The sequence below is a fragment of the Garra rufa genome, chromosome 5 (assembly GCF_049309525.1).
Source record: "Garra rufa chromosome 5, GarRuf1.0, whole genome shotgun sequence".
Classification (NCBI taxonomy): Eukaryota; Metazoa; Chordata; class Actinopteri; order Cypriniformes; family Cyprinidae; genus Garra; species Garra rufa.
In genome coordinates, this window is record NC_133365.1 from 6,981,357 (window position 1) to 7,053,024 (window position 71,668).

Genomic DNA, 71,668 nt, shown 5'->3' on the forward strand with positions numbered 1-71,668 from the left:
CGAGACACTGCAGGTGATATAGTTATTGCCTTACTTACCCAGTTGATTACATTGATAACTGCAGACATTTTTTGTATTACAAGTTTTCTAAAATGTTAGGTTTTAATATGCAAATGAAGCATTTTTATTGAAATATGCACTAATTTGCATACATTTCTAGTACAAAAATCTTAAAACTGGATGAAGTCAGTTTCAAAATTCTTGATTAATTAAAAAAAAAAATGTTTTTACAGAGGGAATTTTGGGTATGTCGTTTTGTCACTCCATAATTCAGAAAATACTTAGAAAACGATATATTTTTTACAATTTTGGGGAAATAAAATGTATAAAATCAAGCAAATTATATGTGACCCTGGACCACAAAACCAGTCTTAAGTCGCTGGGGTATATTTGTAGCAATAGCCAAAAATACATTGCATGGGTCAAAATGATTGATTTTTCTTTTATGTCAAAAATCATTAGGAAATTAAGTAAAGATCATGTTCCATGAAGATTTTTTGTAAAATTCCTACTGTAAACCTATCAAAATGTAATTTTTGATTAGTAATATGCATTGCTAAGAACTTAATTTGGACAACTTTAAAGGTGATTTTCTCAGTATTTTGATTTTTTGCACCCTTAGATTTCAGATTTTCAAATAGATGTATCTCGGCCAAATATTGTCCTATCCTAACAAACTATACATCAATAGAAAGCTTATTTATTGAGCTTGCATATGATGTATATATCTCAGTTTTGTAAAATTTAACCTTATGACTGGTTTTGTGGTCCAGAGTCACATATAAGAACAAATCCCTCTGTAAAAACCTTCAGGATATAGACAGGAATAAAAAGGTAAAGTTGTTATGGAATTGTGTGGTAAATACAACTGAACCACTGATTTCTAGTTGTGTCCTCTTTTGGAAGGCCAAAAAAGTAGTTTTGCTACTCCATGACATGGCGACAGTGGCAACAATACTACTGCACTGCAAAAAATGCTTTTCTACCTTAGATTTTTTGTCTTGTTTCCAGCCAAAATATCAAAAAATTCTTAAATCAAGAAGGATTTTCTAGACGAGTAAACATTTTTTTCTTGTTTTCAGAAAAACAACTCAAAATTAAGTGAGCTTTTGCTTAGAACAAGCCAAAAAATCTGCCGATGGGGTAAGAAAAAAAAATCTTATTTCAAACAGAAAACAAGATTATTTTTCTTACCCCATTGGCAGATTATTTTGCTTGTTTCAAGCAAAAATGTACTTAATTTTGACTTTTTTTTCTGAAAACTAGACAATAATTTCTACTCATCTAGAAAATCCTTCTTGATTTAAGAATTTTTAGATATTTTGGCTGGAATCAAGACAAAAAATCTAAGCTAGAAAAGCATTTTTTGCAGTGTGTATAGCGAGTATAAAAGTCACACCTTCTTTCTTTGTGTATACATTTGGGCAGTTTTATGTAAATCTTCCCACACAGTGATGTGTTTTTTGTTTGGTCGTGTTTGAATAAGGCGTTTTAGGAAAGGGTGGCTAAAACTGAACTTTCATAAACAATATCTCTTTGGTTTAAGTCTTTAATCTTTAGCTACTTTACCGATTTTATATATGCATGAACAGCTTGTAAACTCCAAAGACAAAGAAAACATGAAATCACATCATATGATCCCTTTAAAACTTGGGGTTTAAAAGACAATTCATATTCAGTAATATCATCAATTTGAAGGCACTGATACTATCAGATAAGAACAAACCACAAATATTGACACTAATGTCTCCTGCAAAGCTGCTTTACAGGCTAAATTGAATTTATTTGATAAATAATGTTTGTTAATGAACATGAACACTGTTAATTTTGCTGCTTTGAAACAATCTGTATTGTATACACTGCAAAAAATGCTTTCCTAGCTTAGATTTTTTGTCTTGTTTCCAGCCAAAATATCTAAAAATTCTTAAATCAAGAAGGATTTTCTAGATGAGTAAAAATAATTTTCTTGTTTTCAGTAAAAACAAGTCAAAATTAAGTGAGTTTTTGCTTAGAACAAGCTAAATAATCTTATTTCAAACAGAAAACAAGATATTTTTTCTTACCCCATTGGCAGATTATTTTGCTTGTTTCAAGCAAAAATGCATTTAATTTTGACTAGACTAGAAAACTAGACAATAATTTTTACTCATCTAGAAAATCCTTCTTGATTTAAGAATTTTTAGATATTTTGGCTGGAAACAAGACGAAAAATCTAAGCTAGAAAAGCATTTTTTTGCAGTGTATAAATGTAAGTTGACTTCTAAACAACAAATGCTACACATTAACCATAAATTTGGCTGATTTTAATAATTGTGACCCAGGACCACAAAACCAGTCATAAGGGTCTTTTTTTTTTAATTGAGATTTTACATCATCTGAAGGTTGAGTAAATGAGCTTTTCATTGATGTATGTTTGTTAGGATAGGACAATATTTCACTGCAAAAAAATGCTTTTCTAGCTTAGATTTTTCATCTTGTTTCCAGCCAAAATATCTAAAAATTCTTAAATTGAGAAGAATTTTCTAGATGAGTAAAAATTATTGTCTAGTTTTCAGAAAAAAAGGTCAAAATCAAATGCATTTTTGCTTGAAACAAGCAAAATAATCTGCCAATGGGGTAAGAAAAATTATCTTGTTTTCTGTTTGAAATACGATTTTTTTTCTTACCCCATTGGCAGATTATTTAGCTTGTTCTAAGCAAAAACTCACTTAATTTTGACTAGTTTTTTCTGAAAACAAGAAAATTATTTTTACTTGTCTAGAAAATCCTTCTTGATTTAAGAATTTTTAGATATTATGGCTGGAAACAAGATGAAAAAAAACTAAGCTAGAAAAGCATTTTTTGCAGTGTTGGCCGAGATACAACTATTTGAAAATTTGAGGGTGCAAAAAAATCTAAATGTTGGGAAAATCGCCTTTAAAGTTGTCCAAATGAAGTTCTTCGCAATGTATTTTACTAATTAAATAAATACTAACTTTTGATATACTTACAGTAGAAGTTTTACAAAATATCTTCAGGGAACATGATCTTTACTTAATATCCCAATGATTTTTAGCATAAAAGTAAAATTGATAGTTTTGACCCATACAATGTATTTTTGGCTATTGCTACAAGTCTACCCATGCGACTGAAGGGTCACAAATTTTAATTGAGCTCATGTGTTTGTATACCTGTTTAGGTGACACAAGTATAGAGTCTGGTCAGCATTACTGGGAAGTGAAGCCTCAGAAAGACTGTAAGTCCTACAGCGTTGGTTTGGCCTACAGAAACCTTGGGAAATTTGACCAGCTGGGGAAGACCAACACCACCTGGTGTATCCACGTCAACAACTGGCTGCAGAACTCATTTGCGGCCAAACACAACAACAAGGCCAAGAATCTGGACGTCCCGGTACCGGACTGCATAGGAGTGTACTGTGACTTTGATCGGGGTAATGTGCAAAATATTTAATATTTCTAAGACCCTTTTCTGCTTTGAAATCTAAGTAATTGAGTAACTTTAATATAGTTAGTAGTATTTCAAGATGAACACATACTGAAAGCATATCAGGCTTTTTAGGAGCATTTATTTGATTATATATACATCATTTTTAGAAAAATTGTGTTAAAAGGTAAGCATCAAATAGCAGGCTTTTGAGGAGCATTTATTTGTTCATGTCTCAATTATCTTTGTATCGCATTGCATTACATGTTTTGAAACTGCAGAGCTTTGAAAATTAATATTAGCATTTGAATATTTTCTTACTATTACATTATTGGCAGATATAGAATGACAACTGATATTTCTATTATAGAATCTGCAAAATGTTAATTATATTACCAAAATAAGAGAGATCATACAAAATGCATATTATATGTTTACAAAAGTCCACAAGAGAAAATAATAATTGAAATTATAAAAATGTCCCCATTCAAAAATGTACATACACTTAATTCCTAATACTGTGTTGTTACCTGAATGATCCACAGCTGTTTTTTATTTAGTGATAGTTGTTCATGAGTCAGATTTGAACAGTTAAACTGTCTGCTGTTCTTCAGAAAAATCCTTCAGTTCCAACAAATTCTTTGGTTTTTCAGCATTTTTGTGTATTTGAACCCTTTCCAACCCTTTCCTGTATGATCTTTTCACACTGAGGACAACTGAGGGACTCATATGCAACTATTACAGAAGGTTCAAACACTCACTGATGCTCCAGAAGGAAAAACTATGCATTAAGAGCCGGTGGGTGAAAACTTTTTGAATTTGACAATCAGGGTAAATGTAACTTACTTTGTCTCCTGGGAAACATCTAAGTATCTTCTGTAGATTTTGAAGGGCAGTACTTAATGAAAAAAAAAAAGATATTTAGGCAAAATAAGAAAAATGTAAAAATAAGAAAAATCTTCATTCTGTTCAAAAGTTTTCACCCCCCGGCTCTTAATGCATAATTCTTCCTTCTGGAGCATCAGTGAGTGTTTGAACCCTCTGTAATAGTCACATATGAGTCCCTCAGTGTGAAAAGATGGATCTCAAAATCATACAGTCATTGTTGGAAAGGGTTCAAATACACAAAAAAACTGAAAAACCAAAGATTTTGTGGGACCTGAAAGATTTTTCTGAAGAACAGCAGGCAGTTTAACTATTCACGACAAACAAGGGACTCATGAACAACTATCACTAAACAAAAAAAAACAAAAAAAAAAAAACAGCTGTGGATCATTCAGGTAACTCAGTATTAAGAATCAAGTGTATGTAAACTTTTGAACAGGGTCATTTTTATAAATTCAACTATTATTTCCTCTTGTGGACTATATGTAAACATCTTTTATGTGAAACATCTTATTCAGGTCAGTACTAAATAAAAATTACATGCAATATTATGCATGCATGCACTGTATGCATTCACTCTTTTCTCAGAAAACATGAAAAAGGAAAACTTTATTATGAAAAGAAAGTCAAAATTATATTGATTCAGTAGCTCACACCTGATTACTTGTCTCTGTGATCCATGTCCTCTGAGTTATTACGGGTAGTTTAAGAGTTGTATGTTGAGGTCATGCTCCATTTTATCTGACTGCCACAGTCTATAGGGAACATTATAGCCCACCCTCGGGTTTCTCACATGTGCAATCAGATACCCTCAGATTGAGTTTCTGCCATTTCCATTCATGCTTTGCTTGTGAGCCGGTTCCTATCCTGCATCGCCTGAATAACTTCTGCATGTAAATGTGACTGCTGCTGTTTATTAATGGCTTTGTGTTTTTTTTTCCAGGCCAACTTTCTTTCTATAATGCTGAGAACAAACAATTGCTCCATACTTTTAAAGTGAAGTTCACCCAACCTGTTGTGCCAGCTTTCATGGTGAGTTTGGAGTACAAACATTATATAACCATGCAAATAGTGGTTATTCTAATGCAAACCTTGCCCAAGCATTTCCACACTGCAAAAAATGCTATTCCTACTTAGATTTTTTTATTTTCTAGACAAGTAAAAATGATTTCAGTCTTGTTTTCAGAACCAAAAACCAAGGCAAAATTAAGTGGGGTTTTGCTTAGAACAAACTAAATAATCTGCCAATGGGTTAGGCAAAATAATTTTATTTCAAACAGAAAACAAGATTTATTTTGCTTACCCCATTGGCAGATTATATTGCTTGTTTCAAGCAAAAACTGAAAACAAGACAATAATTCTTATTTGCCTATAGAAAATCCTTCTTGATTTAAGAATTTTTAGATATTTTGACTGGAAACAAGCCAACAATCATTTTTTGTAGTGCATTTTTACATTAAATTCTTGCCTATCCTTTTTATAAATTATATTAAAGGAAAGTTCATCAAAAACGAAAATCTGCTCACCCTAAGGCCATCCAAGATGCAGATGAGTTTGTTTCTTCATCAGATTTGGAGAAATGTAGCATTGCATCACTTGCTCACCAATGGATCCTCTGTAGTGAATGGGTGCCGTCAGAATGAGAGTCCAAACAGCTGATAAAAACATCACGATAATCCACAAGTAATCCACACCACCCCAGTCTATCAGTTAACATCTTGAGAAGTGAAAAAAAGCCAAAAGCTGCATGTTTGAGAGAAACAAGTCCTTCGTTAAGACATTTTTAACTTCAAACCATTGCTTCTGGCTAAAATACAAGTCCTCTGTCCATAAAATTGTTTCCTCTAGTGGCAGGGTGTCTGTGGGTCCTAAAAATGTCTTAAATAACGTTTTCCTAATAAAAGGCCTTAAAAAGTCTTAAAATGTCTTAAATATAGATTTGATGGGTCTTAAATATTATTTTACAATAATTTTCTTTTTTCCCCCTGCCCCGCGGTAGTTACATTTTACTTGCCCGACCGGACAAACAGCCTGATTAAAACTTGAGTGACAAAAAAATTAGCAGCGAAGCATCGAAACGCAGGAACGATTCTTCTTATTTTAATATATTCAACGTAAACAGCAATTAATAATGGATAGTATATTTCCGGTATCAAGGTTGTGCTGCTTGTCAATAAATTTTTTATTTTTACATTTTTTTTTTTATTTGTAAAAAAAAAAAAAAAAAAAAAAAAAAAAAAAAAAAAGTATTTACTTAAAAAAAAAAAAAAAAAAAAAAAAAAAAAAAATATATATATATATATATATATATATATATATATATATATTTTTTTTTTTTTTTTTAAATATATATATTTTTTAATTTAAAAAAATTGTTTTTTTAATTTTAAAAGTATGCACTTACAAAAATTAATCTCATAACATTATTTATTGAAGTTTTAATTTAGCAGTATAAACTTAATCTGATTGGTAATAGCTCTATAGAATTTATTGATAAATTGTAATAATTTGACATCAAGGTGATGCATACATTCCAGAAGTTTCAAAAATAGGCCTCTATAAAGCTAAATAAAAATGCATATTTAAGTATGTAAAATCATAGAACACTGATAAATATATTGCTTCAGAATAAATTGTTTACACCACTAAAATCTCAGTGATGTGGTACTTCTGTGGGGATAAATTGTGTGGAATATTGTCTTCTGATATAAAAAGTTCACTGTAATCGTGGTAACAAATATCATTTATGACAACGTTGAAATGTAGTATTCTTTTTACATTAAACACATAAAATATTACATATATGTATGTATTAAAATGTGCATGTCCATTACAGGTTTATGTTTTAAATTTTATATAAGTTGGTATTAAAAAGGTCTTAAATTTCACTTGTTCATATCTGCACAAACCCTAAAGTTGTCTCATCTGAATCAAGAGAGAAGTATGCAGAACTCATGCACTGTTTAAAAAGCAAAAACAAATCAGTTCTAAACAAATATATAGATTTTTAGATTAGATTTTGATGTGAGAGGACAACAGGAAATGAACTTTTTCACTGAAGGAAGCGTTGTTATTGGACTGTGAAGACATATTTTGGCCAGAAGTGATGGTTTGAAGTTAAAAACATCTTAATGATGGTTTCTTACAAACAAAATGCAGCTTTTGGTTTCACAGGATGTTAGTTGATGGACTGGAGTGGTGTAGATTATTTGTGGATTATTGTGATGTTTTTATCAGCTGTTTGGACTCTCATTCTGACGGCACCCATTCACTGCAGAGGATCTGCAGCAAGTGATGCAATGCTACATTTCTTCAAATGCAATGAAGAAACAAACAGATTGAATACATTTGTATGGGGTTATTTTTGTGTCTTTATTCAAACAAACATACTGTGTTTGAGAGTTAAACTAATTATTTTGTAATTAAAAAATAAAAGCTTGCAAAAAAAGTCTTAAATCTCAAAAATAAAGAAATTGATAAAATCATTTGCAGTGCGTGTACGTTTTTTTTACAATCTTTATTTTTCTTCGTGCACTTCAAACAGTTTTCATTGCGAAACCACAAATGTTGCTCTTTTCTGTGGGTCTAAAATTTTTGTTTCGCAATGAAAAATGTTTGAAGTGCACAAAGAAAAATAAAGATTGTAAAAAAACGTACACGCACTGCAAATAATTTGATCAATTTCTTTATTTTTGAGATTTAAGAAGACTTTTTTTCGCAAACTTTTTAAATTACAAAATAATTAGTTTTACTCTCAAACACAGTATGTTTGTTTGAATGATAAAGACCATACATTTGTAGAATATTTTTAAATTAAGCAAATTTTCAAGGAACTATTCCTTGAAAAAGGCCTGCTAAGGTAAGACTGAATGTGACTGAGTGTATTGAATCCGTGTGTTTGTGTTTCAGGTGTGGTGTGGCGGTCTGACTCTGTCTACAGGCCTGCAGATACCCAGTGCAGTAAAAAGCTTCCAGAAGACAGAAAATGGGCTGGGAGGATCCAACAGCAGTATATCTCAGCAGGATCCCTCAGTAGCCTGTGATATCTGCTTGTACGATAAACTGCCTTCAGTAGAAACTTCCCTGATGCCGTGACCCGATCTCTCAGAGACATTGAAAACCTAACCAGGAAACCGTTTTGAAAACTGGACACACTTCCTATGGCGAGGCATGTTGACTTCCAGGACAAAGAGATCATCGCCGCAGCTTTGGCTGGGAGAATTTGGACCTCGTTCTCTTTGACAGACGCTTGGTTTCGTCAGGAGAGGTTTGCTTCAAGAAAGCTAGTCGCTTTATCAGGGAATAGTTGAGTGCACTTTCTTTACTGATTTTAGTTTGAATGATGACATGCTTTTTTGAGTTGTTTGTCCTTCGCTAGTTTCTTATATTATTTTAGTTTTGTTCTGTGTAGTGTGAGTGTGTTAACTCCTTTCTGTGGTATTTTCTTTTTTCTTTTTTTTTTACATTAACTGTACTGATATCCTCAACTCTATAGATCATCCTTCGGTTGTTGAGTTTGAAACGGAAAGCTTTGCACAAGTGTAAAAATGATAAAAGCTGCTTTTAATGTCTCCTCATGGTCATACACTGTTATTATATCTGGATACTTTTGGATGTGGACTGTACATTTTTGTTGTATACCTGTGTCATCCTGACTTATGTTGATTTTTAAGTCATTTAGGTCTAATTTTTTTTAATAAATGATCAAACCTCCATCTGTTTCTCTGTAACACTCCTTTATGAGCTTCAATCCAAACATTAAAGCTCACCAAAGACTTCTGCTTGACTCAATGTTTACTTTTTTGTCTCTAGCGCCATCTAACGGTGTAATCCCGAAACAACAATAAAGTGCATCTCGGGCAAATAATTAACAAAAATAAGAAGTTTTAAATTAGCTATAAATGTACAAGCTGTAGTTTGTAATTAACGCTTTCAGGCAAATAAAAATATAAAGGACTCATGGATCTAGAGTCAAATTGTGGTATAAAGGATATTTATATTCTATTGACATACATGAAAACAACGCCCTCTTGACTCCTCCCAGTGTATTATGATTATTATTTTCCAAACCTTGGAAGGTCCTCTCAGTATGGAAGCCTGTTTCCACCACTAAATTAAAAAAAAGTTATTGCAACATGTTAGGTCAGAATTGTGAGATATAAACTGGTTATTGCGAGTTATAAAGTCAGAATTGCAGGATATAATCTAGCCATTGTTAGGAAAATGTCAGAATTGTGCGGAAAAAAAGTAAGAATTGTGATTATATCTCGCAATCCTGAGAAATAAAGTCAGAATTGTGCAATATAAACGTGCAATTGCAAGTTAAGTCAGAATTGTGATAAATTAACTTGCAATCCTGTGAACATATCAGTTTTTTTGTGCTTTTTTTAACTTTATTAATTCAATGCGAGTTGTGAGTTTATATGTCACAATTCTGAGAAAAAAGTGAGAACTGCGAGTTTTAAACTCGCAATTGTGAGAAAAAAAGTCAGAATTACTAGATGTAAATTCACAATTGCAGGTAAAAAAAAATAAGAATTGCGAAATGTAAACCTACATTTCGAGAAAAAAGGTTAGAATTGCGAGTTTATGTCTAATTTACCTTGCAATTGTGAGTTTATGTCACAATTCTTAGAAAAAAAGTCAGAATTGCCAGTTTATATCTTGCAATTCTGATTTCATATCTCACAATTGTGAGAAAAAGTCAGAATTGCAAGATTTGAATTTACAATTGTTAGAAAAAAAGTCATAACTGCAAGATGTAAACTCACAATTGCGAGAAAAAAAGTAAGAATTGCGAAATACAAAACCTGCATTCGAGAAAAAAAAGTCTGAATTGCGAGTTTATATCTGATATTTATATTTATATCTCATTTTATAACTTGCAATTGTGAGAAAAAAGTCAGAATTACTATATGTAAATTCACAATTGCAGGTAAAAAAATAAGAATTGCGAGATGTAAACCTACATTTCGAGAAAAAAACGTCAATTATGTCTAATTTAACTTGCAATTGTGAGTTTATGTCACAATTCTTAGAAAAAAAGTCCGAATTGCCAGTTTATATGACGCAATTGTGAGAGAAAAAGTCAGAATTGCGAGTTTATATCTTGCAATTCTGATTTTATAAGTCACAAACAATTGAAAAAGTCAGAATTGCAAGATTTTAATTTACAATTGTTAGAAAAAAAGTCATAACTGCAAGATGTAAACTCACAATTGCGAGAAAAAAGTCAGAATTGTGAAAAACAAACCTACATTTCGAGAAAAAGTCAGAATTGCAAAATATTAACTTACAACTGTGAGAAAAAAGTTATAGCCTATCTACAAGATGTAAACTCGCAATTGCGAGAAAAAAGTAAGAACTACAAACCTGCATTCGAGAAAAAAAGTCAGAATTTCGAGTTTATATCTGATCTCATTTTATAACCTGCAAATGTGAGTTTATGTCACAATTCTGAGAAAAAAAGTCAGAATTGGAGACGTAAACTCACAATTGCAAGAAAAAAGTTTATATCTCGCAATTCGGATTTTATAACTCGCAATTGTGAGTTTATATGTCACAATTCTGAGAAAAAAAAAGTCAGAATTGTAAGAAAAAAAGTCGCAATAACCTTTTTTTTTTTTTTTTTGTCAGTGGCGGAAACGGACTTCCAGTGTCCAGGATTTTCGCAACGCGTTTTTACAGAATGTATGTCCCTCCTAGCGCACGGTCGCAGTGTGCGGTGATTCTGAGGTGAAAACACTGGCAGAATAAAGTGCTTCATAAATGATTGTGATAAAGCGAATATTCAGCGTTTTTCTGCTCCTGGTAAGTTGTAAGAAACGATTAATTATTTTACTTTAAATTATATGAACGTAGAACGCAGTTATTTTGTATAATATATATTGTGATATCTCAAGCAGAGATGTCGTCCAGTGTGTGCTAATGTTTTTGTTTTTGTCCTCTGTCTGCTGTCAGATGTGTCTGTATGAACACAGATATGATCCTCCTGTGTGTGTCAGATGTCAGCAGCAGGACTAATGGCTAGAATAAACAGGACATTTGTGTTGACGCTCCTCATCGCTGCCAGCTCCATATTCCTCCTCTTCCAGCTCTTCAACTACAGACAGTATTCATCAAAGGTGACTAGACAAAACGCTAGAAAACGTGAAACATTGTACTTTACTGCCCTAAATAACATTGATCTTTTATATCCATCTAAATGTATATATTCTCCATTGAAAATACCAAAAAAATTGAGAATTACTAATCAAAATAATTATTCAGAATTACACATTTTAACGAAAAAAAATGCTTAATTTTTGCGAAAATGCAAATAAATCTGCTCTTACAAACAGAATACATAATATATGGGCCATTCTACAGAACTGGTCCAAAGTCAGAGTTGGAAACATCTTGAAAAAAATGTCTTTTTCCAGAAAAATGTGTGTATGCAAATTGTATAATATCCAAGGTACACATTTCTAGTAATTGTGCAGTTAATTCTCATACTGTATTTTTAGAAAGTTTTGGAATATTTATCCTCTCACTAAATTTGTCACTACTGAAACAGTAATATATAATTTAATCTTAAGGGTTATATTGACCTGTTAAGATTTTGCTTACATCTACATTGTAAATATATATATTTTTGCTATTTTATAAAAAAAAAATCAGAGGTAAATCAATAAAAAATTACATTTTTAACAGTATTTCATGTGTAATTTATGAGATTTGTTGTATTTTGAATCTGTGTAAAAGACAAAAAGTTGATCATACTGATTTCAAAGTTAAGGACAAACACAGTCATAGTGTGTGCTTAACTTTAATAAAAGTCATCATAAATTAAAGGCTGATGCACCTAATATTGTTGTTTAATGTCTCTAATTTTGCATATAGTGACATTATTTCTTTTACTGCAGAATGTACTTAATGCATTGAATAGTAAAGGATATCTCTCCGGGAAAGAGGCACATTGGGTGAGTCTAATTTAATACTATAGTAATGATAAAAAGTTTAGTTTAAAGTGTGTTAGGGTTAATGTAGCTCAACAACCTGCTTCATTTTTATAACACACCTGTTACATTCTCTATCTGGGATGTAAATGTATTTTCTCTACCTTGTGTATTAGTTACGATTTTTTTATATTACTATAACTAAAGTCTGCCTACCCTCATCATATGAGGGTCACATATACATCACATGCAATGCACTGTCAACTTCATAACTATGTTGACTGTTTACATCACTTCCACCATTTTTGTTAACAGTTTTTATTAAAGTCAATTAAGTCACAGAATGTATTTATCTGTGCTTTCTCTGTTTTTTTTTTTATCTAGCATTTGCTGAAGAAGTTCCTGGGTCTGGTCCATAGGTTTAAATTGCCTGTGTTTCTGGTAGACACAGTGTCTCTGAACCTCCTGTCCCAGGATGCAGTTCTCTACAGGGACAGTCAGCTGAAAGAGCCCCACTGCAGTTTCCTCTGCACACACAGAGACTTCACCACCTTTGCGCTTCTCGGAAACCTCTGGAAATACGATGTGAGATAGAATTAATGTGGAAAAAGCCTGTTTTTTGTTTGGGCATTCAAGAAAGATTGACTTTTTTTTCTCAAACAGTTTAATTCAAGAATAGACTGATAATGATAATCCTTCTCTGTGTTTCAGCAGGCCGCTCTATTGGATGCAGCAGCAGAGCGAGGTCTGGAGTTGCTGGAGATTCATGGGAAAGACCCCAGACTGAACAGCATGGATGATCTGACAGCAAAAGAAATACCGCTGCACTTCCTGTTTCGCTTTAACAGCCGTTTGGTTCATGTGGTCGTTCTGTACGAACGGAGTGGGAAGTACCTCTGGCACGGCCCTCTGAGGCTGAAAGACAGTATGGACAGGACCTTCGCAACTTTCGGAAAACTGGACTTTGGCCATCATGCTGGGGCCTACGACAGGTGATGGCATGATTATGTTTTTGAAGGTTTTCATTTGTATTTATTAGGGGTGTGTGAGAGTCTCCACGATCTGCTTTTGAAAAGATATCGCATCTGGCTTACCAATACTGTCAAAAACACACAAGGATTACATATAAACACTGTTGGTTATTTCTAAAGTGAAAACAGTTGAGAGAAAATCGGATGTGCAGCTCCTAAAGTGACAGAACTAAACATGCTGCCGATTGTCATTAAAAGGACATTAAAAAGTTCACCCAAAATATTTAGTCACTCACATGTTGTCCCAAACCTCTATTCATTTCTTTCTTGTGCTGAACACAAAAGAAGATAGTTTGAAGAATGTTTTGAAGTAGCTGGTCCCCACTGACTTTGATAGCAGGGAAAAAATAAATCAAATACTACGGAAGTAACTGGGGACCAGCAACCATTTGATTACCAACATTCTTCAAAATTTTATGTTTTATGTTCAACATATTTTATGTTATAGAGAGTGAGTAAATGATGACAGAATTGTCATTTTTGTGTGATGGTAGGCTAATAAAACAAAACACAAAGAAAAATCACTTGCTGCTCTTAACTGAAGAACTTTAATACAGTGCTTTAAAAAGAGTCATAATTTATGTTTACAGTGTATATAGTGTTTTATTTTTATATTTGTAAATTCAATTTCTTGAATGTTACTGATAAAAACACCCTTCTGTACCTGAAAATTAAAGCACTGTTTATTTAATTTGTATATTATGTGTATTTGTAACATGTAACCTATCTTAGTTCTTATATTTAATAACAAAGATAAAATATAGACAAAGATTTTTTTGTCCTCGCCCATTTTGGCCTAAACATTCTGCCATTTTTTTTATTTTATATTTTGTTATCTTGTAAGGCTTTGGTTTTAAAATAGAGGAATTAGTTTGGCTGTATACAACTTGCAAAATAGCATGATGAAGAATTTTTCTGAAAAAAAATCGTGATTTTTGCCATACCGCCCACACAGGCACATATACAGTCGTGGCCAAAAGTTTTGAGAATGACACAAATATTAGTTTTCACAAAGTTTGCTGCTCAACTGCTTTTAGATCTTTGTTTCAGTTGTTTCTGTGATGTACTGAAATATAATTACAAGCACTTCATACGTTTCAAAGGCTTTTATCGACAATTACATGACATTTATGCAAAGAGTCAGTATTTGCAGTGTTGGCCCTTCTTTTTCAGGACCTCTGCAATTCGACTGGGCATGCTCTCAATCAACTTCTGGGCCAAATCCTGACTGATAGCAACCCATTCTTTCATAATCACTTCTTGGAGTTTGTCAGAATTAGTGGGTTTTTGTTTGTCCACCCGCCTCTTGAGGATTGACCACAAGTTTTAAGATCTGGGGAGTTTCCAGGCCATGGACCCAAAATGTCAAAGTTTTGGTCCCCGAGCCACTTAGTTATCACTTTTGCCTTATGGCACGGTGCTCCGTCGTGCTGGAAAATGCATTGTTCTTCACCAAACTGTTGTTGGATTGTTGGAAGAAGTTGCTGTTGGAGGGTGTTTTGGTACCATTCCTTATTCATGGCTGTGTTTTTGGGCAAAATTGTGAATGAGCCCACTCCCTTGGATGAGAAGCAACCCCACACATGAATGGTCTCAGGATGCTTTACTGTTGGCATGACACAGGACTGATGGTAGCGCTCACCTTTTCTTCTCCGGACAAGCCTTTTTCCAGATGCCCCAAACAATCGGAAAGAGGCTTCATCAGAGAATATGACTTTGCCCCAGTCCTCAGCAGTCCATTCACCATACTTTTTGCAGAAGATCAATCTGTCCCTGATGTTTTTTTTTGTTTGGAGAGAAGTGGCTTCTTTGCTGCCCTTCTTGACACCAGGCCATCTTCCAAAAGTCTTGGCCTCACTGTGTGTTCAGATGCGCTCACACCTGCCTGCTGCCATTCCTGAGCAAGCTCTGCACTGGTGGCACTCCGATCCCGCAGCTGAATCCTCTTTAGGAGACCATCCTGGCGCTTGCTGGACTTTCTTTGACGCCCTGAAGCCTTCTTAACAATGCAGTGGAAAGTTTTTTTCGGGATTAAGTTAATTTTCATGGCAAAGAAGGACTATGCAATTCATCTGATCACTCTTCATAACATTCTGGAGTATATGCAAATTGCTATTATAAAAACTTAAGCAGCAACTTTTCCAATTTCCAATATTTATGTAATTCTCAAAACTTTTGGCCACGACTGTACACTATTGTCTAAAAAGTCATTATTAAAGGTAAAACTTTACCAGAAAATGAAAAATTGCTGAAAATGTACTCTCACTCAAGCCAACTATGATGTAGATTGGGGGGAAAAGTATCATTGCAGTACTTGGTCAACAATGGATCCTCTGGAGTGAATGGGTGCCGTCAGAATGAGAGTCCGAACAGCTGATAAAAACGTCACAATAATCCACAAGTAATCCACACCACTCCAGTCCATCAATTAACATCTTGTGAAGTGAAAAGCTGCTTCTTTGTAAGAAACAAATCTGAATCAGGAATGTGAACGAAGAGACCTCTTTCAAAAACATCGACCCCCCCCAAACTGAACAGTAGTGTAAGCGTCATATTATCTCATGTATTAACTGTATGGAAAATCTTAAACAGACATTGTTTAATTTCATGATGTTTTTCAGACCAGAGCTCATTCTGACCACTCTTGATGGGCTTGACGTCAGAATCCCCAAAAACTACACTCGTTTCCTTCATGAGCATTCCAGCAGTCGCTTTCTGGAGTGTCGCTGCAGAGAAGCCAAGGCCTTTTACCAGGTACTGACTTGTAAGAGTTTGGATGTCTTAATTAGACTGGTTTAAGCTTAGCGTGTCTATGGACTCAGAGTCAACACCATTTTGTGCAGCTGTATCCAGAAGACACCTCTACAGAGGCTATGGACTTCAGGATGAGGGCTAAAAGTCTGCTTCATCTGGCTTCCAAAGTCCTCTCTGAGCTTGGAGTCCCGTTCTGGCTCAGCAGTGGAACCTGTCTTGGTAAGAAGCTCTTAACATATGAGACTGCTTTTAGATACAGTGGACCACAGCCTACACTGCAAAAAATGCTTTTCTAGCTTAGATTTTTCGTCTTGTTTCTAGCCAAAATATCTAAAAATTCTTAAATCAAGAAGGATTTTCTAGACAAGTAAAAATAATTTTCTTGTTTTCAGAAAAAACAAGTCAAAATTAAGTGAGTTTTTGCTTAGAACAAGCTAAATAATCTGCCAATTGGGTAGGGAAAAAAAATCTGATTTCAAACGGAAAACAAGATAATTTTTCTTACCCCATTGGCAGATTATTTTGCTTGTTTCAAGCAAAAATGCATTTAATTTTGACCTTTTTTTTCTGAAAACTAGACAATAATTTTTACTCATTTAGAAAATTCTTCTCGATTTGAGAATTTTTAGATATTTCGGCTGGAAACAAGACAAAAAATCTAAGCTAGGAAACCATTTTTTGCAGTGTATGTGTTGATCTTTGTAAGAAATTGGATTTTCTTAATTCCTTGAGCCATCCTTAAAAATACTCAGCCATAGACTTCAGTTAGTGTTGAGGTGTGTGTAAGAGAACTAGTTATAATAACAGATGCAGTAGGTGCTTTTATACCTTCAGAAGGTACACTGCAAAAAATGCTTTTCTTACTTAGATTTTTTTGTCTTGTTTCCAGCCAAAATATCTAAAAATTCTTAAATCAAGAAGGATTTTCTAGATGAGTAAAAATTATTGTCTTGTTTTCAGAAAAAAAAGTCAAAATTAAGTACATTTTTGCTTGAAACAAGCAAAATAATCTGCCAATGGGGTAAGAAAAATAATCTTGTTTTCTGTTTGAAATAAGATTTTTTTTCTTACCCCATTGGCAGATTTTTTGGCTTGTTCTAAGCAAAAGCTCACTTAATTTTGAGTTGTTTTTCTGAAAACAAGAAAATACTTTTTACTCGTCTAGAAAATCCTTCTTGATTTAAGAATTTTTTGATATTTTGGCTGGAAACAAGACAAAAAATCTAAGCTAGAAAAGCATTTTTTGCAGTGTAATTAGATTGACAAACTCTTGTTCTCTTCTGTCCTGTTTCCACAGGTTGGTACAGGCAGTGTAATATCATCCCCTACAGTAAGGACGTTGATCTGGGCATTTGGATTAAAGATTATAGGCAGGACATCACTCAGGCGTTTCAGAAGGCTGGTCTCCCACTGAAACACAAGTTTGGCAAGGTAAAGGGTGATGCATGCATGGAAAATACTATTTATGCTACAGTAAATTTATATTCTGCAGTTACATTGGGTGTGTAAATGCTTTCAGTTATTTACTGTGATTATTATGAAGATTATAAGATAATGTACAGTATTTCACCACAAAACCAATAATTTATATCTTTACTGTATCTTTAAGATTTTTGCCAATTAAGCACATTTTATTAATTGAGTAGTTTTGAGATTAAATCGAGACCTAGACATTTTCTGACATATTTTCACCTTTTATTTATTTAAATTTCAGGTTGATGACAGTCTGGAGCTCTCCTTTCAGGGAAATGATGTGAAACTGGACATTTTCTTTTTTTATGATGAGGGTGACATTGTCTGGAATGGGGGCACACAGGCAAAGAGTGGAAAAAAATTCAAGTGAGTATTAGAACGTTTTCTGTTATCAGTTAAACATTAGCTTTCAGACAGAGATGCAAACTCTTCAGGGGTGAAAATGGGTTTAGAAAATGACATGAAAGTACTTCTACAACTGTGGGGTGTCACATATTAGCTCATTTGCCAGTTCCTCCTATGTAATGTAGTTCATCTTTTGCTTTTCAACCTGTATGTGTAGGGAGTCTATAGTCGATTGACCAATTACATGTCAACTAATGCTCCTTAAAGTATTAGTAGACTTAGGTTAAAGTTAGGCTAGTTAGAAGGTTCACATACATGCAGAGTTACTTATAATCAGTTTTGCTTTTGGGGAACCATCAAAATACAGCGTTGGCATATATGTGACCCTGGACCACAAAACCAGTCATAAGGTTAAATTTGACAAAACTGAGATACATCTATTTGAAATCAGAAATCTGAGGATGCAAAAAAATCAAAAAGACTGAGAAAATCACCTTTAAAGTTGTCCAAATTAGGTTCTTAACAATGCATATTACAAATCATAAATTACATTTTGATATGTTTACAGTAGGAATTTTACAAAAAATCTTCATGGAACATGAACTTTACTTAATTTCTTAATGATTTTTGGCATAAAAGAAAAATCAAAAATTTTGACCCATGCAATGTATTTTTGGCTATTGCTACAAATATACCCCAGCGACTTAAGACTGGTTTTGTGGTCCAGTGTCACATATTTAGCGTACTACTAATAATAATTACTGCTAGCTAGCTGATATGAAGTTGCTTATTAAAAGCTGTCTAAAGGGTACCATCAAATAATACAAAAGTGTCATATTACACACTCATCTGATCTGATACCTGATCTTAAGGCTTTTTGAGAAATATTATTACTCATACGGGGTTTGTATGCTTTAAGTAAAGTGATATGAGTAACAGCAACCATACTCTTACAATCTATAACCACAAATAAATAAATTATAATTAATTAACTGTTCTTATGAAAACTCATGAGATGATACAACATATGTGACCCTGGACCACAAAACCAGTCATAAGGTTACATTTTACAAAACTGAGATGTATATATAATATGAAAGCTCAATAAATAAGCTTTCTATTGATGTATGGTTTGTTAGGATAGGACAATATTTGGCCGAGATACATCTATTTGAAAATCTGGAATCTAAGGGTGCAAAAAAATCAAAATCCTGAGAAAATCACCTTTAAAGTTGTCCAAATTAGGTTCTTAACAATGCATATTACTAATCAAAAATTACATTTTGATACATTTACAGTAGGAATTTTACAAAAAATCTTCATGGAACATGATCTTTACTTAATTTCCTAATGATTTTTGGCATAAAAGAAAAATCAATAATTTTGACCCATGCAATGTATTTTTGGCTATTGCTACAAACATACCCCAGCGACTTAAGACTGGTTTTGTGGTCCAGGGTCACATATTATAAGGCTTTTTATAATGCATTATGAATACCCTTATAATGTATTTGTATTTTTTTATAGAAAGTGTTACCTGAACCTCTGTATTACAACTTTCACAAAACTGAGCTAATTTCAGCAGATGAGAGTGTGAGGTTGCACAGGTGCCCTGTCCTTTAAAATAAACGCACACAAAGCCTGATTACTGTGTTTGCAAAGTTCAACCCTAACCTCATGACCAATACTCAAAAAAAGTTTTTGTCAAGTTTAGTCACGTCATGCATGTTCTGGAACCCCAGTGTCTGTTGCAGAACATGGTTGTTAAAACACAATCAGTGGCACTGCGAGAAAATTCTGTGTATTTCATGAAAATATATTTTTAATTGTATTGTTTCCTGACAGATATGTGTTCCCACGATTCAGTCTGTGTTGGACCGAACTGTTGGAGCTAAAGGTCCGAGTTCCCTGCGAGACTGAGGACTATGTGATGGCCAACTATGGACCCAACTGGAATGTTCCTGTCAAAACCTGGGACTGGAAGACCTCTCCGTTCAACGTACAGGAGAATGGCGTCTGGCCCGTGAGGGAATGGGATGAGCTCATCCAAGTGTACTGAAGCATTATGTAGTTGGACTCACTGGAGTCACAAACCACTCTAGCTACTGCAAATGTCGAAAGTAAGCCCCTGTGGAAATGTTTCGGTGTTCCTTAAAAGTCTGCAGACCTTGACTGCCTTTAAAACACTAAGAAATATTAATGTGATCAAATAATTTGTTTTAATTTCTTAATGTAAATGGTCCATCCTGTAAAGAGGGCAGTTTTAGATTTTATTGGAGAACATGTAAATAAACTGCTGCTGGGCATCGTTCTGAGTACTGATATGTATTTTTGTTTTGTTTTAATAATAAACTCCTGTGTGAACTCTTTAGGCTCTTAATGGCTGATACTAAAACCTACACGGCATAATGTTACTGATATATGTGACCCTGGACCACAAAACCAGTCATAAGGTTAAATTTTACAAAACTGAGATATATACATCATATGAAAGCATAATAAATAAGCTTTCTATTGATGTATAGTTTGTTAGGATAGGACAATATTTGGCTGAGATACATCTATTTGAAAATCTGGAATCTGAGGGTGCAAAAAAATCAAAATACTGAGAAAATCACCTTTAAAGTTGTCCCAATTAAATTCTTAACAATGCATATTACTAATCAAAAATTACATTTGGATAGGTTTACAGTAGAAATTTTACAAAAAATCTTAATGTAGCATGATCTTTACTTAATTTCCTAATGATTTTTGACATAAAAGAAAAATCTATAATTTTGACCCATACTATGTATTTTTGGCTATTGCTACAAATATACCCCAGTGACTTAAGACTGGTTTTGTGGTCCAGGGTCACATATTCACAATACATTAAGTTGCCTAATTTAAATAATCATGTTGTATCTCTTCAGATCAGGGCTTTTTACACTTGAAATAGTTAAACCTGGGTCATTTTAAACCCGGGGTCAATGAAATCCTGGGATATCTTGATTCATGTTTCACATGGTTAACCATTAATCATGAGTATTTATACGAGTTTCACATTGTACATTCCTAAACACTGGGTTAATGTTCTTTTTTGCTTATTTGTGGTGTTAGTGATACTGATTCCACATTTCATTATGAGTGAACTTTTCCATTTCATTATGAATTCCTATTAAAACAGGATTTCTGCAGATATGAACAAGTGAAATTTAAGACTTTTTAAGACCTTTTTAATACCACCTGATATGAAATGTAAGACTTAAACCTTTAATGGAAATACACATTACATACATATGTGTAATATTTAACCCTTGCGCATTAAAAATAAAGTTACACGTCGGTGCAAAATAGACAAAAATATCATAAAAAATATGATTTATTAATATTTTGTCCACTTTCACTGATGTAGATTTTTTTAAACAGCATCTGCAATCCATAGGTACCAAACGTTCATTCATTTTCAGAATTGTAACCCTTTCAATGCTGGTTTGTTTACATAATGCCACAGGTGTTTTTTTTATGAAAAAATGAAAAATAGTAGTAATTTCCATATACTAAATGCTAAGCAGAATTTTTTTTATTTGCTTATTAGATTCTTGGGTGTGTCAGTAAAGAACAACATTCATTTTGAGGCATTTATATTAGTTATGTAGTGTTATATATATAAAAAAAATGTATATGCCAAGTTTAAAAAAAATGTCACAATCTAGTAAAAAATTATAAAAATGTAAAATTTGAAGCCTTGCCGATAGAATGAATGTCTATTAGCAAATATTGCATCATTTTATTGTCAAATGGCCCTGGGTTAAGAAATTGAAGTTTCAATGTGGACATTTTTGTCCTTAATGTCCGGAGTGTGAGTATTTTTGTATGGAGGGTAAAATAGATTTTTTGAAGGAACTGAGGGTGAAATATTCAAATTTCAATAAAAATAAACACCTGAGCCAAAATTTATGCAGTTGGCATTAACACAGGCACACTTATAACAAAAAAACTAAAATGAACAAAAAATGTCCATAAGGTCGCAAAAGGGTTAATGTGTTTAATGTAAAAAGTAAACAAAATTTCATGGCACCCATAAATTATATTACTATGATATACAATGAACGTTTCATATCAGCAGATGCTATTCCACACAAAATATCCCCATGAAAGTACCACATTTAGAGATTTATGGTGGTGTAAACAATTTATTCTGAAGCAATATTTTCATCATTGCTCTATCAGCTTTTACATTCTGAAATCTGCGTATTATAAAAAACTTTTATTTAAAATAAACTAACAAGCCCTGTCCAGATTTAAAAAGTAACGTAACGCACAACATAATTAGTTACTTTTTTAGGGAGTAACTCGATATTGAAATGCATTACTTTAAAAAGTAACTTTCCCCTAAAAATTGAGAATATTATACACAGAAAAAAGGTAGTTTTTACTGCAGGGGGGAAAAAAACTTCAGTCTGTTAGACTTAAGATATTTTAGCATAAATGTGACCAAAACCATTTAAGACCGATCAAATCTCATTTTAAGGACTTTTATTTTGAAAATTTTATTTAGGACTTTTTAAGGATCCAGACACCAAAATATACAGATGCAATAAAATGGGGTCTTCATGGAAGCCTAGAGGCCGATTCCCTTTTTTGAACAAATGTATAATTTATGTATTATTGAGTGATGCATTTTTAATTTTAGTGAATGTTCTATTCATATAAAGACAAAACAGAAGCAATTCACTTTTGACACTTTTTTTATTTTTTGTTTTGTACAAAATGTATCCATCCAGTATCCAACAGATACTCCAACAACAAATGGCTTAAGTCAATTTACAAACCTTCATGACATTTATCCTTTTCACTGGACAAGAAGCAAGCGTGGGAGCATTTACCCACTTCCCGATCAAAACACTAGAAAACAAGCCTGCCTTCAGACAAAGCTAAAGAAACATACTTGATACAACAGTCATATTTAGCAGTGCCTTGGAATACTGGCACCTATGACCTTATTTAAATGTACAACAGAAATCACAAAAGACAAGCGCTGAGTTAGCAAACACCTAAAAACTGCAAAAGCCATGTAAGGAACGGACAGTCTGGCTCACAATCTGAAAGTGGGAAGGAAAAAAAAAAAAAAGATACATAGAGAGCAGCTCCTTCTCAAAAATGCTGGACCAACTACAGAACCAATGATTAAAAATAGAAAATAAAAAAAATTGAGGGTAAAAATGTTTTTTGGTTTTCACAGTTAAGTTTTAATGCACTGCATGCATGATGCTAACAATGGCATGAGATTGAGAAACATTTTTTTAAAATGCCCAGAAAGATTCAGTTCAGCTTTCTGATGAACTTTAACTGTATTAAAAAAACAAAACAATAAATGAAATCTACAAAATGAAAAGGAGAAAATAAAACAAAAAAAAAACAAGGGAAAATATAAACCGGTTTAAAACAATTCTCCCCTATCTCCGGTATCGGCCCCTCTCCTTCTCCCTCTCGCGGTCTCGAATCCGCTCTCTCTCACGGTCCCGTTCTCTGCCGCGCTCTCGTTCTCTGTCACGACGGCCGTCCCGTGGCCGGTCGCGCTCTCTCTGTCGGTCTCGCTCACGCGGTCGGCTCCTACGTCCGCTCACCACCGCCTGCGTTCGTCTCAGGAAATCGTCCACACGCATGTCGTAGTCATGCTGCCAAACCAAAGTTTTAAAGTAGGAATAAGTAATCATAAAATCACACATCGGCTCAGTTTATAAATGATGTTTAGATCTGATATCTAAACAACACTATGGTAGTATCTGAGCCATTTTAAACAACTAAACATTACCAAACTGGAGGCAAAGGAGCGCACAACCCTCTTTTCTCTGAAGCGTGCATCATGGGGCATGGGGTGGTGTCCGGAGTACGGTGGGTGAGCCTGCGGTGGAGGAGGATGATGATGCTGGTAGTATGGGTGCTGAGGAGGATGCTCCATTCCAGGATATGGGGCCTTTGGATAAAACAGTGTTGGAATTTAAACACATGGATTATGAGTAACAGATATGGAAAACTCTGGAATATGTCCAGTCTTACCATTCCTTGCCATGGGGGTGGAGGTCCAATGCTGTGGTGGAATTCTCTCATATAGTCATTGTAAGACTAGAAATACAAAAACAATTTAACTTAATGTTATTAATGTTTATAGAACAGATTTATAATTAGATTTTTATAGAATTAGCAAACTAGAAATCCAAGTCAACATGAAATTAATGTAAAATTAATTTGGTTTGCCTTTAAACAGGGTTCATACAGATACTTTCAAGCACTACTTTTTGATTTTCAAGGACTTCAATCAGATATCTCACCTCTTTCAAATTAAAATTCAAATAAAAATTGCATGTTTTTTACTGCCTTAATGGTTTGATGTTTTCTACTGTTAAAAAAAATCTAAAAATCCCCCAAAATCCCCCAAAATCCTGATCTAAAACAAATGATTTGCTATACGTATTCCGAAGTCCCGATCTAAATCTGAATCAAATGATTCACATTAATGTGAAGTTCCAATCTAAATCAAAAGATTCACAAACCTGCTCTAAAGTCCGATCTAAATTAAATTATTTGAGATCTAAATTCTCGATCTGAATCAAATGATTCACATTAATGTAAAGTTACCATCTTAATCAAATAATTTGCAAACCTGGCCCAAAGTCTTGATCTAAATCAAATTATTCACGATCTGAAGTTCCGATCTGAATCAAATGATTCACATTAATGCAAGTTCCAATCTAAATCAAATGATTCAGGAACCTGCTCCAAAGTCCTGATCTAAATCAAATGATCGGTGATCTGAAGACTCGTTCTAAATCAAATGATTCACGAACCCGCTATAAAGTATAGTTCTGATCTTAAAGTCCCAATATAAATTAAAGTATTTGAGATCTGAATTCTAGATCTGAATCAAATGATTCACATTAATGTAAAGTTCCAATCTCAATAAAAATCTAATGAATCATGAACCTACTCCAAAGTCCTGATAAAGATCAAATGATTTGAGATCCGAATTCTCAATCTGAATTAAATGATTCACATTAATGTGAAGTTCCAATCTAAATCAAATGATTCACAAACCTGCTCCGAAGTCCCAATCTAAATCAAATGATTCGTGATCTAAAGTCTCGATCTGAATCAAATGATTCACATTAATGTGAAGTTCCAATCTAAATTAAATGATTCACGATCTGAAGTTTTATTAACTGAAATAAGTGGAAAACATATTTCGTTTTTTTAATTGAAAAAATGTTAAAGATATATATAAAAATGAAACACTTATTCTTGAGATACATTGTCTTTAAATAACTCAAGCACTTTTTAACTACCTCTTTAGGAATAGCTATTTTCAAGGGTTTTCCAGGCCTTAAATTACACAAAATCCAATTCAATACTTCAACCATCCTTGTACGAACCCTGTTTAAATGCATTTGCCTGCATTAAAGTGCCACATTGTGCACAGGGTTGCCAAGCATTTAAAAAGGAAAATATCTAAAGCCTGCACAGGAAGTCACTAAATGATGTCATACATTAATTAGCATATTTACCACATCATTGCATCATATTTGCATTCTGCCTAGTAGGGCTGGGTAAAAAATATCGATTCTCCGATTTTAATCGATCTTCAATTTAACGCAACGATATCGATTCGGGAAATCCCCGAATCGATTCTTAATGCGCGTGCTTCAGCTTCACGTAAGAGGATATGAATATTCACCTCTCGTCCTGAAGGTGTCACCATCAGCTGCTTTTTTTGCAGAAAAATCTGGTGATCAAAAATGATTAGGCTGTAGTTAAGAACTGTTAGTTTTATGGACAGTTAGAATGTTTTGTATTATGATTGGCCTGTTTTGAACGTTTTGAATTTCTTAATAGATTTCACTGTTGCGCATTTACAGTCTTTTTATTTTTTTTACAGTAATGTGCATTTTGCAGTTTGTTTACATGGTGTACAATGGATGCACGTATTTATGACTTCTTGTGTGTTCACTTAAAATAAAAGTTGTTTAAAATAAACAACTGTGTGCACCCTATTATTAATGTAGATGTGTATTTCAGTAATAAACTTAAGTAGGAGAGTTTCAGTTACCAGCATTTATATCAAAATATGGATCCCATGTCTGCAAAACTAACATTTTAAATGAAATATTGATAGCTAATCGATATCGAATCGAAACCAAAAACAATAAGAATCGAATCGCCGAATTGGTCACAATACCCAGCCCTACTGCCTAGTGTCAGCCCTTTGCTTCTCACCTACTCTGTGCTCACATACTGTATTTAAATATAGCCAAATTTTTATTTTGGTTTCTGTTGTCAGACAACGGAAACAAAATGAAATAGTAAATCAAACATAACCTATTAAGTCACTTGCAAGCCATTTTCCAAGCTGCTGCTGTACATGGCAAAAAACATCCTGATTTACAACTGTGACATTATATTGCAAAATCATCATACACATAAGGTAAACACAATGGCTGTGCTGTGATTTTAGCTATTTTGACTAACGCTTACAGTGTGTAATATAACACTGGCAAGAAAATGGGTTGTGAATGGCATTTCATGTTGATTTAAGAGTGAAGAAAACAAAAACTTACTCCATTGAGAAACACGTCTCTTCTAACACCAGAGAAGCGCCTGTGAAAAGACAATAGGTTATAATACAACTCCCATTTACAAACGAAGGATAAGAGAGAAAGACAACAACACCAACCTGTCCACCGGTGGATTGCGAGGGTCTTGCATAAAACCTAAACAAATGGCAAAAATGACACAGATTGTCAATTACAGAAAAGCACATCACAAAACACAAGCAATAAAACCCAAAGTCCCAAAAGAACAATCTTATTTAAAAAGCCCCAAAACTCTACAACCATCTTGGCGAAACACATTTAGAAACTCCAGATCAGTGCAGTTTAGCTTTCATACTTACTATGCAGAAATACAACTGTCACCTAAGGTACCAACCTTAAAACACAAGTCACGATAAAGTGGCAAACAAGGGTAGAAAGAAAAACTTTTTGTGCCACATTACTGTGGCGTTCTTTCAGATAGCAGACCACTGAAGAGCGAGAGAGAAGAAAAGGAGAGCTCTACATGTTGCGGATATTGACCTGGTCTCTGAGGGAATTCTGGCGTGTAATCAATCCTGGGCCGCTTCCGGTTGTGCATGTCATATTCCTCTGGACGACGCCTACATAAACCAGGTACATTAATGTGAAACATGGCACTGATTTGAAAAAACAGACAGACATGAACCATACAAACAACATGACCTTCAGTTATCAGTGTGTGGGTACAAGAATACATATTTGTTGAGATTTCTTCTTCATTGTACAATCTAATATTTGAGTTAATAGTAAAGCACTTTGGTCAATTGAATAACATTAACCGGTGAGCAACCTAATGAATGCTAAACTACATGACACCAAGTAAAACATGGCTGTAGGCACGTGTTGTGCATTCACACAAACCAAATGTACAATCTTTCTTTGCTTAAAATCTTAGCATTCTGGGTTCAATGCAAGCAATAAAGTAATCGGACAGCATTTGTGACACAGCACTGATCGGAATCATTAATTATTAAATGGCTTCATTTGTTATATATGTAAGAGTGGTGCATTTGCACATTTGATTTGGTGGCAAAACCCTTATCAAAAGTTTTTCACATTTATCTCATTCACAGCGGTCATCAAAGCCATGCACATTCAGAAACATTGTGCATCATGCTGTGTTTTCAATATCTCACCACCAGTGTTGTTTTTAAGAGTGTATCAAGTTGTAAGATGCATCAAAAAATATTCAAATACACAGCTTCAAGAGTAAATAAGCATATAAAGCAGATAACATTTGCATGTTACATGGAAGCATATCAAAAAGGACTGTCACATTATCTGTGGTAATCAACACAATGCCACAAATGCTGCTGTAAGAGCAAAACACAAAGTTCTCAACTGTGGCCCTCAAAGTCCACTTTCCTGCAGAGTTTAGCTCCAACCTTGATCAAACTTCCGTGGAAGACCTTGATGAACTTGTTTAGGCGTGTTTGACTAGGGTTGGAGCTAAAATTTGCAGGAAAAGGAACTTGAGGAACTTGAGTTGTACTTGTACCGAACCCTTAAATACTAAAGCCGTATTGATGTTGACTGATGTTCTATCAATGCTCAATCCTCAGCAGAGCTCTACAGTGTGAGCATTACACCGTGTTCATATGTGAAAACTTATTTGGACACCCATGAATGTGAAATCACTCGAGGAACACCATCAGAATAAACTCCCCAGTGCATTTACTCTTAATGGGAAATGGTTTCACACTGCGCTTCGGCTGCTTTTCATTGTCTTCCAATCGGGTCAACAGAGAGGTGACAAAATCAAAAAGCTACTTATGTTTATGGGACATTCTGGCGTTTTGCATTTTTGATATTGCCAGTCAAGTTCATAAAAATGTGCTTCCAGACTCTGAAGTTGATATCCATATATATTTCAATATTATATGTGACCCTGGAGCACAAAACCAGTCGTAAGTAGCACGGGTATATTTGTAGCAATTGGCAAAAATACATTGTATGGGTCAAAAATATCGATTGTCTTATGCCAAAATATAACACTAAGTAAAGATCATGTTCCATGAAGACATTTTGTCAATTCCCCACCATAAACATATCAAAACGTAATGTTTGATTAGTAATAAGCATTGCTAAGAACTTCATCTGAACAATTTTAAAGGTGATTTTCTCAATATTTTGCATGCTCAGATTCAAGGTTTACAAATAGTTGCATCTCCTGCCAAATATGTCCCATCCTTGCAAACCATACATCAATGGAAAGATTTTTCAGCTTTCAGATGATGTATAAATCTCAATTTCGAAAAAGTTACCCTTATGCCTGGTTTTGTGGTCCACGGTCACATATTACTTGACAAAGACATTAGTTTGCTAATAAACCTTTTCAAATGCCAGGTATGTGTCAGCATTAACGTTAGCCCTTTAAAAAAAGAAATACTGAGATTTACCTGAAAGTTACCGTAGAGCCCTGCTCAGAATTGTATAAGTTTGCCTAGTTTTTGCTGTGTGCCCCGAAGCCCAAAAGCCAAATGCATTCAACTGTGCCATGATTCTTTTTCTAGTAATCTTTTTCCTAAACTCAACTACTCGAACAAATACTCAATAAATAAATGCCCTTTGTGAAAATGTAATTCTAACATATGGTAAGAAACCCAATATGTCAAAAAGAAAAAAACAGTATCTACAGTGGAGAACAATAAAATCTGGTTGAGAGTGTGACATACCGCATTCTTGTAGTTTTGTGACTGCTAACGTTGGCAAATACTTTAAAGAGTAAAAGTTCATTTAAAAGTCCATCTTATGCTTTAACACATTTTAAACGGAAGGGCTCGGTAAAGCAGAAGAAGGGGGAGTGATAAGGAGTGGTGCAGTCCATTGCAAAGCAAACCAAAAAGACCAAGAGAAGATCCAGACATCTGGAAATAACCCTTCTCTTGGGGTACCAGTCCATGGAGGGCTCAGAGAAACACAGAAGAAGGGAAGGGTGGAGGCATCATTTTACACCATCTTTAGTCCAGAGGAGGGAAACCAAACCGCCTACCTACCACCAGCTGGAACATCCCATCGATTGAGAGGAAGGGGCTTTTTTTTGGTAACAAAGAGGGTGGGGAAAGGGGAGGGGCGCGTACACGCGTAACGCATCCGAACTGGTGTCCGTCAGATGGGGCTGAGGGGGCCAGACAATGCAAACCAACAAACTTCCTCAATGTTTGTCTGGAGAAAGTAGGGATGCGTTTAAGTCCTTTTTTGGGGCCATTTTTCTCATTTTGAGCACTGTGGTATGGAACAGAGTTCATGTAAAGCAGCGCTCTGAGCGATTCGAGTCCATAAGCACTGCAAAGCTTTGCAGAAGAACATGCTCTTTCTTTTCCTTTCCTCCCTGTCTCTCCCTCTCTGTTTTCATTCTTTCCTTCACCGCTTGACGCTACACCCCGCACACTTCAACTATCTACATCGGCAAGCACACACTGGAGCTTTTCTCTGCAAAGAAGTCCCAAAATACGCTCCTCTTGAACGCTTTCTCTTTTTTTAAACAACGACTGCTTTCTGCCCCTCAAATCGATGTGCCATCTTCTGTTTAATTATTAAGGCTCCTTTTAAAAGAGTCCCAAATTTGACTGGCTCTATCCCCCATGGACACTCCTGCAAGAAAAGGCTTTGGGAACAAATTTAAACACAGTCTCATCTACACAAAGACACAAACCTCAGTGCTACAACTACAGAGTTAACTAGACCATTCTGAGGCTTAAGTTGTTAACAGTTAACAGAGGCATGTCAGGTCAATCGTTACACCATTTCAACTCCCATTAACTCCCGTCAGCATTAACAATAGCACGGATGATTTACGCTGTGACTTTCCCCACAAAAGCCGCAGCCGGTCCGGTTTGCTCTGGTCGGCTTGGTTCGTGGCTCTTCTCTGACCCTCGCTCAAGTGACGATGGAGACGAAGGTGGAAAAATGCTAAGGTGGCAAAAACACACACTTGCTCCCTTCGCACCAGGTGACAGGGACACAAGTGCGCACTATCAGTCCAAAGAACATTTCTAACCTTCCCATGTCCCGAGGGACGGGCTCTCTGTGGGGTAGTCGGCCCCGAGATCGAGGCTCTGAGTGCATCCTCCTCTTGTGGCGCATTTTGTGAATGACTTGATACAAGTCAATGCTCTCGTCGGGTGGGAAGAGCATGCACAGCTGTGTCCCGCAGTCTAGTTCGATCTCCTGTAGACGGACGTTCGCAGAGGTCCAAGAGATCATGCGAAGCAGAGAAAAGAAAGAAAATTAATTTAACATTAACTGACCAAATTACCTGAGACTAAAAACGACATGGGATGAGAGGCTAGAAGTAGACAGGAAAACTTTATTTGGGTTCTATTTAATCAAAAACAACTATGCATGTAACCATAAAAAAAAATCTCACAATACAATAATTTCGCAATATGAATCCATGATATGATGTTTATCGTCTTGGAAAAAATGGGAATTTAATACATTTTTTAATTAAACTATTCTAATTTAAAGCACTTTGAGAGTTCAAAATTAAGAGCTCCAACCAATGTTCTTAACTAAGAAAACTTAAGTCAGAGAAAAGAATATCAGTGAATTGTACCTGAATTTTAAAGGGGACCCTCTTTTTATTTGTGATATACTGTCTCAGTCAAAATTACATTCACACTGGTGTTTTAGAAAGGCAAACAATTTAGAGATAATAACAACAACAAGTGACAAAAATAGACATATACTGTAAAACAACTGCACTGTAAAACAAATAAAAATAAATCATTCATGGGTATATTATTTTTTGCTTTAATCTACAGTAGCAAAATTCCTAATTTCTACACTTGAAGTAGATATTTTAAATTTGGACTGCTTTTATTTTGACGGAAACAGCAGTAGAGCTTTTATTTTGAAGGAAAACAGGCTTACAATAACGTGTCTCACTACAAATCTAGTGAAATGCTGTAATCATCTGCTGCAAAAAGGCATAACTAGTGGCTGCTGCATCCCCAAACATGCAATAAAACAAATAAACAACGCATACATTCAGAGTAAACTGATCCGTTTTGAGGCACAGAAAACACCAGATCATGAGCTGATCGAAGTGTGCACTTTGCTTTGCCTTTGAAGCAATATGATTACTGTTTTTTTTCTTTAAAAAAAACCCCCTCAAGTATAAAAAAAAAGTTAGCAGGGAGGGTAAAAAAAAAACAACAAAAAAAATATATATTATTGTTGAGCCTTGAACAATTTGGATTCATTGTATGTAAGAAAGAAATTATTAAGAGAATAAACTGGGTTACAGAGGGAGTTTCCCATTAAAACGACTAACCTGTCCATCACGTCCAATCTTCACAGGCTTGTGCTCATTCCATGGGTTGGAGAGGTGAGCCGTTTTGGTGAAAGGTAATTCCCGCCTTCAAACAGAAAGAAAAACCTTAGTAGCTCAGTAACTGTAAACTACAAAAAAAGTAAACAAAAACCCTGGTTTTTACCTGCAAATCCAGTCAATTTTAAAGACTCCTCCAAGCATCTTGGCATTCATGCCTGCAGGCAAGACCCAGTGGATGGGAGAACCTCCATGATGAGATTCAGACGAGAGTCGAGCAAAACCTAAAATAAAACCACACTAAATGAGTTAGCAGGTGCAAAACAGAGTTAAATGTTAGACACCATTTGTAAGACATACCTTGAAACTTCCCACTCTCCCTAACGGAAAAGACGAGCACAACACTTCGAGCAGAGCGAAAAGCTGCGTTGAGCTTTTTCTCGTTGACGGGCAAAGTGGACCAAACACCCTGTGGAGAGATCACGCACACCATGTTAATGCCTCCGTTAAACTCGAGTCTCTTCAAACAGTGCTGTAAGTGGCTTACCTTTGCTTTAGCCAGGGAAACGTTTTCATGATTGTTGCTCTTAATTAGAAAAAACCTGGCCTCTCTCAGGATATACTTCAGCTTGCTGGTTTGATCTTTAAAAAGACAAAAGGGGGAAAAGGTCACAAAAGCAGTAACTGAAGTCAGTAAAAATGATCTGAATGTTAACTGATTTTCTTACCCTTTCTCACAGCTCTGACAGAAGAGGACAGTTTTTCATGTTTCTTTTCAGATCCTAAAAGTGAAAAACACTACGCTTTAACATTTATAATACAAAAAGAAACATGCGCTGCTGCTGCTGGTGGCCCATGATTTTGACCGGTCCTATAGAATATGAACGCAGTACAACTGGCTTAAACAAAGATCATTCCCACAAGCTTAACACAATAGTGTAAGATTAGACAAAATGTAGTTGTTGGAAATTTACACTATGTCAGGTTGCCATCAGGTGTGTATAAATACAATTATGATTCAGCCATCTGTAATCTGACCTGCTCCGCCAAGGATCAGTCCATCTACACTTAAGCCAATCACCATATACAATCAATTTTATCTTAATTTTACCCTTGCATTACCATAACTATAACTTTTTTTTACTGCTCTAAGAAACTCAGACATCTCTCTGCAAATCTCAAAAGACTGACAGCTCAGCTGATCAACTTGAATTCTACTCTTGCATAGTTTCACTCAATCCATGTTCATTTATTTCTAACTAGCTCTGTAATAAATGGGACAACATAGTCAAGTTGGTTATCATCACAAAATAAACCCGTGTCATGGTTTATTTTGACCAGCCGACTATATATTAGCCTTTCCGTACATTTAATTTTACAATTTAGCCTTTTCTTTGAAAGCCAACAGGGCAGAGGCAAGTCAGCTTACACTGCTGAATTAACTCAAATGACTAAAGCCTAATCTGAAATCGTTTTATTAGTATTGTTAAGGGACTCTTTAATACCTGTATAGGATTCTGAAGCTGAACTTCCACTTCTATCAAAAACGATTGGTGATATCCCTCTAGCGTGCTTCTTGGCTTTGCTTCCCTCATCTGAACAGTAAACGGGAGAACACGTCCCTTATGTTAGAATATCAAGGATTATTTAAGATCTATAGGGCTCCAATTTCTAGCCAAATTGTTTTTCTGTCTTTTGACGAACACAGCCAGGTAGCGACCCGTAGTGAAAACTTCTAACAACGTGAGATCAACTCGTCACAGGTAAGAATACAGTTGTATATTTAATGGACACGTAATAAAGCATTTTCATGGTCTTTTATCTGCATGTCTGCTCCAAAACCCAGTGAACTGCCAACCTAGGCAAAGTTGGAGGCATCACAGAGGCTTTCCTGATGTGAAGGTGGCTGAAATGGTTGCAAGCTCCAAAAGAGTTGCAAAATGAAATCCTAAAATGCTTTCCAAAAAAACTCTCTTATCTTAGGCTATGTTCACACTGCAGGCCAATGTAGCTCAAATCCATTTTTTTGCTCACATGTGACTCGGATTTGTTTTTTCATGACAGTGTGAACGGCACAAACCACATGGAATCTGATCTTTTTAATTCCGATTTGTGCCGCTTCCGTATGTGGTACCAAATTCAATACGGGTCAGATGTTTTGCAATGTGACCACATCGAACATGTGTCACGATTCTGTGCTCATGAGTAACTTTTTTTGTGATTTGACATACCCAAAGTTATCAAGACCGTTGCGAAAGGTAGTACAGTGATGTGTCAGAAATCATATGCATTACAGTCACAACACATTGCAAGCAAAATGAGGGCTTGCATTATAGTTAAATAAGTTGTCACATCCTTCTCTTTATTTTTTTATACTGCCTGCGCATAATTTCGCTGACTTCTGCGGCAGCTCAAACGATAAATATATGCACAATTGCTTTATGTCCTCCATGTTTACTTCCATATAACAGCCTGCTGCACAAGTGTTGCCAAGTCCACAGTTTTCCCACTGAAGTAGAGCTGCATGAAAAATTGAAATGAACTCAAAATCGCAATTAGGCAGAAGCTGCAATTGTCATGCGTATCTTTCAGTGAACCACGGCTCTGTGATCAGCAGTAAATTTTCATCCGAAGGCCAGAGGGCGCTTTAGTGCGGAAACTCCAAATACGCCTCGAAGAAGAAATCACTTCAGCTGAATTAACAGAAGAATAAACTGCTTTCGTTGATTCAGTGTGACTAAAAGACACAACTACGACAATATGTGACCCTGGACCACAAAACCAGTCTTAAGTCGCTGGGGTATATTTGTAGCAATAGCCAAAAATACATATCATGGGTCAAAATTTTTGATTTTTCTTTTATGCCAAAAATCATTAGGAAATTAAGTAAGGATCATGTTCCATGAAGATTTTTTGTAAAATTCCTACTGTAAATATATCAAAATGTAATTTTTGATTTGTAAAATGCATTGTTAAGAACCTAATTTGGACAACTTTAAAGGTGATTTTCTCAGTATTTTGATTTTTTTGCACCCTCAGATTCCAGATTTTCAAATAGATGTATCTCGGTCAAATATTGTCCTATCCTAACAAACCATACATCAATAGAAAGCGTATTTATTGAGCTTTCATGTGATGTATAAATCTCAGTTTTGTAAAATTTAACCTTATGACTGGTTTTGTGGTCCAGGGTCACATATATGGTTTATCTCAGTTCTTATTATTGTAATTTTCATTATAATAAAGAATATTTATAATGCAATGCTTTTAGCACTGCTTAGAACACTATGAAATATGTTGTGCCTTATTCTGAGTTAGAAGCCACATCATCTCAAAGAAGGATTTATTTCAAACTCAGAGTAAAAAAAAAAATATTAAATGTGGTATTTTCACATGCTTTCAGATGTAGCGCCATTTACTACACAGCGCTGTAGTTCACTGAGAAGCTACGCAAACAGCCCCTTACTCATTAGCCCCTTTCAAACAGCAATCCTGGTAAATTGCTGGAAAATTAGCAGTACGATGGTAAATACAGAAATATGCTGTTCACACAGGCAACAGCATTCTGGCTTTTTAACGGTAAGAGGCCATTCATAAAACAGCACCAAAATGCCGGCAAATTCCATCATTTCAGCAGAAATGCTTCAGTTTCACTAAGCAATTTGACAACGAACTATAGTGACCGGCATAAGGAATGATCAAACAGAATGCACTTATTGCTCTTATAAACCAAAGATGCGCATATCATCATCCAACTGCGAAGCCGGAGCGCTGCTGAATGATTACACAACTGGCTTTACTGACAAAATGCAAATGACAATCGCCTTTTATTAATCGTGCAGCCCTAGAATTGGAATTTTTCCACTGTTGCCGCAGACTGTTTTTCACATGATCTTTACCCCTCAGTATGCGATTGGGCTAGTTTTGAGAAGCAAATGGGCAGATTTTGTTGTAAAAACCTGGCAACCCTGTTCGTATTGTTCTTTTGCACATCAGGGCTCGCAAAATCTCAAAATCTCCGGTAGCCCTTCGGGCAGGTACTCTTCATATTTTGGTAGCCCGAAAATTAATTTAACTAGCCCAAATAAAAAAAAGACTATTTTCTTTTTAAATATAGAAAATCAGATAGGAGTCTAAATGTCAATCAAAAATGTTTTCAATACACAAATATAAACAAATATCAAGGAAGGAATTTTATTTCACTATTTAGTTTATAATTAAAGGCAATTTCTTTATTTTGAAGAGCAAGTAAAATGAACACAGTATGAGTGGGGTTGGACAATGTACAATATAATATTCGGTCATAAAATGATTTATAATTCAGATACAGAATTACAAAATCTTATACAATGGCATTTCAGCCTTTATACCATTTAAAAGGGATAAATTAAGTATATAATTTATTATATTTATTCAAAACATAAATATTACTGTCTTAATAGTTTATATTTTTAGAAGGCACGTTAACTTCTTTCACATTAACTCTGTCAGGAGGGCGCGCTTTAGGAGCTCTGAAATATTAAGGTTTCCCTATTAACGGCTGTATACAAAGCAGCATTAATGCAGTTTTATCAGGCATGAAATGAAAATACCGACGATACTTTCTGAGGACAGTCGGTTCCCTTCAGATACATTCATATAAAGACATCCGTGTGGCGTTTTGACTATGAAACGTGCAGTACGTATATTTTTATTCAATGACATCTTTGCCTTTTGAAGTTTAATCCAGCCCTATTGTGATTCTCGTCTTTCAGTACTCAACTGTAAGACCCCTTAATATTATCATTAAGATTTTTCTTTTACTATTTAACATATTTAAAACTTTTAATGGCCTTAAATGTGAGAGCTTGTAGGCAAAGCTTACTCCCAGTGAAAGCACAGCAAATGAGAAATTCAAGTTTCATCATGCTATACCAAATATACTAAGGCCCGGTTTCACAGACAAGGCTTAAACCAAGCCAGGATTAGGCAATAGTTAAATTAGGACATTTAATTATTTGTATTTTTTTTTTTTTATAAACGTGCTTAGTAAAAAATATTACTAATGTGCATCTTGAGACAAAACAAAGGCACCAATATATTTTAAGATCAGTCAGTGCAAGTTTCTTTCAGTTTAAACAGCTTTTAGTCTAGGACTAGGCTTAAACTTTGTGAAACCGGGGCTAAAGCTGTGAAATACAAAAAATGTCAGATTTACAAATACATTTGTCTTCAAATAGAGGTTTGTAATGATGTGACTCTCCTCATAGCTGGTTGGCTCGTTCATGGTTTACAAAACTTCATAAGGGTCATTGAATTGAGAAAACAAATTTCTCTGATCTTTCAACAAGAGATCATTTGACTAAATACACATTCTGTAAGTTTCAGAACTCAAAACCATCTGATTAGCCACATTTTATCTCAGTATGATGTTACAGTGCAACAAAAGATTGCCTCTGCAAAATATCAACACCTGCTACTACAGCATTACTACTACAACGCGTCACATCAACCAAAAACTTTTTTTAACAGGTATGTTAAATGCAGTTGTCTTGAAAGGAAGGAATTGACATCTCTAGTTTCAACAATATTCGTTCCTCAAACATTCCCCTTTAACAGAATACTTTTTTGCAAACTGACCCACATTGGGTTTTTGACCACTCCTGGAGCCATATTGAAATTCCAATATCTCTAGAAGCAAATCATATAGGTCCTTAAAAATAAACGTGTTTCTTAAGACCCAATATTTAAAAGGGCATTAAGATATCTTTAATACTTCTTGAGTTACAGGGATGCTAACATCGGAGAAAAACTTGAAAAGTGCCGTTTCCCCATTTTTGAACGATCACCATTGGCACGTAATGCAGCAATATGGCTAAAGTCAACAGATTTTACTTAAAAGACTTACCAATCTCTGTGTAAAAACAACATGACGCTGCCATTTTTCGTGATTCATGTTGTCACCCCCCCCCCCACCCGTAACTTGACTCTGAATCTCAGGTGAAAATTGCCATTTAGACCTCCCTCTACAAAATTGTAAATATCCAGCAATGACTTTTAATATCTTGGCTATCATCACTATACATGTTTATCTTTCTTCAGAAAAAATATGAGCCGGGGACCTCTGGTTGAGTTGACACAGAATGACCCTTATCATATTAAACCTGGGGTTGGCAAAGGGTTGAAAAATTCCCAGTAAATTTCTGGAAAGTTTGCAAAAATCCCAGAGAGATTTAAAAAAAAATCCTGGAAAGTTTCCAAAATTTCTAGCACGTTTCCCAAATTTACTGGAAATGTTCCACATTTTCGCAACCCTAATTGAACCCGAAATATATTATATTTGAAGAATGTTTCAAAAAGGTCAGATTTTGCTCACAATGCTTCTAGGTAGCTGCCTATGTTGATAGCAGACTGTGAGGCAGCCCACTAGGGTTTGGAACAGAGTATTTTAGCAACCTCTCAGAGAACATCAACACCATGAGCATGAGGATCATGATTGTGAAAATGCTACACGGAGGACATTTTCTACTAATCACCAAACTGCGGTCTTCGGTAGCTCATACCTGACGCCTCTGAGCCTGAGGCTGAATGCACAGACTCTCCCTCCGAGAAGGACACAGAGTCAGACTGGGAATCACTGGCCTCACTGCGAGTGTCGTAGTCGTTCTGTTCGGTTCCCTCCCGTGGGTCCTCTTCCTCCAGTTCATACTCCTCCTCTTCTTCATCCCCTTCCTCCTCCTCTTCTTCCTCCTCATCCTCTTCCTCCTCCTCATCTCCTTCCTTCTCTTCCCCTTCCTCCTGCATGGCTCCTTCCTCTTCAACATCCGAGCAGTTGCCCTCAGAGGAAGCCACAGAGCTGCCGGTCGCATATTCTTCTGAATGAGCTTCTTCCTCTCTGGAGGAGCGACTCGCTCTGCCCGTGCTGTCCTCACTTGTCCTCCGCATTTTCTGAAAAAAGCCGTTTGCATTACACACCATGCTTTCTGTGTAACATAGATGCTGATTTGTTTTACAAAACATATTTTTTAAACATGTTTGAACTGACATTGCTGTAAAATAATAGTTGATTTTTATAACAATTACCCCGTTCAAAAGTTTACATACACTTGATACTTAATACTGTGTTGTTACTTGAATGATCCACAGCTGTTATTTAGTGATAGTTGTTCATGAGTCTTTTGTTTGTCCTGAACAGTTAAACGGCCCACTTGTCCTCAGAAAAATCCTTCAGGTCCCACAAATTTGTTGGTTTTCCAGCATTTTTTAGTATCTGAACCCTTTCCGACAATGACTGCATGATTTTAAGATCCTTTTTTTTTTTACACTAAAGACAACTGAGGGACTCATATGCAACTATTACAGAAGGTTCAAACGCTCAGATGCTTCAGAAGGAAACACTATGCATTAAGAGCCGGGGGTGAAAACTTTTGAAAAGAATGGAGATTTGTAGATTTTTCTTATTTTGGTATTTTTTAATTCATTTACTACTGCCCTTCAGAAGCTACAGAAGAAATTACATGTTACATAAGTTAAATTTACCCTTATCTTCAATTTTTTTCCCTTCTGAAGCTTTTGAATTGGGTAATTTTTATTAATTCAATTATTATTTTCTCTTGTGGACTATATGTAAATATCTTTTATGTGAAATAATTATTCAGGCAAGTACTAAATAAAAATATAATATGCATTTTGTATGATCCCTCTTATTTTGGTAAATAATTAACATTTTGCAGATTCTGCCAGGTGTAAGTGACTTCAACTGTATAATCTCAGTCTCGGTCACTCTCCATTTAAAAGCTCACCAGGTACATGTATAATAATACTAGATAGAATAGTGATAACAGTTTAACACAATTCATACACAAATTTTTAGAGATATGCTTTACTAAACAACAAAATGTTGAAGAAAAAAAACACAAATAATAGATACTAATGATTCACAGACACCAGCCAATTCACTGGACATCATTTTTAAAGATGATGAGCATGGAGAAATAATTTAGACAGTAAATTCAGCAATATCTAATAATTTATCTAATTATTACACTGGATTATGCACACAATCTAATTTATTCTTCCAATAAAGCACTTAAAAACTTCATCTCCCCTTTTCTTCTCTTCTGATCTTTATTAAAACCCTTTAAAACATTTTTTTATTTTTTGCTAAATTGTGTTTTAATTTTCTGTGTTCCATTTTATTTTTCTAAATTCTATTACCAGTTATAAATATTTTAATTAAAAATTTAAATGTTACGCATTAGATTTTAATAATGAAAAAATTATTTGTTAATAATAAACCTATGAAATAATTTTTTACAAAGTCTGTTTGATTCATACATTGCAGTATGTGTATCTTTGTTTTGCTGCATTTATTTGACCTATTTTTGTCATTTGCTTCTTTGCTTTTATTAATTATTGTTGTTGCAACAACCTTATCTTCTTAATTTAAATATCAAATTCTGTCATTTTTGACTCAGGAAGAGATAATTTCATTTATTAAAAAAGGAACAAAACGTCATATTTTCATTAACAAACTTGAATGTTTTGAATCATTCATCAAATGCGTCAAATGTTTTTGTTAAGGAACATAAGAGACACAAATTTTGACAATGATAACACATTCTCTCTCTCTCACGCTTGTTTATTTACTTGATGGCTACACCACATGACATTACTTAAGTCAATAAATGTATATTTATAATCTATGGCAAAATTGTCCTGTCTTACCTCTGTCAGCTCAGGCATCAGGGGTTTGATCCGTCTTTGGGAGTCTCTGCTGCGGGACAGGCCTTTTTCACCATATCCTTTAGATAAATCAGCCCGGGGTGCTCCCCCTCTTCCAGCATGGTTCTTTCTGTCTTCATAGAGGTCTTCTGGTGCATGTCTTCCTCTGACACTGCTTGTCTTTTTGGACCCAGAAGAAGGGGCAGCTCTCTTTAATGTCTGTCTGTTAGTGTGTCCTGACGCTCTCAGCCGCTTTGCATCCTGGCTGTCTACTCGTTCGTGCTTCCTTTTAGACCCTGAGACATGAGGTAAACAATCATGTGGTTAATGTGGTAATACTCTCAGAGAGACAGACATTTAACCATCAGCAGTCTAGTGCTCAGTTTACACTGTCGATGATCTGCAGGAAAACACAGAGTCAATCATACGAACACACACAAACATGTACATGTGAATCACATTGTTATATGTACTTTTAAAGGCTACTTTTTTCAGTCTTTCCAATAAAAAGCATGTCATATTATCTTTGAACACGTGGAAAATGACTTCAAGTGTGAGTCAAAATCTGATCAGGCAAAGCTTTAAAATGGTGTTTTGCACATTAACATACCTTTTTTCTCATTAATGTCATGTTCACTCTCCGGGTTGTAGAGCTCATCGTCCTGGTCAGGAGCATCAGTCAAAATGTCTTCCAGTACATTCAGTTCCCCATCTGGAAATGAACGTACAGAGTGTAAAACTATTTCAAATACTGCATTTAAGCATACTGGCATGTTTAGGTCACCTACACCAACATGAAACACAATGGCATACAGTATTAAATACAATACAGTAACAGACTCATGATTATCAATAACTAACCAAATTCATATCTATAAAAACTAATACAGCATTTACGAAAAATACGTTAACTATTAAACAGTTTTCAACAGATTTAAGTAAAAAGAGCAAACGCTGTAATTCTACATTTGCAGAAATGCATCCATTGTTTATGCTGAGATATTTAACGTTAAGTTACATAATGTGTTTTACATAACATATAAACATAACAGGCCTATTTTGATGGATACGTTCCTAAAAGCTGATTGGACAGACAACAGAGATCTTATAAACAAACAGCGACATTTTTTTCCAAAATCATTCAATATAAACAAAGCCCTCCATGATAAACATGCGTTAGCATCCTGCTAAGCTAATGATCGCTGTTGTGTTTCATCAACAAACTATTTTCTAGACATCTAGTGAAAATGTAAATGAATGTAGCAGAAATAATTAGTCCACTGTATTAAATAAATGGCTCAAAAAAGGCAGGTAACTATTTGTTTTGAACAAATCTTTGGCTAGTTCAGGCACAAATATCATCGTTTACCTTTCTCATCTCTCCTGTCGGCAGACATCTTCGGCCCCCGTGGATTGAATAAACCTTAAAAGACCTCCTCTCTCTCCTTCTTTCTCCTTCTAGATTTGCTCTTGACAATTCTGTTTATTCTAAGTTCTTTTTAGAAAATCGTACAGACCATTAAATGTTTTGTGGCTCGGTTGTGTATGTGTCTGCTCTAAAATGGCGGACCTCTTCCTCCCGCATCGCAGCGAATGAGGGTTGCCAAATATTCAGAGGTATATTACGCTTTTGTTATACACACGGACACGCTTCAGACACATTTATGCCCGAACAATTTATCTTTCAGTATGCGCGTTTCAATTACAGAATTGCTTAAAACTTTCGCGCTATTTTATAAATATGTGCGTTCCCATTATAAAACGATATTTTATAAATGTCGATTAAAAAGTATTGCGAAATGACGGCGTTTCCATTAACCGCATGTTATGTGACTGAAACATAATTTTTCCTTTCGCGATAAGTCATGGCAATGGATTTTTGTGCTATATCTAATCGAATGTGACCTAATGCAAAAAAACGTTTTCCTAAATATTCCTTTTTTAAATTGCCTGAAAAACCACCTCATTTTAAGCAATTGACACGTTTCCATTAGGTATTTACCCCTTAAATTTTGCGAATTTAAATTGCGAATTGAAAAATTGGCCTATGCCAAAAAGTTTCGAAATCCGAAAAAGGAATAGCCTATTTCGCAAAACAGCAATGGAAATGTTTTTTTTTTCCCCCGCGTTTACATGTTACATTCGAATAAATGTAGCCAAAATCACACAAAAATCTGTTGCAATGACTTATCGTGAGGGGGAAAAAATATGTTTTAAATGTAAATGTAAATGTGGAAAAAATGTTTCCACTGCTGTTTTGCTAAATACTTTTTTTTTTCAAATTGCCTGAAAAACCACCTCATGCGAGTATAAAAACTTTTTTGTGATGTATGGAAGTCTTTGCGCAATAAGCTGCGTGTACATTACAGATTTGCGCAAAACTTTGGGGCTATTTTATAAATGTCTATTATAAAATATTGCAAAATGATGGCATTTCCATTAACCGATGTTATGCGACTGAAATGTAATTTTGTTTCCTCTCGCAATAAATCATGGCAACAGATTTTTGTAGGATTTTGGCTATATTTAATCCAATGTGACCTGTAAATGCGGAAAAAAAACATTTGCATTGCTGTTTTGTGAAATATTCCTTTTTATAAATGCCTGAAAAACCACCTCATGTGAGCATAAAAACTTTTTTGCAATATATGGGAATTAAAAAAAACTTATCTAAAGCAAAATTGCTACAAAGTGCATCATATTTTGTGAGAACGTGACATACTATAGCTATAGCTAAAAGTAGTACTTTTGGGGTAAGCACCTCACTATTAGTATGAAGCAAGTATTGAATTTCATTCTGCAAATAATGTAGCATGTTTCATGTCACTCTTTACTATGGTCTTTTACTGCACATATTTCTTGCACACACCTGTCACCTTTCTTGCAGGACACTGAGAACAAATGGATGTCATCCTTCTTTTTTTGTTTATATCTGAAAAGTAGTCATGAAAATTGACAGGGCAGAAAAAAAGTTTTTTTCACTATATTACCCTTTGTTTTATTTATTTCTAATTTTACATGAACATTCACATGTATTTTATTAAGAACATACAGTTTGGAATGCACAAACACATGTGAAGACGATGATGCATGTACCACAGTCAATTGACGGCAATGGTTCTGTGGTAACCTGCTTTGCATTCACTCTTTTTTACTCTTTAGTGATTTGCCATCAGGACGAGCCTTTCTGAAACACTTACGAAAAAGGAAACGGCATGTCTTAATAAAGAGGAATGTGATCAGTGCAACAATTGAGAGCAAGAAGGCCACTACATCCAGGCAGTGGTACTGATACCAGCTCAGATCATGAGCCTGAACTCGTAGATGTTTAGCTCCTTTATGCCGCATCACAAATTCGATCCAGTAAACTGCCTGATCCAGAGGCTTCATTGGCTGATCATGATGGATTCTGGACAGCCTCATGATGCTCTCCTTGTACCTGATAAGAGAAGAAATGGCAGCTCAACAAATGTACAAACGTTTCTAAATACATTATATGATGAGCAATGCTTTGAACAAGTGACTTTTCTATAGCATCAGGATTAAAGTGAATACAATCCAAAGACCAAAAAGAAAACATTTATCCAATGTACACTGCTTAAATTAAGAGATCACACACATTGGATCTTGTATGAATTTTTCAAGCCGAAAATCTTTACTTGTATACATTATGTAATTAGTTGAGAACAAATTTATCTGACAATGTTCAGTGGAAACCAAAATCATCAACTCAGTGAGGGCTCACACCAAAAATCAAAGTAAAAATGTAAATCACAGACTAATCACATGTGCATCAATTCCATCAAAGCAACTCATTCTCCCAGTCCTGATACTGAGTTGTTGTTGCTTATCTCTGAGGCTTACTTTATATTAAACAGAGAACTAAGAATATGTCAAATTTCTTAAACCAGTTATTTAACTCACGATGAATTGTTTATGACAGTCTTGAGAGCATCCACCAGGTCTTTGGACTGCATTGTGCTGATATCAAGAATAACAGCAGCTCCTTTGGTTTTCATGTGCAGTAGGTTATCAGGCTGGTCACCCCACTGTGGCAAGCCCACTATTGGGACTCCATGATAAATAGCCTCATACAGTCCATTTGTCCCACCATGGGCAATGAAGGCTTTTGTTTTTGGATGACCTATCAGATAAAATAAAATCTTTATCTATGAGACATCAGTTGATGTTCTTCATGCATAATGATGAGCACAAGTGACAACACTTTCCTTACCAAGCAAATCATTCTGTGGGATCCATTCACAGAGTTTTGTATTGGGGGCAAGAGTTTCTGGTGTTATCCCACTGTAACGCCAAACAACCTGTGCAAATTGACATATGGGGAAAGTATTATCAGTTGCTTTAAGGCACTAAGCATATGAAAAGATCAACAGGTTCATAGAAAAGTTTTACACTATTACACACAGCCGAATTTCGTAATTTTCATCGTAGATACTTCTCAACTGTGAGAGACAGAATCTAAAAAAAATCCAGAAAATCACACTGCATGAGTTTTAAATAATTTCCATTTTACTGCATGAAATAAGTCTTTGATCACCCACCAACCAGCAAGAATTCTGGCTCTCACAGACCTGTTAATTTGTCTTTAAGAAGCCCTCCATTCCTTCACTCATTACCTGCTTAATTGTACCTGTTTGAACTCTTTACCTGTATAACACCTGTCCACACACTCAGTCAATGAGACTCCAACCTCTCCACTATCGGCGAGACCAAAGAGCTGTCTAAGGACACTAAGGACAAAATTGTAGATCTGCACAAGGCCGGTGTGCGCTACAGGGCAATAGGAAAACAGCTTGGTGAGAAGACAACAACTGTTGGTGCAATTATTAGAAAATGGAAAAAATTCAAGATGTCAGTCTCCCTCGGATTGGGACTCTATGCAAGATCTTGCCTCGTGGAGTATCAGTAATCCTGAGAAAGGTGAACTACATAGAACTACACCTGGTCAATGACTTGAAGAGAGCTGAGACCGCAGTCTCAACGGTTACCATTAGTAAAACACTGCTCAAGGTCCCCCTGTTCAAGCCAGCACATGTCCAGGCCCGTCTGAAGTTTGCAAAAGAACATCTGGATGATCCAGAGGAGGCATGGGAGAAGGTCATGTGGTCAGATGAGACCAAAATAGATTTTTTTGTTATAAACTCCACTCTGCATGTTTGGAGGAAGAAGAAGGATAAGTTAAGTACAATCCCAAGAACACCATCCCAACCTTGAAGCATGGGGGTGGAAACATCATGCTTTGGGCGTGCTTTTCTGCAAAGGGGACAGGCCGACTGCAATGTATTGAGCGGAGGATGGATGGGGCCATGTTTTGCAAGATTTTGGGCAACAACCTCCTTCTTTCAGTAAGAGCATTGAAGATGGGTCGTGGCTGGGTCTTCCAGCATGACAATGACCCCAAACACACAGCCAGGGCAACTAAGGAGTGGCTCCGTAAGAAGCATTTCAAGGTCCTGGAGTGGTCTAGCCAGTCTCCAGACCTGAACCCATTAGAAAACCTATGGAGGGAGCTAAAAATCTGTGTTGCAGGTTGCTCTGTAATTGTAAACAAAGGTTTCTGTACTAAATATTAAGTTCTCTTTTTTTTTTTGGTATCAAATACTTATTTCATTCAGTTAAATGGAAATTAATTATTTAAAAAATCATACAATGTGACTTTCTGGATTTTTTTTTAGATTCAGTCTCTTACATTTGAGGTGTACCTAGGATGAAAATTACAGATCTCTCCATTCTTTGTACGTGGGAAAACTTGAAAAATTTGGCAGTGTATCAAATACTTATTTGCTCCACTGTACGAGTAAACCTTTTAAGACACCCATAAAAAGCACACATTAAATATGGTAAAGAGAAAAGCGTCTGTTTATGTGAATAAAAGCCTCATTTAAATCTCATTTATCTCTTCAGAACACTTGGAATAAACAGTTTGATTCATATGGATTGCTTTTGTGATGTCTTGATGAACTTTTCAAAGCTTGAAAATTGTGGTGAGGAACTTCAAATGGAGGGGCAGAAATGTCAGGTTTCAATAAAAATATCTTAATTTGTGTTTCAATGATGAACAAAAAAATCTTATTGAGGATAGTGAGTAACTAATAACATTTTTTTTTATTTTTGGGTGAACTTTTTGTACTTTTTTTTTTTTTTCCCTAAAATAAACCATAAAATATATTATGTATGTTTTTTAGAATTTGTAATTGAAATCTCTACAGACAAAAACTGATGACAAAAACTGAAAATATTTTTCCAGAACTGAGACAGCTATAAAGTGAGTGATTACTGTTCTATTGCCATAAAAAGGAAGTCTCACACCTTTTGTGGGATCTGGCCAAGAGCAGAAGCAATAGTGTTTGCTTTTTCCAATGTCAGGTTGCTCATCATGGAACCCAGTGAAAACACAACAATGCCATGATCTCCTGAGCTCTGAACAAACTCCTCCAGTTCCTAAAAGACAAACAAATGGACACATACTGTCACTCAGTAAAGTGGCAGTTTAAAGTGATTTAAAACTGAACTGATTTTGCATTAGAAATGTTAAAGTGTGCCATGTGCCACAAATCCATTGTATCTTTTGAGGTCAGTGGAGCCAAATCAGATCCAGAATATTTATAGATCCACTGGCATAAAGTTACAATGTTACTTGTTCAATTGGAGTAAGGATTCCTTAACATTTCAATTTATGAATTATGCATTCTTTAATGAAAATTATGTAAAAAGCATATATAAAACATTGCCTTTGGCAGAGGCTTGGCGGGTTTGCAGTGCATTCCTCCAACAAACTTAAAATTAGGCAGGAATGGTCGTGGATACTCATAATCCCAGTAGGTTCTAATAAACACAATGTCCGATTTTCCAATGTTCTCACACATTGTTGTGGGTCTTCCTGTGACATAAGAAAAAATAATGCAACTCAGTTAATGTACAGTGGGTCAAGTGCTCAAACATTTAGATTTCTTCTGCTTTATCTACAGCCTTCTTATCCTGATCTCTTTCCATGCACACTTAAAGGATTAGTTCACTTCCAGAACAAAAATGTACAGATAATTTACTCACCAATTTGCCATCCAAGATGTTAAAGTCTTTCTTTCTTCAGTCGTAAAGAAAGTATGTTTCTCGAGGAAAACATTTCAGGAATTATCTCCATATAGTGGACTTCAATGGCGCCCCCAAGTTTGAACTTCCAAAATGCAGTTTAATTCAGTTTCAAAAGGCTCTAAATGATCCCAGCAGAGAAAGAAGGGTCTAGGGAAACGACTGGTCATTTTCTAAACATACTGACAATTTCTATACTTTTTAACCTCAAATACTCGTCTTGTCTCTACGTTGAGCATGCTTAGTCTGTGAAATCCGGGTCAATACAGTTAGGGTATGTGGAAAAACTCCCATCTTGTTTTTTTCTTCAACTTCAAAATCGCCCAACATTGCTCCTTTACCTTTTTTTTTTTTATAAAGGGTGTTTGATCTTCTTTTGCATGTTCACTTTGTAAACACTGGGTCAGGACTTCTGCAGCATTGTAGGACGATTTTAAAGTTGGGGAAGAAAACGAGATGGTAGTTTTTTCAACACAACCTAACTGTCTTGAACCAGAAAAAACTGAGTTCACGGAGACACAGACAAGACAAGCGTTTGAGGTTAGAAAGTACATAAATACTGAATTCGTTTAGAAAATAACTGATCGTTTTGCTAGATAAGACTCTTCTTCCTCGGCTGGGATTGTTTAGAGCCCTTTGAAGCTGCATTTTGGAAGTTCAAACTCAGGGGGCACCATAGAAGTCCATTATATGGAGAGAAATCCTGAAATGTTTTCCTCAAGAAACGAATTTTCTCTACGACTGAAGAAAGAAAGACATGAACATCCTGGATGACAAGGGGGTGAGTAAATGATCTGTAAGTTTTTGTTCTAAAAGTGGACTACTCCTTTAAGTCCATAAATGCGCCTGCACTGCAATAAAGATTCTGTTCCAGGTAGACAAACACTTATAGGAGCGCTATGATACAAGCTGTTTAAAAAAATCGCTTAAGTTTGGTTTTACTGTAATCGTGCATTAAAGCCTATATTTAAAAAAAATACCCAATATTTCAGTGTAGAGCCGATCGATAGTAAACTTCATGAGTAATTGAAAGATAGTCGTATGTATGATGTAGAGGAGCATGTTTTCAACTCTCTCTGTGAAGCTCATATGGTCCGTGAGATGGTCGTGCAAAGCGACCGCAGGAACGTAGGACATCGGCGCAGGCATCTGACCGCAAAGCCGCTCCATTACATACGCGAACGTTGCGCGAATTGAGATTACGTGCGGGATATTCAATTTCTGTGCCATCAGGTCAGGGAAAACCATCATTGGATCAGATAAAAGTACATCATAGTGGGATTCCCGAAGCGTGTGTAAAAGATCCTCACGAAACAAGCCCTTGGATATATCAGTAAGGAACGCAATGTAGTTGGAAAAAACTCTCCAGACCATAAAGTCCCCCTTGTATTTGTTGGCTGTGTCATTCGTCCCGATATGAATCATATCTCTCAACACGGAATTGGCATCTTCTTTCTTCGTATTGACTTTGTACACATTAAAATCGAAGCGCTCCTTCCGTGTGTGCTGCACAGTAGGAGATGCAGAACTGACCAGAACCGTCACACTGTGGTTTCGATCCACCAGAGCGTCAATAATCACACGCATGTTGTGCCAATGGCTGTACTCGCCTGGCATGACCAAAACCTTGCCAGCATGACCAGCCTCTAATCCACACAGCAGTACAAAAACAAAGAAATTCCCAGAAATCATGGTTAAGTATTTATGATTGTGGGTAAGTCAATGTGATCTGGTGAGCAATGGTCCAAATGTATAGACTATGTGCACAAGAGGATTTGTGCAAAGGTCGCGTTGCATTATGCCTTCGTCCTCAGTCCACCTTTTTTACCACACCCCATAACGCAGTTTGTACCCGAGTAACTTCTGTCAAACTGTGCGAAAACTTTGTTTAATCTTCTTCCTGTACATGGTGGGTTACAGACCATCGGAGGATCGTTAAAGGTGCATATACCGCCACCTACTATATTGGAGTGTGTATAATCATGGCTTCATTAATTTCTTCTTACAAGGCTAGTTGCATGCAAAATTTAATGCCCGATTATTTTCTGTTTCTAAACACGGTTAATATCCAGTTTCCTTTTGATATATTTTCTTAAATTTTCTTTGCATTTACATATTTGAATTAGATACAATGTAAGTTGCACTCTATTTTACAGTAGGCTATGTGCTCTTACCTGTACTTACAGTTAAGGCTACCTACTTAAAAAAATACTAAAATATAAGGTAATTAGCCTACATAGGTTATGTTCAGGGTTAGTACCTGGTTATTACCCTGTTAAATAAGTACAAATTATGTAAATGTGGAACAGGACTGTAAAATAAAGTGCTATTATAATGTTTTAAGTCTTACCTGTCTTAACCATAACCTTGTACAAATGATTTATTCAGGTCTGTTTCACTGATAAATGCTTTTAATTATTTTTTAATATTGTAATATTCTTTGCCTTCAAAATAAATTTGTATTTAAGTCTTTTGCCAGTGTTTGTCAATGTTGCTTTTAATTAAAGATTTAACTTATTATTATGTTTTTTCCAAAAGGAAATCTTTTCTTTGTGATTATGGTTTTTCTCTGTTTTTGCTAATTTGTCCACTGTGTGAGTGAGATGAACATGTATATGTGATTTTTTTTTTAAGTTTCCAAGTTGCTGCTGAGTCTGAATAAAACACCACTCTGGATTGACATCCTAAACTTATTGTAAACCCAGTGATTTTCCAGCTCTTCTGTTATTATGACTAATCAGATATTCTTTTTTACTTTGAATTCTGGTATAAATATGCCCACACCAACATTTCCTGATTTTGCCCAAATAGCAGATTGTCCCAGTAAACGCTGCTATAGTAACAGTTCTGTTTAGAGCCCTAAAACCCTGTTTTACCCTGAAAAAGAGGAGACAGTTACATTTTAAAGCATCCGTGTGAAAACAAACCTGAAAAGACAATTGAAAATTCATGGAGAAAAAAAAAAGATTTGTGCATTCCAGTGCATTCTTAATGGGATAAATCCTAAAGTAATTTGGGGGAGCAGAGTACAAATGCACAAGTATACTTTGTCTTTTTTTCTGTTACAGAAAAAACAAACGAGAAAAGAACCAGGAATTAAATAATGCAAAAGCTATAGATATTCCTGCTATACCAAGTACGATTACATTATTCTTTTTACATCTGAAAATACAATATGAAGGAAAATGTACAGCTCATTCAGTCAAACTGACAGATAAGGATGGTATTTAGCACAACTTTATGATTTAAAACTATTTGCTTCAGCCTTTTTAAGCAGAACTTCCTCAAACCAGAAGTACCTCTGTAAAATGTTTTCACCAGTTTCAACTTAAAAACTTAAGTTTAGCAGCTGCCTTAAAATGTTACGTTAAACCAACTTAAGTAATTTAAACTCACCAGTTAAATCAACTAATTTAAGTTCAAATGTCTTGTAGTTTTAAGCTGATTTAACTTAAAACTTAAAAAGGTGAATCATTTTCCCAAAAGATAATAGATACTGCTATCTCAAACTTTGTTAACTCAACCGTGCAACTTGAAATAGAATTGTTTTATTTTGCATTATGCTGTAATTCAGAGTACAGGAATATGCAAATATTCTAATAAACAACACAGTTATAACAGCAATTAAAAATAAATAAAAAATAAAATCCAATAGGATTAGCATAAAATAATGCTTCCAATCATTCATACATGATAAAAAATAGCTAAAAATTTAAATAATAGTTGTAATCTGGCTCAGAGGAAAAGAGGAATCATGTCTTTGGGGTAGTTTTTCTGTTGATTATGGTATAATACAAGACCTCTACATCTTACAAATGGCTGTCAGAAGCAAACATGCTTTAAAATGCATCATATTTTGTACGAATGGGATCAGGAATGGGATCAGGAACCCAAAATTAGTAAAAAAAAAAGAGTATTTTATTTCATTTAGCAAACAACGTATAATGTTTTACGTCACTCTTAACTATGGGCTTTCACTGCACACATTTATTGCACTTGAAAAATGCAAAAAATGACATGAAAAATGACAGGGCAGAAAGGAAAGACTTTACTGCACTATAAATTTTTTTTTTTTTACCCGAGGCATTTTTTTCTAATTTTACTTGAACATTTTATTTCATTATGTACCACAGTCAATTTAGTGCTTCTGTTGTAACCTCCTTTGCATTCACTCTTTTTTACTCTTTAGTGATTTGCCATCAGGACGAGTCTTTCTGAAACACTTACGAAAAAGGAAACGGCATGTCTTAATAAAGAGGAATGTGATCAGTGCAACAATTGAGAGTAAGAAGGCCGCTACATCCAGACAGTGGTACTGATACCAGCTCAGATCATGAGCCTGAACTCGTAGATGTTTAGCTCCTTTATTCCGCATCACAAATTCGATCCAGTAAACTGCCTGATCCAGAGGCTTCATTGGCTGATCATGATGGATTCTGGACAGCCTCATGATGCCCTCCTTGTACCTGATAAGAGAAGAAATGGAAGTGCTGCTTAACACAAGACCAGCTTTACAAAACTACAAATGTTTCTAAATTTATTATGTGCTGAGCCAGAGTGTTTTTCTATGGCATTAAAATGATTACTGAAGGTGGCTGTTGAATGTACATTTATATACACTAATATAAATATAGCATTTTTTCTTAAAGTTAAATGTTTAATTTTAGTGACATTTCAGTTTAAAATCCAGTAGAAATGTAATAATACACAATAATTTTTCACTGTTTTCTAAAAGACATTCAGGGTTATTTCTAAACTAAGGAAACTAACTTTAGTAATAGATCATTTCAAAGCTCATTTTAAACCAAGGACTAACTCACGATGGATTATTTAAGACAGTCCTGAGAGCATCCACCAGGTCTTTGGACTCCATTGCATTGATATCAAGAACAACAGCAGCTCCTTTGGTTTTCATGTGCAGTAGGTTATCAGGCTGGTCAGCAAAAAGTGGCAAGCCCACCATTGGGACTCCATGATAAATAGCCTCATACAGTCCATTTGTCCCACCATGGGTAATGAAGGCCTTTGATTTTGGATGACCTATCAGATAAAATAAAGTCTGTATCATTCAGACATCAGTTAATGCTCTTTATATTTAATGAGCAAAAATGACAACACTTTACTTACCAAGCAAATCATTCTGTGGGATCCAGTCAGAGAGCTTTGTATTGGAGGCAAGTGTTTCTGGTGTTATCCCACTGTAACGCCAAATAACCTGTGCAAATGCACATATAACAAATTTATTAACAGTTTCTCTAGAGCAATGTATTTTTAATCCAGGACCTGATTCAGATCACCTTCCAGGAACGCAGCAGGTGTTTTGAGACAAGTTGGAGCTAAATTCTGCAGGACACCCCCGATGTAGGGCTATTATTAATGACGTCACACGGATGTGGAGGAGTAATAACTTACGCTATTTTAATGATTAGAGGCCTTTAAGATGCTATAGAACATAACAGCTGATGTACTACATGTAAGCTTGCTTTTAGTGCACAAGAGCATAATTTATTAAAACCCATATGTCTTACTAACAAGAAAGTATGCTTCTAACAATAGGTCAAGAGCGGATGTTTGGTTTCGGCAAACACAGAATTGTTGAAATACGTTGGTAACGACAGAACTTGTGATCATAGGTGGTTATCGATGCTTAAGTTTATTAAAGACATTGAGTCTTGTATCTTTTGGATTGAAATCCCTACAGACAAAATTACCCAAAAAAATAAATTTCCAGAACAGGTGGTTACATACCTTTTGTGGGATCTGGCCAAGAGCAGAAGCAATAGTGTTTGCTCTTTCCAATGTCAGGTTGTTGATCATGGAACCCAGTGAAAACACAACAATGCCATGATCTCCTGAGCTCTGAACAAACTCCTCCAGTTCCTAAATGAGCACATACTGTTACACATAAACTGCACACAATTACAAAAGAAATGTATTCAGTTAAATTACTGCTCTGACAGGTTTTCTCCATTAGTTTTTCATTTGTGACTTAAAGGGGTCATATGATTCAGTTTCTTGTTTTCCTTTGGAGTGTTACAAGCTGTTTGTGCATAGATAAGATCTGGAAAGTTGCAAACATGAACGCACCATGGAGAAACCAAAACAAACAAACAAAAAAAAGGTACGAAGTACAAAACGAGGATTTGTAAAGAAACATGTTGGAGGATTTTGATATGGGGCAAGAGGAGACTTGTTTTACTTTGCTAAAGTCAGGAAACCTGGCTTCCTTTGCTCCTGTAAACAAACATTGGTTTTCATGAGACTCACTGGCGCATGCGCAACACCAAAGTCGTGTGTCATTCACCCAGAGTGGCTTTTGTCTACAACTGTTAGCGCAAGCTAGATTAAAGTGATTATTAAGTTTTAGACAATCCCCCCCCAACCCCCCGGAGCTGTGTGAGGCACTTTTTATGATGGATGGATGCATTTTAATGGACTTGTATTGGACTGTTGAAGAGAAACACCAGCCTATTGCCATGATAGAGCTTGGAATGCCAGGATAATCTGAAAGAAGGATTGGAAGCCTGGAGGGTGTGTAAAAAATGGGCTAATTTTTATTTTTGGGTGAACTAACCCTTTAAAGCCAAAAATGTAAAGACAACGAGAATATTTCAGAGCACATATTTCAAAATAGATGGCAAAGAAAAGTCATTACCTTTGGCAGAGGTTTGGCGGGTTTGCAGTGTAGTCCTCCAACAAACTTAAAATTAGGCATGAATGGGCGTGGATACTCAAAATCCCAGTAAGTTCGAATCAACCAGATATCAGCTTTTCCCATGGTCTCACACATTGTTATGGGTTTGCCTGTAACATAAGGAAAAATAATGCTACTTGTTGATTTACAGCCTGTCAGCTATACAGATTTTTTGCTTTCGTTTGATTTATTTACAGCAGCCTTCTTAAACACTCAAGAAACACTCAACTGTAAAGGTATTTGTAACTGATAAAATAGTCAGGTTCAAGCAACAAACAGAATTATACAAACGGTGCAAAAACTTTAAAAAGTTCACATCTTTCACTTCTTTTTCGGCAGTTACGAGTTTTTTTTTTAATTATTCTACTTTTTTTTCTTTACAACTCTAAGTTCTGACTTTTTTCTCAGAGTTGTGTAATATAAACTTGCAATTCTGACTTTTTTTCTCGCAACTGAGAGTTGATATCTCACAATTCTGACTTATTTTCTCAGAATTTTCAGGTATATACTTAGAAGTTGCAAGTTTGCAAGTTTGTGAGATCCAGTTATAATTGAGAAAAAATAAATAAATGTGACTTTATATCTCATAATTCTGACTTTGTTTTTTTAATAAAGACAAGCTAATTAATGTCTTTAGAATCACTACAAAGCATTTTGTGTATTCATATTCAAGTGTCAGAATAGCGAATTTAAATATCACTTTTCTGACCTTTTTCTAGCAATTGCAAGTTTACATTTCACAATTGATTTTTTTCTAAAAAAAAGTCAGAATTGTGAGATAAAAGAAAAATATTGATGTTTTCATTTTTTATTTGTTTTATATTAAAAAAAGAGTTTTTACAGACCCCCTAAAACGTGCAGTGAGTTTAGTGGGGGGTAATTGAGAATGAATGGGGGAAAGTCACATGAGATCCAAAAAATAAAATAAAAAAATAGCTACAAGTTAACTTATAAAAAGAATAGTTCACAAATAAAATATATTATTTAAATTGTTACAGTCATGAGTTATTATTTTGTAATACATATAAAATGCTTAAAAACACTTACCTGATGAGATTTCTACTTGGCTTTAATAAATAGAATATTGATTTCATTGTTAATGTAAAATTATAAAATAGGCTTTCTTTTTCTGATTGTGTGATGTTTATTTAACACCTTTTAGGACTTTGCCTCCTCATTTCAGAACACCATTGCTTACAGACTGATATTCTTTCGAATAATGAATGTAGCAAGATCATCCATTATTAATCCCTATATGCTTGCTAAATACTGTCACACATTCTGTAGTGCAAATTCATTGAAAAATTGTTTTAAAGCTTTAACTTTGTATACCATAAGGGTTCAACAGCGTCTAGAAAAAGACAGACTCCTGCACAATTAAAGCATAAAAGTGGCCAAAATCAAAATAATTACCCCATATTTCAGTGTAAATTGGATCAAAAGTAAACTTCATGTTCAGTCGGAATATAGTTGTATGTATTGTGTAGAGGAGCATGTTTTCAACTCGCTCTGTGAAGCTCATACGGTCAGTGAGGTGATCCTGTAAAGCGATCACAGGAACATAGGATGGTGGTGCAGGCATCTGACCGCAGAGCCGCTCGAAAGTATACGCAAATGTCAAACGCAGTGACAGGACATGTGGGATATTCAGAGTCTGTGCCATCAAGTCAGTGCAAGGCATCATTGGGTCAGATAAAAGCACATCATAATGAGATTCCCGGAGCATGTGTAAAAGATCCTTATTGTAAAACATGCCCTTGCATATATCATCAACCAGTACCATAAAGTTGGTCATCACTCGCCAGATGTTGAACACTGTCTCATATTTGCTGGCTGTTTCATTCATCCAGAGATGAATAAATTCATTCCAAACAGCACTGGCCTCTTCTTTTGTCATGTTGACTTTAAACACATTAAAATCGAAGCGCTCCTTCTGTGTGTGCTGTACAGTAGGTGATGAAGAACTGACCAGAACCGTCACACTGTGGTTACGATCCACCAGAGCGTCAATGATCGCACGCATGTTGTGCCAATGGCTGTACTCTCCTGGCAACACCAAGACCTTGCCCGCATGACTAGCATCTAATCCACACAGCAGTACAAACACAAATAAAGTCCCCAAAATCATGGTAAAGTATTTCTGCTTCTGGAAAAGTGCAGTGTGGTCTGGGGAATGAGGATCCACATGTAAAAGTGTTGGGCACAACAGGTTTGGGCAAAGGTCATGTTTCATTACGGAGGGTATTTGCACTTTGTCCTCAATGACTAAAGCTTTTTTCCCCAAAAGATAATGCGTGCTGTTGACTTAAACTTTCACTCAATTCAAGATTGCAGCCTTTATAATTGCTTTATGCAATGAAAAAAAACCTCAAATCAAAGTTTGCTTTTTTTGCCTAAACTAATAGTTGAAATGGAATGGAGCTTCAGGTTTGCACCCGCATGAGGGTAAGTAAATAATGGCAGAATTATTTTTTTTTTTTGTAAATTCTTTTTGGTGTGTTAGTTCATGTGCTTTTGTTTTTGTGTTGGGACTTTTAAGTTGCTTAGTTTATGGTTTCCTGTGCTTGTTCTGTAGTCCTTTTGTAGTTTTATTTGTGATTGGTTACCCTTGATTGTCTTCCCAGTTGTTTATTGTTATCCTGTCTGTATATATATCCTTGTGCTGTCCTGCAAAAATGCCTTCCTTAGATTAGATATTTTGTTTTGTTTCCAGCTAAAATATCTAAAAATTCTTAAATCAAGGATTTTCTAGCCAATTAAAAAATATTGTCTTGTTTTCATAAAAAAAGAAGTTAAAATTAAAGGAATTTTGCCTGAAACAGGTTAAATAATCCGCCAATGGGGTAAGCAAAATAATCTACTCTTCTGTATAAAATAAGACTATTTTGCTTACCACATTGGCAGATTATTTTGCTTGTTTTAAACAGAAACTTAATTTTGACTTTTTTTTTCTGAAAACAAGACAATAATTTTCACTTGTCTTGAAAGTCCTGATTTAAAATTTTGAGATATTTAGTCTGGAAACAGGACACAGAACCTAAGTAAGAAAAGCTTTTTTTGCAGTGTTGCATATGTTTTTGTTGTCTGTGGTCTTTGTATCATGGTTTCTTGCTCTTGCTTTGTTTTGATTTATTTAATGCTGCCGTTAGATCCTCATCTTTGCCTTCTCTTCCATGCTTGCCTTTGTTACAGTGAACAGATTGATATATCAAAAAACGTTTAATAATGTTTAGTCACCGTTGTCTACAGATAGTCTAAGACATAGACATTAATGGCGGCCGCAGAATAATGATTAAAAAAAAAAAAAAAAAAAATCTGGTTTTAGCATTGGAAAATGTGTATCAAGTGGATGACAGCTCAAGATTTTTTAAACTGTATTTTGCAAACTGAAATCAGATATCATGATATTTGTCAATATTTTATCAATATTATAAATCATCTATTTCAGACAAGACAGCGCCTTGAGTTGAGGCTGATGCTAGCCTCAAAGAACCAAACCGAGGTGGGGTTGTTTTGGGCTGAACAGGTGATTTACATGCATTTTCAGCAGAATTAACCACTGTGAATCTACAACACAACAGTGTTGCTTCTAAATAATCACATTATTGAATGAATTGGTCGAGTGAAAAATTTAGTGGCTCACAGATAAAGACAGTCATGGTTGCATTGGACCAAGTCAATAATTTCGGATCTAACAGCCTCCAAAATGTTATGGTGTTGCAAGAGGAGGAGTACAGTGAGAAGTGACTGGTTTCCACAGTGCTCTGTTCCCACAAAGCATAGCGATGTGCAGTGTTTGTGCATTGTACAAACACAAATAAAGTCCCAGAAACCATGGTGAAGTATTTCTGCTTCTAGATAAGTGCAGTGTGATCAGGTGAATCAAGATCCAAATGCGTAGGATATGTTTACAACTGGATTTGGGCAAAGGTTGTGTTTTTATTATGGAGGGTATTTGCACTTTGTCCTAAATGACCAAAGCTGTTTTCCCTAACGATAATGCGTACTGTTGACTTAAACTTTCACTCAGTTTAAGTTTGCAGCTTTCATTATAATTGCTTTATAACTGCATGCTGTAGTTCTGAGTATTTAAAATAATATACAAATGTTAACAAGAACAACACTGTTGACCATTTGCCTTAGAAAATTCCCAAAAGAATATTCCAATAACTTGGGAGGAGAAATGGCAAAAAAGTCCAAAATCTTGGGAGGTGAAATGGCAGCTGAGCTAATGAATGATCATCTGCTGCCATCTACTGTCTATAATGTTAACAAGAGTTATTTTTTATGTACAGATGGCTTGCTGCTGTGCATAATAATTTATGTTCTATAAATGCATTGTCTGGTGGTTTATTTAGCTAATGAATGATAGAATGCAAATTAACGCCCGGCCATTGTGGGTTTGTTACGGTTACAATTAAAAATTGTAGAAGGGTATATGATGTAAGCAACACACCTAAAACAAATAAAACTGATAATGGATGTGTTAGATTTATAGTGTGCAAATAATCAAGCATTGACAATAAACAATAGAATTGGCAGCACAGAGGGGCCCCCAAATAAAAATTCTGCTTAGGGGCCCCATTAAGGCTTGGGCTGGCTCTGGATGATACACAGGGCAGCTTTGTGAGCCCTTCTTTTTTGTTTAGAGTTGAAAAGGATGAAAAATGTCATGACAAAAGGAGAAGAGTTACCTGAGGACAGCTGACTGTGACCTGCTCAACTCTTTTTTTTTATTTGAATCAACTATGATCATCTGAAAGTGCCCTAAAATGATGCAATAAATAAATGACCCCTGAGTCTCCAACTAGAGTTCCTCCACTGATTCAAAACCATTGTCATGAGTGTAAATGAACCCCTGCGTAACTACATTTTTAGTTAATAGCAAGGAGTTTTGTGCATTCTTACAGTATATATTTTTTATTTTACATGAACATTCACATGTATTAGTTTCATTTAAAAAATACAATTTGGAATGTACAAAAATGCACACTGGCCATCATACACATGTGATGAGACACATGTACCACAGTCAATTGACACCAATGCTTCTATGATAACCTTCTTGGCATTTACTCTTTTTTAAGCTTTTGTGCTTTGCCATCAAGACGAGTCTTTCTGAAACATTTACGGAAAAGGAAACAGCATGTTTTAATAAAGATGAATGTGATCAGTGCAACAACTGAGAGTAAGAAGGCCACTACATCCAGGCAGTGGTACTGATACCAGCTCAGATCATGAGCCTGAACTCGTAGATGTTTAGCTCCTTTATTCCGCATCACAAATTCGATCCAGTAAACTGCCTGATCCAGAGGCTTCATTGGCTGATCATGATGGATTCTGGACAGTCGCATGATGCTCTCCTTGTACCTGATAAGAGAAGAAATGGAAGCGCTGGTTAACAATATAGTATCAGGATTCAAATGAATCGAATACTAAAGGTGGCTGTTGTAATCCGACGACCGTATATAAACTTTATATATTGTACTCTACTTGTGGGTGTGTGTGCCTTATTAAAAGATTATTTCAAAGCTCTTTTCAAGCTTATGAAGCATTAACTCACGATGGATTATTTGTGACAGTCTTGAGAGCATCCACCAGGTCACTAGATTGCATTGTGTTGATATTAAGAACAACAGCAGCTCCTTTGGTTTTCATGTGCATTAGGTTATCAGGCTGGTCAGCAAACAGAGGCAAGCCCACCATTGGGACTCCATGATAAATAGCCTCATACAGTCCATTTGTCCCACCATGGGTAATGAAGGCCTTTGTTTTTGGATGACCTATCAGATAAAATAGTTAAAATAGTAAATCAGTTAATGTTCTTCATGTATAATGACAATACTTTCCTTACCAAGCAAATCGTTCTGTGGGATCCATTCACAGAGTTTTGTATTGGGGGCAAGAGTTTCTGGTGTTATCCCACTGTAACGCCAAATAACCTGTGCAAATACACATATAATTTACTAACAGTTGCTTTAGGACACTGAGCATAGTCATTATTTACACAGTCTTGTACCTTTAGTTTTTTGGGGTTGAAATCTCTATTGACAAAATTACTGTAAACAAATAATTCCAGAACTGTGGCAGCTGCTTTATTGCTTTAAACTGTAACCACACACCTTTTGTGGGATCTGGCCAAGAGCAGAAGCAATAGTGTTTGCTCTTTCCAATGTCAGGTTGCTGATCATGGAACCCAATGAGAATACAACAATGCCATGATCTCCTGAGCTCTGAGCAAACTCCTCCAGTTCCTAAAGAACAAACAAATTAACACACACTGTCACACACACACAAAGTAATGCAAAAACAATTCAGTTAAATTATTGCCTTGAAATTTTTTTTTTTGCCTTATCAAGCTTTTCATTAGTGTCTGAACTGATCTTTCATCAGAAATGTCATGTCAAAGTGTGCATGTGCAGTTCACAATATAGGATTGATACTGCAATTTTTTTTTTTTAATGTCAACAGAGTGCAGGATTTCAAATTTAAAAATATCTTTAAGATCTGCTCATCTTAATGAAACATCATTTGAATAACATGGACTACATTGTATTGGACTTTCAAAGTCAATATGCCTATAAAATATAACATATGCCTGCCTTAGTCAGACTTTGATGGCTGCATTGCCACACAGCAGACTCTCAATAAAGAATCCTGCTGCAGATACACCAGAATCTCCTGGTCTTTGCTTCAGCTTTTCATACAGGAGCTAAATAAGATCCCTCTTCACGGATACAGCCACTGGCATAAAGTCTATTTAGGTAAGGATTGATGCATTTTAATGCAATGCAAACAAAAATGTAAAGGCATAATTCAGAAGAGCAGATATTTCTAAATACACGGCAAAGAAAAGTCATTACCTTTGGCAGAGGTTTGGCGGGTTTGCAGTGTAGTCCTCCAACAAATTTAAAATTCGGCAGGAATGGGCGTGGATACTCAAAATCCCAGTATGTTCTAATCAACCAGATGTCAGCTTTTCCCATGGTCTCACACATCGTTGTGGGTTTGCCTGTAACATAGAGAGATATAATGCTACTCAGTTGATGTCAACTATTCAAATATTTTGCATTATTTACAGCCTTCTCCAGTTGACACAATAGTCGGATTCATGCTTTTTGTTTTTTAGGTAATCAGATAAGTGACTTATTCAATGACTCACTCATAAAGACAGTCACTGTCACCAAATGTGTATCTATGTAACAGCACAAAAAGTCACTGAGAGCCCCCTTCACTAATGTTTGTATTGCACAAACACAAAGAAACAATACAAACAGTGCAAAAACAGTGCCGCTGGACAGTATCAGCTCCCTTAGACTATTGCTTAGGCAATCAAATAGACAGTTTGAAACAATTACAGGGTTAATTTTGAACTATGACCACAGCAAGACCACACGTTATTAAATCCTATATGGTTGCTAAAAACTGTCTCACATTCTGTAGCTTATATTCATTGACAAATCGATATTCTAAAAGTGTGCATCATCTTTTGAGTCAAATTCTTACATTTAATTAGTCAGTTGTAATAATAATACATTTAGGATGATACCAAACAAATGAAATCACTTTCAACAAAATTAATCTTTGCAGAAGTTGCATATTTTCATATTTTAAACATAAATGGGTGAATATTGATATAAAAAAAATAAAAAGATACTTTAAATTTGAAATTAAAACCACTGTTAATAAGCAAATCATTGTGATTAAACCTTATCATTTAAACGTTGATTCATTCAGGAACAGAACACTGTCATGTTGCTCAGAAATACAAAACATTGATGTGGCTTTGTTTGGAACGATTTTTGTTTGCGAAATAGAGCAAAAATAGCCAATATGCTGTCTAAAAAATGTTTCTTAATATGAATTGAGCTCTTGTAATATATATATATATATATATACCCAATAATATATATGTTACGGAAGCAGACCAAACAAGAGAGGTAAGTGATCAATATAACAATGTTTATTATCAGCAGAGCGTAGTGGATAAGATGACGTGCAGAACCGGGTAAGTATCAACAGTCCAAGTATGATATTCGTTGACTAGAGATGAATACTGAATACAGATCCTTTTCCTTTCCAGGAACGACGAGAGGAGGACTCCGACCCACACACACACACACACACACACCGTTGGTGATAGACGAACAGGCTTATGGCTGACCACAGCTGACTGGAACAGAGAACGGACTTCGTACTGGAATAGATGAGACAACAGGTAAGTTTCAACAGGTAAATAGCGAGGGAAGTATGTCTTTGAGGTTTGTGAACTCGACAGAGAAACACAATGAGTCCGCTTCGTGAAAACGAGCCCGGACACTGAGTGAGGTGTGTGGTGTGCTTATATGTGGTGCTGGTGATTGGTTTCAGGTGCGTCTGATTAGTAATCAGGTGACTGTGATCGCTGAGTGAGTGAGGGAGTAGAACCTGGCCAATCCGTGACATTACCCCCCTCCCCAGGGCCCGCTCCTGAGGGCCGAGGCCTCCGACGTCGTGGTGGTCTACCTCGTCCTCGAGGGGCTGGACATTCAGGATGGTTACGATGGAATTCCTCCATGAGGGCTGGATCTAGAATGTCAACTCTGGGTACCCACGACCTCTCCTCTGGTCCGTAGCCTTCCCAGTCGACGAGATACTCCAGACTACCACCACGACGTCGGGACAGAAGGATTTCTCGGACCGAGTAGATGGATCCCTCTTCCAGCACCAAGGGGGGAGGGGGTTCCTCTTCCTGACCAGGTTCTGTGGAGGGAATCACAGGTGGGTGAAAGGGTTTCAGTAAAGAGACGTGAAATGTGGGGTGGATACGGTACTGTGGTGGTAATTGGAGTCTGTAGGTGACGGGGTTGACCTGTTCCACGATGGTGAAGGGGCCAACAAACCTGGGACTCAATTTCTTCGAGGGCAGGCGCAGACGGATGTCTCTTGTGGAGAGCCAGACTTTCTGCCCAGGAGTGTATGTGGGACCAGGAATCCTCTTCTTATCAGCAGTGGACTTGGTTCTGCGCACTGCCCTTTGAAGATGATGGTGAGCCTCGTCCCAGACTCTCTCGCTCTCCCGGAACCAGTAATCCACTGCGGGCACCTGTGATGGTTCGCCATTCCAGGGGAAGAGAGGTGGTTGGAAGCCGAGCACACACTGGAATGGCGTGAGTCCTGTGGTGGGTTGCCGCAGTGAATTTTGGGCGTATTCTGCCCAACCCAGGAACTGGTTCCAGGAGTCCTGGTGACCATGACAGAATGTCCGGAGGAACCGCCCCACCTCCTGGATTTTCCTCTCCGTCTGCCCGTTGGTCTCAGGGTGGTATCCAGAGGAGAGGCTAACGGTCACACCTAGGAGTTTGAGAAAAGACTTCCACACCCGTGAAATAAACTGTGGACCCCTGTCTGAGACGATGTCTTCCGGAATGCCATAGTACCTAAAGACTTTGTTGAAGAGCAGTTCGGCAGACTCTAGGGCTGTGGGAAGACCTTTCAGAGGTATCAGTCGGCAGAATTTTGAAAATCGATCAACTATAACAAAGATGCAGGTGTTACCGTCAGATGAGGGGAGATCTGTCATGAAGTCAACTCCCAGGTGTGACCAGGGGCGGTTCGGCACAGGCAAGGGATGGAGTTTCCCAGCAGGCAGATGACGTGGACTCTTGGACATTGCACACTCCTTACATCCTTGGACATACCTCCTCACATCCCTTGCCATGTGCGGCCACCAGAAGCGGTCCGTCAGCAGCGAGAGAGTGTTGTTGGCCCCTGGATGTCCAGTGCCCAGAGAGGTATGTGTTGAATGGATTAGATCTACCCGCTGGGTCCTAGGGATGAATCTGCGACCAGGTGGACAGCCCGGCGGAGATCTGGGTTCCGGAGTGGCGACAGCTGGCGGGTTGGTCCATTCAATGGGTTGAACGATGATGTTTTCGGGGATTATGGTCGTGGGTGTGTCAGGCAAGTCGTGAGAATCATGGATGCGAGACAGAGCATCAGCTCGGGTATTCTTGGATCCTGGCCGGTAGGTTATGGTGAAGTTGAATCGTGAAAAGAACAGGGACCATCTTGCCTGACGGGGACAGAGCCGTTTGGCGTCTCGGAGGTACTGCAGGTTCTTGTGATCTGTTATCACCTGGAACGTGTGGTTGGATCCCTCTAACCAATGTCGCCACTCCTCCAGAGCGAGCTTGATGGCAAGGAGCTCGCGGTTGCCGATGTCATAGTTCCTCTCCGCAGGGCTGAGCTTCCGGGAATAGTAGGCACAGGGATGAAGCAATGGAGGAGTACCATGATGTTGTGACAGAATACCTCCCACGCCGGTAGTAGAAGCGTCTACCTCTACCACGAAAGGGAGATCAGGGTCAGGATGGGTTAGAAGAGGTGCCTGTGTAAATGCTTCCTTGAGGTTATGGAAGGCTGCGGCCGAGTCAGGGTTCCAGAGTAGGGTTCGTGGTTTTCCTTTGAGTAGACTGGTAAGTGGAGCAGTGATGATGCTGTAGTTCTTGATAAACCGGCGGTAGAAATTGGCGAAACCTAAGAATCGTTGAAGCTCTTTGATAGTGGTGGGTTCTGGCCAGGATACAACTGCAGATACCTTCCTCTCGTCCATACGGACCCCCTTCTGGTCGATGACGTATCCAAGGAAGTGTACTGCTGGTAGGTGAAATGAACATTTCTCCGCCTTGAGATACAGGTGATGATCCCGTAATCTTTGAAGGACCTCCGCAACGTGGAAGCGATGTTCGGCCTCACTCCGGGAGTAAATCAGGATATCGTCTATGTAGACAACGACAAAGTGGTGCAGAAACTCCCGGAGTACCTCGTGAATGAAGTTCTGAAATACGGAGGGGGCGTTGACCAAACCATAGGGCATGACCAAATACTCGTAGTGGCCAGTAGGGGTCACGAAGGCAGTCTTCCACTCGTCCCCCTCACGTATCCTCACGAGGTTGTACGCGCTGCGGAGGTCCAACTTCGTAAACACCCTGGCAGTGCGTAGTTGTTCGAGGGCCGCAGGGACGAGAGGAAGGGGATACCGGAACTTTATGGTGCCTTGATTGAGTATACGGTAATCGATGCATGGCCGCAGCCCTCCATCCTTCTTTGCCACGAAGAAAAAACTGGATGCTGCGGGTGATGTTGATGGTCGGATGTAACCCTGATCGAGAGCCTCCTGTATGTACTCCTCCATTGCCTTGGTCTCCGGAAGCGACAGCGGGTAGATCTTACCTCTGGGCATTGGAGCATCCGGAACTAGGTCAATGGCACAGTCCCATGGCCGATGTGGAGGTAGCTGGGAAGCTCTCTTGGGGCAGAAGACGTCTTGAAACGACGAGTAAATGGCAGGAATCTGGACTGACTGCTTCTCAACCGGACTTTCGACGGAGGTGACGTTGACAGGTAGTATCTTGTGTCTAGGACGTGGAAGATCTGGGAAACATTGGTTGGTACATTCTTTTCCCCATTTTATCACCTCTCCTGTGCCCCAAGAGAGGATGGGATCATGCTTCACCAGCCACGGGCGCCCCAAGATGATGTCCATAGTAGCTCCCTCCATAACCAGAAACTGAATCTCCTCACGGTGCAAAACTCCAATCTGTAGGATGATGGGTTCACTTTTCCGGTGAATACGGGTCCGTGAGCTGATCCGGTTAGTTATCGGTTGAATCTGGTAGATGGTGGTTGATGCTTGGGTGCGTAGCTGGAGCTGGCGACAGAGGGTGTTAGAGATGAAGTTTCCCGCTGACCCGGAGTCGATGAGGGCTGCGACTGTAACACAGGAAGTGTGGGTAGTTAACTGAACATTGGTAGTCAGAGGATGCATGTTATCCAATTCAGAACGTATTACACTCACCAAAGATCGTATAGGACGCATAGGACAGTTGAGTCGCACGTGTCCCGCAGCCCCACAGTACATGCAAAGACCCCGGGTCAGTCTTCTCTGTCGCTCAGCTGCAGAGATTTTCCCTGATTCCAGGATCATTGGTTCTGGTTCTGGAGGGCTGGCGGATGTAACTGGTCGGAGGAGTGCAGTAGTGGCGGACTGGTCTTGGTAGGATTTTAGACGATCTGAACAACGAAGTGACTGCTGAATGAACTTCTCCAATCCCATGGAATCGTCCAAAGCAGCTAACTGCATCCGAAGATTGGGTTCTAGGCCGAGCCGGTACGTGGTCAGTAATGATCGTTCATTCCATCCGCTGGCAGCGGCCAAAGTTCGGAAACGCAGGGAGTAATCTTGTGTCGTCATACTTCCCTGCTTAAGATGATACAATTGCTCTCCTGCGGATACTTCTGCATCAGAACGTCCGAAAACCTCTTTAAAATGAGCGACGAAAGCCTGGATCGAATGGGTTGCCGGCCCGGCCTGCTGATATAACGTGTCCGCCCATTTGAGAGCTGGTCCGGTAAGCAGAGACGTGATGAAGGCTATTTTCGACGAATCTGTGGGATAGAGAGCAGGTTGCATTGTGAATATCAATGAACATTGTAACAGGAATCCGCTGCACTCCTCCGCCCCGCCAGAGTAGGGCGCTGGTCGGGCCATGGGACTGGAAGGGACGTTCACGGGAGCCGAAGAAGTGCTGGGTGCCGGTGGTGCGGTGGGATGAGCTGAAGTTGGAGTGGTGGCATGACTAGCCAACAAAACCTTCCTGAGCGAGTCCACCAGCTCTTGAAACGGGTCCCGATTGCTCATGCTGATACTGTGTTGGTCCGGGCTAACTGTTACGGAAGCAGACCAAACAAGAGAGGTAAGTGATCAATATAACAATGTTTATTATCAGCAGAGCGTAGTGGATAAGATGACGTGCAGAACCGGGTAAGTATCAACAGTCCAAGTATGATATTCGTTGACTAGAGATGAATACTGAATACAGATCCTTTTCCTTTCCAGGAACGACGAGAGGAGGACTCCGACCCACACACACACACACACACACCGTTGGTGATAGACGAACAGGCTTATGGCTGACCACAGCTGACTGGAACAGAGAACGGACTTCGTACTGGAATAGATGAGACAACAGGTAAGTTTCAACAGGTAAATAGCGAGGGAAGTATGTCTTTGAGGTTTGTGAACTCGACAGAGAAACACAATGAGTCCGCTTCGTGAAAACGAGCCCGGACACTGAGTGAGGTGTGTGGTGTGCTTATATGTGGTGCTGGTGATTGGTTTCAGGTGCGTCTGATTAGTAATCAGGTGACTGTGATCGTTGAGTGAGTGAGGGAGTAGAACCTGGCCAATCCGTGACAATATATATATATATATATATATATATATATATATATATTTTTTTTTTTTTTTAAATGCACTCTTCTTGTGATAATGATGAACTATATGAAATATAAACATACATTTTCTGCTTCCATATCTTGAATTTTGCGATCATTCTAAATGCATATTAATAGACTGAATCATGAAGTGAAAGCACTCTAAATGCATAGTAATGTATGCAATTTTGTGTATGTCAGTACATTAAAAATACAACCAGCCATCTACACCACATCCAGCTTTTTGCTCCACATATTAGCTTTTTGTGCCACTTGCATCCAGTGTAGATGTGTTAGACCACTGCTAAATCAAAACAAGGGCCAGAACTTACTGTTGTAGAATAATAAATATTAATATTTATTATTTATATAAAAAAAAAAACTGTGCTTATGTTTTCACTGTAATTATTAAGATATGCTACAGGCTGAATTCTAGTGAGACTCTGAAAATGTGCAATGCATATTTTTCAGCTTTTGGCTAAAAGTATTTTTTTTTTGTTACTCTGCCCATTTAAATAAACCAATAAATGAATAAATATACTTTTTTTGAATTACTAGTTTGAATTACTATTAAATATACTATTTTTAATTATGACTGAATCACATACTTTTGCTATTACACAACATTTAAGTAATTAAATCTACCAGTTTTGTACACCAAAAAAAAAAAAAAAAAAAAAACCATATCCTAACACATAATTAAAAACAAATAAAAAATTACCCCATATTTCAGTGTACAGCCAGTCACTAGTAAACTTCATGCTCAATCGAAACATAGTCATATGTTTGATATAGAGGAGCATGTTCTCAGCTCTCTCTGTGAAGCTCATACGGTCAGTGAGATAATCTTGCAAAGCAGCTGCAGGAACGTAGGACATCGGCACAGGCATCTGACCGCAAAGGCTCTCAAATGTATACGCAAACGTTGCACGCAGCGACAGGACATGAGGGATATTCAGAGTCTGTGCCATCAAGTCAGAGCATGGCATCATTGGATCAGATAAAAGCACATCATAATAAGATTCACGAAGTATGCGTAAAAGATCCTCATTGTAAAACATGCCCTTGCATATATCAGCTGTGAGCACCATGAAATTGGTCATCACTCGCCAGATGTTGAACACTGTCTCGTATTTGCTGGCTTTTTCATTCATCCAGAGATGAATAAAGTCACTCCACACAGCACTGGCCTCTTCTTTCTGCATGTTGACTATAAACACATTGAAATCGAAGCGCTCCTTCTGTGTGTGCGGTACAGTAGGTGATGAAGAACTGACCAGAACCGTCACACTGTGGTTACGATCCACCAGAGCGTCAATGATCGCACGCATGTTGTGCCAATGGCTGTACTCTCCTGGCAACACCAAAACCTTGCCAGCACAAGCAATCTCTAATCCACACAGCAGTACAAACACAAATAAATACCTAAAAGTCATGGTGAAATATTTCTAAATCTGGATAAGTGCAGTGTGAGCTAGGAGTGAGGATCCAAATGCGGTTTAGGCTATGTGCACAACTAGATTTAGGCAAATGTCATGTTGCTTTATGAAGGGGTCATTGCACTTTGTATCAGTCATTGAAGCTAGTTTGCCAACAGATAATGGATTCTGTTGACTTAAACTTTCAGTCAACTCAAACTTGCAATTGACAATCAAAATATGCTGAAAATATCATGTTTTTGTGCTAATAGGTGATGGATACCTAGTGCAACTTTAGGTTTCCAGGTAGACCACAATATTACATCTTACTAAAACATCTTACTTCTGATAACTCGCTGTGAACCCACTATTTCACCTTAACACATCCCTGCATCCTCTATACTATCCTATTCCATTTTGTAGATAATAGTTATTTATGTTTTTCTCAATTTATTTTTACAAATTCTTGTCTATTTATATTTAGATATGTGTATTTTCTTATTCTCATCTTTTATGTGTTGTTTTTGGAAGCTATTGACACTGAAACAAATTCCTTGTATGTGCAAGCATACTTGGCAAAAAAGCTCTTTCTGATTCTGATATGATAGAAAAGCAACTATTTATATCCGTGAGGATCTTACCTAATATTTCACTGTAGAGATTATCCAAACTGCTCGATGCCATTCGAAACGCGAATGAATAAACAACATAAACAATCATATTCTTCACTCTTTCCATGAAGCACATGCGATCTGTCATCTCCGTCGGAGGAACCGGTACATAAGAGGGCGGTGAGGGCATCTGTCCACACATCCTCTCCATGGAAAAGCCCAGCGAAAACCGTAGAGAGAGCACGACTGGCAGGTCCAGAATCTCCGCCAGCAAATCACTGCATATGATCATGGGATCATAGAAAAGCACATCAAACTTTAAAGCCTTCAAGCGACTGATAAGCGTTTCGTTACGCAGCATGCAGCCGCACATGATCTGGTGCATTTCGCGCACTGTCCCCAACAGATCCATGATTTGGAGGCCGATTTGGACCATGTTGGGTCTGGGGTACTGCATCCAGACATTGACCAGCTGTTCGCTCACACTGTGCACCTCGCGAGCATTCAAAGGCACTTCAAACACCAGATACTGAAACCTCGCCTGCTCTGTGAAGTTTATTGTTGGCGAGGCTGAGTTCACCAGAACAGTCACGCTGTGATTCCGGTTCAACAGTTCGTCCACAATGTTGCGCATGTTGTACCAGTGGCTGTATTCTCCTGGCAGCACGAGCACATTACCACCGTGCGTAAAGCTCAAGTCACTGAATAGGAAGATTACGCAAAGTGTAAATGACTTTCCCAAATATTGCATTTTAAAAGCACCAGTCAAGACGCAGCATGCAAGCAGATTGTTTGATATGAGCGGTTTCTCTTTGTGGCTGGATTAAGACACCAAAGCTCTGTGCGTAACCATTCAAGTTTCTCTGTGAAGGGTGGAGGCATAGGCTGTGTCCAAATTCAGGGTCTGCATCCTCCTTAGGATCCTTCCTACCAGGTTGAAGGAGGAGGGGTCCTCCGAAGACCGCAAAACCTGGAAGTAGGTGTCAGTGAATTTGGACAGCCTACACTTCTTTCAGTTCCCTCCCTTCCCCGTTGCTCATATCCTGTCGCCTAGCAACCGTGACAGCGCTAAGCAAGAAGTAAGGTTATCTGTACTGCACAAAACAAAATAACTACTCTTTCATCCCTAAAAGCGTTAAAAACATTTTCAATCACAAACAAGAAATTAGCTGTGTGTAAGGGGATATTCACACAGACAGTAAGAAAGAAGCTATTTTACGAAAGTGATGTTTTCTAACATATATACATACAAATGTAAAAAAATAAGCTTAACGCTAAAACCAAAGGCCTAACTAGACAACCGCTGTAAAAAAATATTTTTTGAAACGGCAGTTTTTTTAAAACTTCCATCATTACTACCGCTTGCTTCGTCCGCCATTATTTGAAAATTCTGGAAGCGCTCCGCCGAAAGGAATTGTGGGATAGGTAGGACGGGAAAGGATCCACCAGACCCATCCTTCAAATTCGGGGAAAAGGAGGACGTATTTGTGGGCCGCATTTGAAGGATCCTATGAATTTGGACAGCCTTCGTCGCGGCGCTGTGACGTAACATCCTTCTAATGAGTCCTCCGAAGGATGTAGACCCTGAATTTGGGTAAAGTCTAGAAGGGATACAGCTAAGGCTACTGGGCATGCGCACATCAGTCTAACGTTATTTTTGTCACACTGTACAACAATAATACTTTTTTTGTATTATAGTAAGGGCTAAGTTTAGGGTTGGGGTAGGTGTAGACGTTAATAAAACACAATCTAATAGGTAGAACAATTAATTTCATTGTTAGTTTCCGGTCTGAGCTGTATACCCTCTAGCCACAACCCTGAATTTGGACACAGCCATAGTATGACTTTGGAGTTACGTCACATGACATCCCCACAATGAATAAAAAGTCCGGAAACAACGCTCCGTTCAATCACTTGTGAAAAAGAAGTAGGCTTAATTGTAGACTTTTAAATGTGCACTTGTAATGCACTTAAAATCATATTATATGATATATTTAATATACATTATAAAAGATACTTGCATATAATCAGACAATAGAATAGCCTTAAAGAAACTTTGATAAAATATATAGCCCTATTAATGAAATAAGAGAGAGCATTATGTTTTTTATAAACATTTGTCATGCTTTGAAGAAGTACACTC

At 36.7% G+C, this 71,668-nt stretch overlaps 5 protein-coding genes across 15 annotated transcripts in view; 2 read left to right on the forward strand and 3 right to left on the reverse strand.

Moving 5' to 3' along the window:
• Positions 1–9,087, forward strand: part of fsd1l (fibronectin type III and SPRY domain containing 1-like) — a 44,669-nt gene extending 35,582 nt beyond the window's left edge. For all 6 annotated transcript variants that reach the window (XM_073840588.1, XM_073840589.1, XM_073840590.1 and 3 more), the window contains 3 exons: positions 3,179–3,430; positions 5,252–5,340; positions 8,218–9,087. In XM_073840588.1, coding sequence (XP_073696689.1) covers positions 3,179–3,430; positions 5,252–5,340; positions 8,218–8,403 — 527 coding nt within the window. In that variant the 3' untranslated portion in view covers positions 8,404–9,087. The remainder of the gene's footprint in view (positions 1–3,178; positions 3,431–5,251; positions 5,341–8,217) is intronic.
• Positions 9,088–11,011: 1,924 nt separating this feature from the next.
• Positions 11,012–20,217, forward strand: fktn (fukutin). Of its 2 annotated transcripts, none has more exons than XM_073841307.1 (10): positions 11,012–11,118; positions 11,269–11,432; positions 12,213–12,269; positions 12,630–12,830; positions 12,957–13,237; positions 15,898–16,030; positions 16,120–16,249; positions 17,328–17,461; positions 17,745–17,869; positions 19,694–20,217. In XM_073841307.1, exons 2-10 carry the CDS (start codon positions 11,313–11,315, stop codon positions 19,905–19,907), a joined length of 1,395 nt encoding a protein of 464 aa, XP_073697408.1. In that variant the 5' UTR covers positions 11,012–11,118; positions 11,269–11,312; the 3' UTR covers positions 19,908–20,217. The 2 variants fall into 2 exon arrangements, with proteins under 2 accessions (XP_073697408.1, XP_073697410.1); XM_073841309.1 differs by having other exon boundaries at positions 12,960–13,237.
• Positions 20,218–22,422: 2,205 nt separating this feature from the next.
• ythdc1 (YTH N6-methyladenosine RNA binding protein C1) lies at positions 22,423–42,012 on the reverse strand. Of its 2 annotated transcripts, none has more exons than XM_073841302.1 (16): positions 41,805–42,012; positions 41,046–41,147; positions 40,439–40,731; positions 38,275–38,659; positions 32,461–32,514; positions 32,280–32,374; positions 32,093–32,201; positions 31,899–32,016; positions 31,736–31,820; positions 30,458–30,627; positions 26,959–27,038; positions 26,559–26,595; positions 26,443–26,482; positions 23,891–23,956; positions 23,673–23,807; positions 22,423–23,508 (listed from the first exon to the last, which is right to left on the reverse strand). In XM_073841302.1, exons 1-16 carry the CDS (start codon positions 41,830–41,832, stop codon positions 23,287–23,289), a joined length of 2,019 nt encoding a protein of 672 aa, XP_073697403.1. In that variant the 5' UTR covers positions 41,833–42,012; the 3' UTR covers positions 22,423–23,286. The 2 variants fall into 2 exon arrangements, with proteins under 2 accessions (XP_073697403.1, XP_073697402.1); XM_073841301.1 differs by having other exon boundaries at positions 22,430–23,508; positions 23,646–23,807.
• Positions 42,013–43,576: 1,564 nt separating this feature from the next.
• On the reverse strand, positions 43,577–56,429 carry LOC141334402 (uncharacterized). Its single transcript, XM_073839464.1, has 12 exons — positions 55,653–56,429; positions 54,201–54,349; positions 53,294–53,425; positions 52,673–52,760; positions 52,366–52,585; positions 51,717–52,011; positions 48,526–49,264; positions 47,188–47,336; positions 46,766–46,897; positions 44,670–44,757; positions 44,360–44,579; positions 43,577–43,874 (listed from the first exon to the last, which is right to left on the reverse strand). The coding sequence occupies exons 1-12, from the start codon at positions 56,365–56,367 to the stop codon at positions 43,577–43,579; spliced, it is 3,225 nt and encodes a 1,074-aa protein (XP_073695565.1). The 5' UTR covers positions 56,368–56,429.
• A 2,711-nt stretch (positions 56,430–59,140) lies between these two features.
• LOC141335755 (UDP-glucuronosyltransferase 2C1-like) overlaps positions 59,141–71,668 on the reverse strand; it is a 20,504-nt gene continuing 7,976 nt past the window's right edge. For 2 of the 4 annotated variants that reach the window (XM_073841306.1, XM_073841303.1), the window contains exons 2-6: positions 61,103–61,251; positions 60,362–60,493; positions 60,094–60,181; positions 59,803–60,022; positions 59,141–59,609 (exon numbers count right to left, since the gene is read on the reverse strand). In XM_073841306.1, the coding sequence (XP_073697407.1) occupies positions 59,312–59,609; positions 59,803–60,022; positions 60,094–60,181; positions 60,362–60,493; positions 61,103–61,251 (887 nt within the window). In that variant the 3' untranslated portion in view covers positions 59,141–59,311. Of the gene's footprint in view, positions 59,610–59,802; positions 60,023–60,093; positions 60,182–60,361; positions 60,494–61,102; positions 61,252–68,217; positions 68,996–69,555; positions 70,325–71,668 lie in introns of those variants that run through there. The other 2 variants (XM_073841304.1, XM_073841305.1) reach the window with 2 other exon arrangements.

Excerpts from the sequence above, each read along its gene's own strand:
- LOC141334402 (XM_073839464.1), bottom strand. The coding sequence starts at position 56,367 with ATGATTTTGGGGACTTTATTTGTGTTTGTACTGCTGTGTGGATTAGAT. Across the intron at positions 54,350-55,652 it reads AATTTACACTGAAATATGGG|GCAAACCCATAACAATGTGT; the intron begins GTAATTATTTTG and ends CTTATGTTACAG. Across the intron at positions 43,875-44,359 it reads ACTGTCATAAACAATTCATC|GTACAAGGAGAGCATCATGA; the intron begins GTGAGTTAAATA and ends TTCTCTTATCAG.
- fktn (XM_073841307.1), top strand. The coding sequence starts at position 11,313 with ATGTCAGCAGCAGGACTAATGGCTAGAATAAACAGGACATTTGTGTTG. Across the intron at positions 16,250-17,327 it reads CAGCAGTGGAACCTGTCTTG|GTTGGTACAGGCAGTGTAAT; the intron begins GTAAGAAGCTCT and ends CTGTTTCCACAG. Across the intron at positions 17,870-19,693 it reads AAGAGTGGAAAAAAATTCAA|ATATGTGTTCCCACGATTCA; the intron begins GTGAGTATTAGA and ends GTTTCCTGACAG.
- ythdc1 (XM_073841301.1), bottom strand. The coding sequence starts at position 41,832 with ATGTCTGCCGACAGGAGAGATGAGAAAG. Across the intron at positions 32,515-38,274 it reads CTCAGGCTCAGAGGCGTCAG|GATCTGAAAAGAAACATGAA; the intron begins GTATGAGCTACC and ends TTTCACTTTTAG. Across the intron at positions 32,017-32,092 it reads GGAGAGTGGGAAGTTTCAAG|GTTTTGCTCGACTCTCGTCT; the intron begins GTATGTCTTACA and ends GTTTTATTTTAG.